General features: G+C 46.5%; 1 long non-coding RNA gene across 1 annotated transcript; it reads right to left on the bottom strand.

Moving 5' to 3' along the window:
- Positions 1-40,902: 40,902 nt before the first annotated feature.
- LOC146345144 (uncharacterized) lies at positions 40,903-51,494 on the bottom strand. The gene is made up of 3 exons (XR_014791888.1): positions 51,298-51,494; positions 43,007-43,153; positions 40,903-41,375 (listed from the first exon to the last, which is right to left on the bottom strand). It is a non-coding gene; the product is annotated as an uncharacterized LOC146345144 (long non-coding RNA).
- Positions 51,495-72,089: the final 20,595 nt, after the last annotated feature.

Here is a 72,089-nt window from a genome sequence, read left to right as displayed (position 1 = left end):
GCTCTTCAGTTCTGGGGGGCGGGGGGAATTGTGCCAATTCAAAAGTGCCCAAGTGCACATTACCGCTGATGCAAATTAACACAAGTAGAATAAAATTCTGATAAAGTAAGTGTGATTCCATCCATGAGTGGATGACGGAACAGATGATGTGTGACAATCCTTGAAACATAGACGGAACAGATTTAACAAAATCAATATGTCCCTATGTAACACTTTTCTTCAGGATGTCTAAAGGGACGCACAGCAAAGGTCTTGTACAGAGTAGGGATGTTAGAGAATTCCACCACGGACTCCAATGAGGCTGGATTCTAAAGAATCCAGCCCCCCGGAGTCCATGGCGGAATGGACTAACCCCCCCGCCACCCCCCTGAAACCCCCCCAGGATGGACCTACCTTTTGCCGGCCGGTCCGGTTCATCCGCTGACCCGGTCTGTGGCCGCCGACCGTGAATGGCAGCCGCGAATGGTTGCCGCCATCTGCGGTCACCATTTGTCTCCTTCCTTTGCTGTGATAGGCTACATAAGTATTTACGTAGAATATTTACGTAAGTATTTACTTAGAATAAATAAGTATTTAAGTATTTACGTAGCCTATCACGGCAAAGAGCAGGGATGCAAATGGTGTCCGCTATGCCATTTGTGCCCCTGCTCTTTGCCGTGATAGGCTAAATAAATACTTACATAGCCTATCACAGCAGCTAACAGTGCAGACACAAATGGCGTCCACTATGCTGGACGCCATTTGCATCCCCTGCCCAGCAGAGGATGGAAGTCCTGCTGTGGGTGGGCCTGGCCAGCGGCTCCGTGGACTCGCTGCGGAGCAGAGCCGGCCAGGCCAAATTCTGGGGGAGGGGCAGATCACCCCCCCCCGAGGATTCCAGGGGGAGGACTGGATTGCGTCCCCCCCGTGGACTGAAATGGACCCGGGTAAGTGGCCTTTTGCACACCCCTAGTACAGAGACTATATAGATATAATTTCCTAATTAAAAAAATAATAATGCACTTGTAAGAATTCTACATACATAACAGTTCACTTATCCCCAAAACAATAAAATAGAACACTGCCGTCCCAGAGTTCTGTCTTTCAGCTTGACTCCACAACAAAAATATAAATAAAACTTCCCTCTGAAGCTTGATTTTTCTGCTGGCCGAAGAAAGAAAACAGTCTCTACTTAGTTCAGTCCAGCTCTGCAGCAATCTTCCCTAAAAGGACCAGGATCCAGCAACACAGGAACAATATAAAACAGCCCTTTATACAATGGTGGCCACTCCCTCTCTCACTCCTTTACTGACCCACTGTCTTTGTTTGCCTTGAGTAACACAACCATCTAGTGAAATCTGATTGGTCTGTAGGATGATGATATCATCCCGTTTGATCCCCAATTGGTTGTGATCACCAGGACATGTTAGAGTTTGTTAGGATTCTCCAAATATCATCTTGTTGGCTGTCTCAGACCCTATTTCCTGTCCACATTTGTGGTCACTGCTCGCTCTGTGTGAACAGGAAAATTGCACAAATTAAGCAGCGATTGAATGTGAAATTTGCGCAACTTTTCTCATTTGAATTTGTTTGACCTAACAAATGTAGCCAAATCTCACTGACAATGTAGTATAATTATGCCATCCTATTCAATGTGTGATCCCTGATTGGTTAGGATTAGAGTTGGCCCAAGAAATACAATACAACTCACAATGGAGAAGGCTGTGGCTGGGGGTGACCTGTGTGGCTGCTCAATCTAGTGTCCAGGTGCTGTTGATGGGCAACTTCAAGGCCCCTGTTCCTCTCCTTTCTTAAAGTTCTTTATCATTAAATCTGAACTTGGACTGTGCAACCTTTCATATAAAAGATGCCTCCAGATATGGGACCCCACAGTAGAACACATGGCCACCCCATTGGAAAATAGGGTGGCCTTCAAAAATAGAAGTTGGCCATTCCTTATCCATTCAGATTTGTGTTACTTTGGTGAAGAATTGGAAAAGAGGGAGCAGAGGAACAGTTTTTAATTAGAGACCATAGATACATTCAATATACTGTTTGCTTTTGATACCAAACTACATGTCATGCCAGAAGAACTGTGACTGATCACACAAGTTTTTTTTTCCTTTAACCACAACAGCTGTGAGTGAAGGCTGCTAATTTGATTGGGGAAATGAGGCAGGAGGTGGGGACATTTAACACTTCCCCCCCTTGCTGTTCTTCCAATCACAATAACCCCCCTCAAGCCTCTGTTTGGTCCTTGGAGTCTATGTGCATGGGGCAGAGGGGAGGGAATACAGGTATTTGTATTCTTTGTATAGATTTCCTCCTCAGAGCAACTGGCAACGTGAGATGGGAACAATGTAGGCAAGTGAGATAGCATGAAAAGAGTTAAGAATTTCTGCCCCTGTTGGCTTCTTCCTGGATCAAATTTGCAACATGCCTCCTGTGCCTGCATTTCATTAAAAAAAGGATGGCAGCTCAATCACAGACACCGCCACCCCCAAAATAACTTGCAGCAGGGCCCTCATTCTTGAACTTTTTAATTGCATTAAATAGAAAGCACCATATCTGCATTTTCAAGAAGTATCTTTTTATTTGATCTTTTAAATAAGAAAAATATCCCCCTCCCCCCCGCAAAAAAGCCTTCTGTGTTTTAGTGGATGGTTTTGAAATAATAAATGAACCTAGAAAAACTGTGCAAACTGTCTGAGAAAACAGTTGATCGCAAAGTCAAGTTTTGAAACTGGCAAGAGTAGGGATGTACGGACTGTGTAAAATACACTCCCTCTATGTTTCGTGGATTGTCAGGTGCCTTTTTTTCCATTGTCTTCCCACAGATGGATGGAAAAATACGCAAATAATTATGTAATTATTTGCATAAGTATTTACATAAGCATTTACATAATTTACCTTAGTATGTAATATTTAGCATATTGTCCCCCATTCCATTCAACGTTTCCTCAGCAGGAGCTTACATATTTTCCTACAAATTTATATCTATACATTTCAGGAAAGTAAAAAAAAATCATCTGGAAGTCCATGGACTCCACACAGCCTCAAGGGGTCACTCCACAGCAGATTCCGCAGGTCGGATTCTTAGAAATCTGAGCTCATTTTAGTCCATCTTGAATTTCTCCAGCATCCCTAGGCAAGAGGATCTTGCATAATATTTTGGAGTTTTATATCAGTTTTTTTAAAAATCATAGTGTTATTTTTTAAGTAGTAAGTCACAGAGTAATTAATCTTCCTTCAAACTGTAAAGAAATGATGGGTGCAATCCTATGCAGATAGGCAGCCGCCTCTGAACTCGGAGGCCACCGCCTATCCAATGCAGGGCAGGAGAAGCATGGTGGGAATCGTTCCCTTCACACTTCTCCTGCCCTGCATTTTCGGTTTCAGCTGTCTAGCCATGGGATGGCAGAGCGGGGGAGGAGGCTGCCGGATGACACATTGGATGCGTTGTCCTGGCATTTCCACTTTCCCCACCCCAGAATGCCCCCCAGAATGCCCCGTTTTGGCCACTCCACACTCCTCTTGAGAGTGCAGAGCATGGGGCTTTTCCACGCTGCCTGCAAGGCAACGGGGAAGGGGGGGGAGGTTGGTTCTCCAAGAACCAATCTCAGGGCGCGGGCTCCAAGGTCAGTTCCTGGAAAACAAGATATCCTATGGCCAGCTAGCTGCTGACTAGTGGCCATAAGATTGCTCCCGAAGCCACTTTTATTTTTGTTTATGCCTTTAAATTGTGTTTTTTAAACACACACACACATCAACAACTAGCAATGCATCCCTAAATTCAGCTTATTCCTGGAATGATTGCAAAAAATAAAATGAAATATTAGTTGCACAGATGGAACCAAGATCCAACTTGTAGCACTTAAATCTAAATCTATACTTAATTTTCAAAGTAAATGACAGCATTAATTAAATGTAATTATTAGCAAGCATAAAATTGTTATACTGCTTTCAGTCATCATTATCATCACCATCATCATGAATTCCAAACTTTAAATAAGCTTTTTTTGTGTGTGGAGTTGAAAGAAATATAGGGTTGGAAGCAGACTTAGTCCTACTTAGAGTGGGCCCATGGCAATCAATGTGATGAGTTAGCCATTGATAGGGATGGGTGGATTCCCTACCTGCTGGTCTGGGTGGGAATCTGCCTGTGGGGGGAGGCAATCCATCCCTCCCCCCAGAATCCTCAGGAGCCGGCTAGCCTATCGCATAAAAAACAGAGACGCAAATGGCGTAGTAGACACCATTTGTGGCTGCAAAGCTGTTAGATTAACCTAAATGCAGCTGTAAATGTCTGCATTTAGGTTCATCTAACAGCTTTACGGCCGCAAATGGCATCCACTATGCCATTTGCATCTGGAGTTAGCCCTCACTCAGTCAGCCAGCGATATGGCATGGCAATGGCGGCTGGCTGTATCGCCAGCGATGTGGAGCTGGCAGCCGGTTCCATGGGATCGCCGTGTGGAGGAGCTGTCTCAGACCAGGTTCTGGAGGGAGGCGGAGGGAAGTGCTTCATTGTGCCACAGACTCCAGAGGCTGGATTCTTTGGAATCCAGCCTCACTGGGGTCTGTAGCAGAATTCTCCACCATCCCTTGCCATTGGGTGTAATCTAAATTCAATGGGTGTAATCTAGGTTTAGGGATGGATGGACTCCCCTCCATCCATCCCCACTGGACACTTGCCAGTAGGGATGGCGGAGAATTTCTCCACGAATCTTCGGGAGGCCGAGCGCCGAGGCATTCAGCCCCCCGAAAGTGTTGGGGAAATTCTCTGCCGGCCCCCCACCCCCCCCAGGATGGGACTTACCTTCAGTGAATGTCCCTCCCGGCGGCGGGCCCCGGCAGGGGTTCGGCGGCGGTTCGTCGGGGGCGGGGGCAGCGGCCAGTCTCCCGACCGGCTGCCGCCGCCGCCATTACAAAATAAAAAAGTAAAAAAACACACACACACACACCCGTGATAGGCTACGTGACGATTTACGTAGCCTATCACGGCTAGATTTCCAAAGTCAGCCATGATAGGCTACGTAAATCGTCACGTAGCCTATCACGGGTGACTTTGGGGGGAAAAAAAAGTGCGTACACAAATGGCGGCGGCCCATGGGCGCCGCCATTTGCGTTCCTTAGTTTGGCATGTCTAGTCTATGTAAAGATTTATGTAGACTACGGCGAAAATAAGGGCAACGCAAATAGCATTCCGTTATTTTCGCCATTGTCTACGTAAATCTTTACTTAGACTAGACGTGCCAAAATAAGGAATGCAAATGGCGGTGCCCATGGGCCATCGCCATTTGCGTACACGCTTTTTTTTTTCCCCAAAGTCACCCGTGATAGGCTACATGACGATTAACGTAGCCTATCACGGCTGACTTTGGAAATCTAGCCGTGATAAGCTACGTTAATCATTACGTAGCCTATCACGGTTTTTTTTTTGTTTTTTGTTTTACTTTTTCTTTCGTGGCCAGGGAGACGGGGCGCTTCTCCCCGGCCTGAATTTCGGCCGGGCGAGGTGGGACGCCTCCCCCCCCTCGCCTGAACTTCGGGGGGAGAAGCGAAGCGCCTCCCCCCCACCGCAAAAAAAGCTGCGGGACAAGGTAAGTCCCTTTCGTACATCCCTACTTGCCAAACTGTCTCCACCCGCGCCTGCATGCTGCACCCTGTGTGTCGTGGATGGCCTGGTGAGTGCCCAGTGGCTGCCTGTCCCCTTGCCACATCACCATTTTGCGTAGAAATGGTGGCTCATTTCTTTCCCCATAAAAATAATGTTGCATAAATGGTCCCTTTACAGCTGCCATTTACACAGCATTACTCTTACAGAAAACCCAGAGCCACCACGTTTATGCAAAATGGCAGCTCGGCAAGGGGACGAGCAGCCGCTGGGCACTCGCAGGCCATGGGGCATTTGGAAAATGGCCTGATAAGCATGCAGTGGCTCAGCCAATGGGGTCCAGGGGGCTGAGTGTGGAGGGGAGTCCACCAGAGTCCACCCCTCTCTTAGACTCCCATGACACCCCTTGACCAAGTCTGGTTCCAGATCATCAGTGTAACATATGTTAAAGGGTGGAGGGTCCATCTGGTGCTTTGGGCAATATCAAGTCCAAATGATGATTTCTTCCAGTCCCTGATAATCCCTGTTGCCTTTTCTATCCTCTGCCCCCCCCCTTTGGGGGGGTGTCTTACCTTCTTCTCTCTGTGGACTCACTCACCCTCAGTATTGGGGAAACTCAGCTTCTCTTCTTGCTGCTCTCATTCCCATCCTTTCACCCCACTCCTGTAGGCTCAATATGGGGAGGAGTCATAGCTCCATGATGGAGTCCATCCTTTGCAAGTATAAGCTCCACCTGTGGCTACCTCACCTGAGGTCTTGGGGAGATGCTGAGGCCTTGGAACAGGGAAAGACAAAGGCATGGAAGATAATTCTATCAACAGCTATCAGGGGTGTATCAGGAAAGCAGGCCATATCCAAACTGCCTGGGGTCGCATTCTGGACCTTCAGTCAGTGGAGGCTGGTGGCTCGGATTTCAGTGGGGCTGTGAATCCATTCTGGGTTTCAGTCAGAACCAGCCAGAACTCTAAAGGAGCTATTCAAGGTGCCAAACCAATTTTGGGTCTAGAGTTCAGTACCTTGGATAGTTCCTTTAGAGTTCTGGCTGGTTCTGACTGAAACCCAGGATGGATTAACAGAAATGGAACCCACCAGCCTCCACTTCCTTCAGTGTTCCCCAGTTGACCACACCCCTTCACCTGGATCCACCCCCTTTCCCCAGCCACTGAGCATTTCATGGCTTCTCGACTGTTGGCGTTGTTTTTCCCATGCTAAAAGGTTGAAATGCCTCTCCTGAGGTTTAGTTATTGGCAGTAACAGCTTTAAGCCAATACATGCTGCTTGGGGTATTTTGGCCTTGCCCTTTTGCCTTCAGCCCTGTCGACCACTGGAAAGCAGCTCTCAAGAGCTTCTCTGAAATGGAATTTGGCCCATGTGCTGAAAGAGGTTCAACACCCCTGCTTTGATAGTAACAAGGACTCTCTGTGTTCAGAGACCTTAGTAGATAACCGAGGCCCAGCGTACAAGAGCATTTGGGAAATGCTAGAAGTATTTTATATTATACTGCTCCTGACTAGGGAGTGATGGGTGAGCATTTCATTTCCATTTATTTTTGAGACGAATGTATAAAACTTTGCAAATTTCCTCATATTTGGGACAGAAATAATTTGAGATGGATTAATTTATTTTATTTTTTAAAATGAGTGTGGGAGAAAGAAAAATTGACAGATTCATCCATCCAGGCCCAAGACTTTGAGCGTTTAGCTCTTAAAAACTGGGTTTGAATCCCTATGTATTCAGCCATGTTTGTGGCGCTGAATTAGGGGCCACACCTCCTTTTTTTTCTCACAGGTTCCTTGTCTTTAACAGCTACATCACAAGCAGGTACAACACAGCCCTCTCCCATGCTGGGAATAAGTACTGAATTTGGCCAGTGCAAATGAGTGAGAATTTCACTTCAGTTCATTTTTGACTTCCGTATCTGAGATGGACAGAACTTGAGATATAAAAGTCTGAATCAGGGAGAAAGCAAACTGGAAGATCCATCAGTCTAGAATAGAATAGAATAGAATAGAATAGAATAGAATAGTAGAATCGTAGAACAGTAGGGTTGGAAGGTGCCTATAAGACCATCAAGTCCGTCCTTGTGTCCTGATGAAGATTTCCTTTGAAACACAGCAAGTTTCACTAATCAGATTCATTAGGTTGTGCAACTAGAAGCTTCTTCTCATTTTCTTTTTGCACTGTTGCTCTCCCACTGTTTTTTCCTCTTTCCTTCTCCTTCCTAGCCAAGCCCCCCTCCTAGTTTTCTTCCCCCTCTCAGACATCTTCCTCTGGCATTCTGATCTTCCCCTATCAGCCCTTTACCAATTTTTCATTCCAGAGCCCCTGCTTCTTTGACTCCTCGTTCTAGGACCTCCTCCCTGTTCTCAAAGACAGCTCCATAATAGAAGGAGCCCTTAGAAAAGTGCTGCCCTGTGAGTGCCTCTGACAATATTTGGCCTCTCTTAGGTTTGTGGGGGCCCTGGGAAACTTCGGTGGGAAAATTCTAGCCACCATCTTTTTTTCTGACAATGCCTTGGAGGTTAAGCCATTGTGGAACACTATAGGGAAAAATAAGTGTCTGTCTCCACAAAAACATCTTTGTTGCCAGTAGGGACTGCATATTTTTGTGGCAGCATCCATTTCTCTCCCCCCCCCCGGCCTGGACACCTACACTTCTGGGACATTGATGGGAATAAAGATGGTGGCCATGAGCTCCCTGCTACCAGTAGGAATATTCTTTTTAAAGGCCCAGGACAAGTGTCAGTAGTAGACCCTTCTGGGACCCTGGCATCTGTCCAAGGATGGCACTGGGCCTGCCTCTTCTGATTTTTTCTAGAACCAGAGTGAGTCTGCCAATGGCAACTAAAGGCTCTTCTAACAATCCAGCCCCTCCCCTCTTTGACTGCCTGGCAGCTCAACCAATCACAGACAGAAACTTCATCACCATTACCAAACATCTGAGGCTGTAATCCTGTACTCACTTACCTGGGAGTAAGCCCCACTGAATTCAGTGGGCCTTCCTTCTGAGTAGACATGAATAGGTTTCCCCATTAGTGTGCATGTTATAGATTCTTTATCCATAGTAAACTTTGCAAACTTGTCTTCACCCAAAAACCTTTGATCACTGTGTGAGCCGGAATGCTGGCTTAAAAGAGCTGAGGTTCTTGTTCTACAACAAGGGATTCATGAAGCCTTCAATTTTATTCTGGGAAAATATCAATGCATGCCATACAAATTGCATTTGATATATGTATTCTGTCACAGTGTAAACTGCTGAAGCAATGAGGCCATCATGATTCATGTGGAGAATGTGCCCGGGGCGGGGAGTGGATATCAAAGTTTGGTCTTCAACCTGAACACAGCAGGAACTAGCAGCAATCCATGCTGCATTTTGCCCATATAGAGGTGAAAAGGTACTAATGTTCCTAATAGAATGAAAGGAACACTCTCTCTTTCAAGCAGAGAGCAGAGTTGGCAGAAGGCAGCTCATGGACATAAACTTAAACTGAAAAATTCTAGGAAGTAAATCCACAGGATTTCATGGTAGTATATGCACTGGAGAAACAATGGCTAGGTTGTTTACATATGCATGATCATTGCTTGATGATTATCAGTTGTTCATTTCCATGGATCAATGAGTCATCGAAGAAAAAGACTAGGGAGAGACGATGTTTCATATTACGTAACATCACCACAAATGTAATGTGTTTCAAAGGGGTCAGATCACACATTCAGTTGCAAGTTCCAAACCCTTTTAGGGTGCAATCCTATGCATGTTGAGGCAGAGAAAAGGCCTACAACTCCCAGCATGGCTGGCATGCTTTTCTCTGCCTCCTCAACATGATTGCACCCTAAACCAGTGTACATGGGGGGGGGGGCAGAATCCTGTGTGTAGTTCTCCAACTTCTATTTGAAGGTCAGAATAGAACAGGGATGAGGAATCTTTTGCAGTCCAAAGGTTAAATTCCAATCTGGGAAAGGTCTCAAAAACTACATTCTATCTGTGGGTGTGGACAAAGACTGAGTGAGCAGGGCTAAAATATGATTCTTACCTGTTTTAAGCCTACTCTGAAATAAGCAGGACAAGCAGGGCCAACCACTCAGTCGTACTTTCAGATAGTTGGTGGGATAGTTGGGGAACACCTGCAGACCCATTGGAGGCTGATGGTTCTGGTGACATGGGGGTAGTGAATCCATTCTGGATTTCAGTCAAAAGTCTGACTGGTTCTGATGGAAACCCAGACTGGACTCACCACTCCATTGACACAGGAGCCACCAGCCTCCCCTATGAAGATCATGAGATCCAGTTTTGCAGGCCAGAGTTTCCTCCTGCCTAGAATTGAACCAACGCATGAACAACTAAACTGGAGAGGGTTCAGAGGACAGCAATGAAGATGGTTAGGGGACTGGAAACAAAGCCCTATGTGGAGAGACTGAAAGAACTGGGCATGTTTAGCCTTGAGAAGAGAAGACTGAGGGGAGATATGACAGCACTCTTCAAGTATTTGTCACAGAGAGGAAGGCCAGGATCTTTTCTCACTCATCCCAGACTGCAGGACACAGAATAATGGGCTCAAGTTACAGGAAGCCAGACTCCAGCTGAACATCAGGAAAAACTTCCTGACTGTTAGAGCAATATGCAATGGAACCAATTACCTAGGGAGGTGGTGGGCTCTCCCACTGGAGGCATTCAAGACAAGACTGGACAGCCACTTGTCAGGGATGATTTGACTAGGATTCCTGCACTGAGTAGGGGGTTGGACTCGATGGTCTTATAGGCCCCTTCCAACCCTACTATGATTCTATGAATCTATGTAAAGGTCTTTCTATGAAGTTGGGAACACCACTGTTTTCTCCCTTTCTTGTCATTGAATCTTGTCTGAATCCAAGAGGAAATCTTTGTACCTTGATAGAACTCTTGCATCACCTAATGAAATTTATTCCCCCACCCCGCTCCTTAAAAAACACCTGAAATGGTGTCTCTGCTTTTTCCTGTGAACCCATGCCACTCTGTCTGCCCTCTGCAAAGCAAAATAAATTTCTCCTGGGAAAACACACACACAGTTTTTGTAAGAAGGGATCTTTATTTGAATAGAGACCGATTAGCGATCCAAGGGAAGCAGTGCCGGGATAACAGATGTTTGCTATCACCCCTGGAGTCGGAATAAAGTGGAATGCCAGCAGTCAGCTGTGATACTGGTAAACAAGTACTCAGTCTTTCTTTCCAGTTGTATGTTGCTTGATTCTTGCCCACTCCTTACCCTATGGTAAACGCGCTTTCGACCCAGTCAAGCAATCATGCAATTAATATCATTTTGAGTAAGAGTCTTGAAAATGATGCAACCTGCAAGTCAGTTCCCATCGTGAGTGTAGTGATGCAGGAGCATCTCTGCTTCCTTCTCTCCATTCCCTGTTTACTGACAGATGTTTGGTAACAGCAGCCATCACTGATGGGAAAGAGGTTGTGTCAAGATAACTTATCCTAGGGGGCTATTAGTCTTTGATCAGAGATATGCCATGAGGAGGGAGTGGGGGATGAAGGCAGTAGTAGAAAATGCTGGCACTGGAGCCATTTATCACCTACTGCTGCGTGTGGAATAAAAGGATTCACTCTGAAGACAGTCTATTATCGGCTTCTTGCCGGCTTCATGCTGTCATCCATTTTTTTTTCTTTTTTCTTTTCAGAAGTCAATAAATTTAGAAAGGCCACATTTGGAGTGTAAGTACTGTTATACTTCTAAGTTTATATATTGCTCTTTTATTTACAGCTGCTTTGCCCATTTCTCAAGAAGGGAATAGTTCATGCATTGAGGTGTTTGGAGCTAATTTTCACCCTGAGTCTGCTTCCCTCCACCCTTTTTACTTCCTTTTTCTTTCCTCATCATGTCAAAGTTCTTGAATGTTTCCACTTGGGGGAAAAAACAAACCACGACACCAAGATTCTGTATTCTCAACATTCTACATTAAGGGCCAAAGCAGATGTGACTTTAAATCTGTATCTAGCAACTGCATCATTAAAAAACAAGGAAACAAAAAACCCACTTTAGAGTAGGCACAGGAAGCCCAATCCAGATTGAGACCCTAGTTGGGGATAGGGGTTAAGATCAGAAAAGGGCTATCATATCCCCCCTCAGTCTTCACCCCTCATCTTGAGTATTGTGTCCAGTTCTGGGTGCCACACTTTAAGAAAGATGCAGACAAACTGGAGAGGGTTGAGAGGAGGGCAACAAAGATGATCAGGGGACTGGAAATAGGGATGGCGGAGAATTCCGCCATGGATTTCAGTGAGGCCGAATGCACTGGCATTCAGCCCCCTGAAATCTGTGGCGGAACAGCCTGCCACCCCCCCACGGATTCCCCCCGGGACAAGACTTACCTGGGGCGGATGTTCCGGACGGCAGATGTTCCGGACGGTGGTGGCTCTAGCGGCGGCTTTGGCAGCAGCAGAGGTGGCGGATGGTCTTTCAACCAGCTGCCACAGCCACCATTTGCATTCTGGTCTTTGCCATGATAGGCTACGTAGGTCTTTACATAGCCTATCACAGCAAGCCAATAATAATAAAAAAAACAGCGTACACAAATGGCGGTGGCTACGGCGGCCGCCATTTGCGTTCCTTATTTTTCACCGTTTTAGTCTACGTAAATATTTACGTAGGCTATTAGGGCAAAAAAAAAGGGGGAATGCAAATAGCGTAGTGGGCGCTATTGTGTTCCTTTCCCCCCCCATTTTAGCCTACGTAAATATTTATGTAGGCTAAAACAGTGAATAAAAAAGGAACACAAATAGCGCCCACTACGCTATTTGTGTTCTCCTTTTTTTTTCACCGTAACAGCCTACGTAAATATTTACGTAGGCTAAGATGGCAAAAAATAGGGAACGCAAATGGCAGCTGCCGTAGCTGCCTAGGGATGGGGGAGAATTTCTCCCCAAAACTTCGGGGGGCCGAGTGCCAACGTATTTGGCCCCCCGAAGTAGTTTCGGGGAGAAATTCTCCACCCCCCCCCCAGGATGGGACTTACCTCTCCTGAATGTCCCTCCTGGCAGCAGGTCCCGGCGGCCGTTCAGCAGGTCTTCGGCAGGGGCAGGGGCGGCAGCCGGTCTTTCGACCAGCTGCCACCGCTGCCATTCCAAGAAAAGTAAAAAAAAAAAAAAAACGCCCCCGTGATAGGCTACGTGACGATTAACATAGCCTATCACGGCTAGATTTGCAAAGTCAGGGTGACTTAAAAAAAAAAACGGGTGACTTAAAAAAAAAAAGCGCGTACGGCTAATGGTGGCCCCCATAGGGAGCTGCCATTCGCGTTCCTTATTTGGTCGTTGTAGTCTACGTAAAGATTACGTAGACTACGGCAAAAATAAGGGCAACGCTATTTGCGTTGCCCACCGCGAACAGAATACGCGAACAGGTAAGTCACTTTTGTACTTCCCTAACTGGAAACAAAGCCCTGTGAGGAGAGACTGGAAGAACTGGGCATGTTTAGCCTTGAGAAGAGAAGACCGAGGGGAGATAGGATAGTGCTCTTCAAGTACTTGAAAGGTTGCCACAGAGAGGAAGCCCAGGATCTCTTCTCGATCATCCCAGAGTGCAGGACACGGAATAATGGGCTCAAGTGACAGGAAGCCAGATTCTGGCTAAATATCAGGAAAAACTTCCTGACTGTTACAGCAATAAGAAAATGGAAGCAATTACCTGGGGAGGTGGTGGGCTCTCCCACACTGGAGGCATTCAAGATGAGGCTGGACAGCCACTTGTCAGGGATGCTTTGACTTGGGTTCCTGCATTGAGCAGGGGGTTGGACTCAATAGTCTTATAGGCCCCTTCCAACCCTACTATTCTATGATTCTATGATCTGAATTGCATCTACTCTAAAAAAGGCATAGTTCATAGTTACAGATTTAAAGTAATGTCTGTTTTGTCCCTCTGCTTGAATAGAAAACTGGAACAGAAAACTGAATATATTGCCTACTTATAGATGTTAATATAAGTGATGGTTGAGATCAACAGTAGTGCTGCATTAAACATTTGTGATGTTCAGTTTTCAATGAGAACGGTGCTTTTGCCACACATTCTTCATACTTCTTGGCAGCCATTTCTCCTTGATTTGCTGCCTGCCTGCCAATTTCCTTTCTTTCTTATTGTGCTAGCAATTTATGCCACCAGCATTCCATGGCCAGATTTTCACCCTGATCCAGCTCTTGTCATGCACACTCATTCATATTTGAAGTTATGTCTCTTCTGAGTAGGGATGTTGGAAAAATCCGCAGCAGAATCAAATGAGTTCAGATTTCTATGAATCTGACCCAAAGATTCCACAGGGGACCAGCTTTTCCTGAGTCAAGTGGATTCTGCAGACCGAACCTGTGAACCATTTTTATTTATTTTCAGGAATTTTATTCAAATTTAGCCATAGGAAAAAATATGTAAAATAACATAAAAAAAAAAATCTGATGAAAAATGTGCAGTTCCTGAATAGCCTAAAGCATGAAAATGCACATTTTGGGAAGATGTGCACATGGGGGGGGGGGATTTTTGCAAGTGCAATTTGTGCAAATGCGAAAAATCCAATTCTGTCAATGAGTGGACAACGGAATGAAATGCACCTGATAATCCGTGAAATGCAGATGGAACAGATTCTTGAAAATCCATACATCCCTACTTTGGAGTCTCTGAAGCAGATACAGACTGTTTGCAATAAAGGCTTTGGCTCCTTTATTACAAACAGTGGTGGCAGTTGAAAATAAAGGGCAACAATTAAACTTCTGAATCAGGGACGTTTCCCATCTTTGTACCAGTTGGTCATGACAAACTCTATAACTTTAAGAACTGGTGCCTGGGTTTCCTTTTTTCTTCCTCCTTTCCCATTCCTTCTTCCTTGTGTGTCATTTTACTATCTAACCTGAGGGTAGGGACTATGTTACCACTGATATATGTAACCCAGTCTGGGCACCTCTTTAGGTAAAGAGTAGGGTAAAAATGCTTTAAATAAATACATAAAGTGTGTGTGTGTGTGTGTGTGTAATATGATGCTAGTCCTTTACAGCAGATTTCAATGGCATAGATGTTGCATCTGAGTTCTCCCTCTGAAAAGATATACTGCACTGCTATCAGACAATTAGTGTTCCTGTTGTTCTAGCCAAAGAGGGAATGTTTCATTTGAGTAGATAACATCCTTATTCTTAGCTTCAATAAAATATACTTAAGACTAGGATATGCATTTTCAGCTTGACTAAGCTACTGCCAATAACTTTAATAATTATTAAAGTTATTTAATGTCCCCCCTGCTGCCACTACCCCACTGCCCCCCACCCCCACTGTCCCCCTAAATCAGGGAAGTTTTTAAATTTAAAAAATGGCTTCTGTAGTGCTTGCTTGCAAGCTCATTTTGACTCTTTTGGTGGTGTGTAGAGTGCAACAGGCACCATTTTAAATTCTATTTTAATGTTTTAATTTATTTTTCCAGTGCCCACATGTGAGGGAAGTTGGACCATGGGGGGGGGGTCTGGGAGGCAAAAACAGCCCCAAGTTGCCCACCTATCCTCTAATAAGGAGCATGAAGTAACAGACAAAAACTATTTAAGGGCACAATCCTCAGCATGTTTAGACAGAGAAAAGCCCTGCAACACCCATCATTTGCCAGTCAGCCTTGCTGGTCTTGCTGGCTGGGGAATGCTGGGAGTTGTAGGCCTTTCCTCTGTCTAAACATGCATAGATTGTGCCCTAAGATGAAAAAGGCCGTTCTTTGATTTTGAAAACATGTTTTTGTTTTGTTTTTTAAATTAGTTCTGGCATTGCCAACTGGTCGTAAATCTCTGTTACGATTTGGCACAGATACATGTGGATTTTGTTTTCCTATATGGCAATTATGTCAGCCCTGGAGAGACGTGCTTGTTTACAGGGAATGGGTGGAACCTCTGGGTTCCATTACAATGATTTGGCAGAGCATAGAATGTTTCCATCCTGCAATCCTCTCTGCAAATGTGCAAAGAGATCTAGAATGATGCAAGCCCAGTGACCTCCCCATGGTGAGCGAAGTCTGAAAACACTTCCCCCTCAGAATATCAGAGATATCAAAGTATGGGAGACAAGGATCTGTGGCAGGCATCCCTCTCTAGGCTGTGCTAGATCACTGATTCACCATTTTCAAGATGGCAGCGCTTTCAACTCTCCTTAGCCATACAGAAGCCATAAGGCAGGGATGAGGAATGTGTTGTCAGACTGCAACAACACCATTGTCTAGGGCTGGTGGGAGTTGCAGTCCAACAACATTTGGAGGGCCACACATTCCCCACCCCTGCCATGAGACATGCAAGGTGACAACACCAGCTATTGCCACATTGGATGCGCCAGGGTTATTTATTTGTTTGTTTTGCATGGTTCAAGAATACACAGCAGTGCAGACTGCTTGTTCCATTGAGAAGGCTTCCTTCCCATCTGACAACACCTAGACTTCTAGCCCAGACTCTAACCCTATTCAGGCATTCAAAAACTCTAAGCTGGAAGAAAAACAGGGAGCCTTGTGCAACCCCGCCCCCTCCAGACTCACTCCCAACTTTCTTTTGTTTGACCAGTAGCTCTAAGGAGACATTGCAACTACATTCTCCCTGCAATTGGAAACTTTGTACTATCAGGGTTCCGGATAGCACAAAGGACAGTAACCATGTTCGACCAAACACAATTGCAATATCTTGTCAAATCTTCCTGTTGAACACACAGATGGGGCTGGGGGTGGAGGGGGCACCCCCTTGTTCCCTCCACACTTTGGAACACCTGAAAAGGGCTTCTATCAGGATGGGATTAAGTCATGTTCCTACTTGCAAAGTTGAGCCTTGAGTTTTTGTTTTGCTGGGACTCACTCATCACTACAAAAGGTCAGAAGGTTTTGATAAAAGAAAGCAAAATAGATAAACCAAATTGTTACACACACACACACACACACACACACAGTCAGGGTTGGAACTGAACCCATACAGCCCCAAAGCAGCTCTGATTCTGAGGAAGAGCTACAACCTGTGGGAGAGGAGCCCGCTCGTCCCTCAGAGGCGCAGCTGCAGAGAGAGCCCCCCCCCGCTCGCATTCCTGAGAGAGATAGTGACCCTGGCAGCGAAAGAGTGGGAGATAGGTTGTTGCTAGATGCAAGGTGCCAGCACAGAAAGAGGCGCGAGGTGGAGGGCGCCAAGAGGAGGCGCTCAGCCCGCTTGACGCTACGGCAACGGCTGAGTCCTGATGCCCCAGGGGTAAGGGCGGGAGCCTCCCCTCCTAGCCCATAAGTTTCAGAACTTTTCCCACCCTTCTCCAAATGGGGACCAAACGGGGCTCCTCTCCCATGAGTTGTAGCGTTCCTCAAAATCAGAGCTGCTTTGGGGCTCTATGGGCTCAGTTCCAACGCTGACACACACACCCATTGTCTGTGTATGTTGAATAGAAGAAAATTCTCAAATCAGACAATTTGCCTGTGGAAGATCAATTTTAGGAAATCTGAAACCTTCCTAGCCCATGCCTCCATACAGGAATATATAGTCACACTGGCCGTCACATATGAATGCATGTTTTGCTGTACAGGTATAGCTCAGTGGTAGATCACCTGCTTTGCCTGCAGAAGGTCTCAGGTTCAATCCCCAGCATCTCTAACTAGGGATGGAAAAGCCCCTAACTGAAGCCCTGGAGAACCACTGCCAGTTAGTGTCAACAATACTGAGACAGATAGACCAATCAGGGATGGGCAAACCCTCCATTTCTCACCCTGCACGCCACTGGCTGGACCCCTAAAACCCCGCCTGACTCCTACTCGCCGCACACAGCAAGCCCCCGGGCGATCCCCAGGTGCCCAGCACCAGTGTGCGGCCACCTGTTCCTTCGTCAAGCTGCCATTTTGTGTAAAAATGTTGGCTCGGGCTTTTTCATAACTAACATTTTACACAAATGACAAATGGTTGCTGTAAAGTGGCCATTGGCACAACATTACAGGTGTAAATGGTCCATTTACGGCTGTAATGTTGCATAAATGGCTGCTTTACGGCTGCCATTTGTGTTATGAAAAAGCATGAGCAGCCTTTTGTACACAAGTGAGGAAGTGGGGAAGGAAGTGGGGAGGAAGTGAGGAAGTGGGCAGCCGCGTGCTTGCCCAATTTGGTGCGCACTGAGGCAGGCAAGCAAGCAAGCAGATCTTCAGGCTGGTGTCTGGGGTAGGGGTGTACGAAACCTCACCTAGCTCCACTGGGTTCTGCGCGGGAGGGGGAGGCGATCCGGTCCTCCCCCCCGGAATTCTGCCTGGCCGGCTCCGCTCCGTGGCCAGTCTGCAGAGCTGCTGGCCGGGCTGATCCACAGCAGGGGCCCCATCTGCTGCCAGGCTGCTGCAGATGCAAATGCAGTCCTGCGTAGGGGACGCCATTTGCATCCCTACGCTAGACTGTGATAGGCTACGTATATGTTTACGTAGCCTATCATGGCTAAAGCGGGGATGCAAATGGCATCCCCTATGCCATTTGTGTCCCTGTCTTTTGCCATGATAGGCTACGTAGATAGATACTACGTAGATGCCCTCAAGAAGGCAATGATAAGACCGCTCTTAAAGAAGCCCTCCTTGGATCCCCAAGTTCTGAACAACTTTTGCCCAGTCTCAAATCTGCCATTTTGGGGCAAGGTGATTGAGCAGGTGGTGGTGATGCAGTTGAAGGCACACTTGGAAGAAACCAATTATCTAGACCCATTTCAGTCGGGCTTCAAGCTTGGGCATGGGACAGAAACAGCCTTCGGCGCCTTGGTGGATGATATGAGGAGGGCTCTGGATAGGGGTGAATGCTCCTTCCTTGTTCTCCTCGACCACTTTTGATACCGTTGACCACAGGATCCTCCTGGACTGCCTGGAGGGGTTGGGCACTGGAGATACTGTATTGCGGTGGTTCTGGTCCTTCCTCTCCGGCAGGTACCAGAGGGTAGCACTGGGAGAGGAGGTTTCGGACCCGTGGCCACTCACTTGTGGGGTGCCACAGAATTCCATCCTCTCCCCAATGCTATTTAACATCTATGTGAAGCTGCTGGGGGCTATCATCAGGAGGTTTGGGGTGTGGTGTCATCAATATGCGGATGACACGCAGCTCTACCTCTCATTCAAATCTTCACCAAGGTTGGCTGTAGAATTCCTGTCCAAATGTCTGGCGACGGGGAGTGGCTGGATGGGGAGGAATAAGCTGAAGCTGAACCCTGACAAGACCGAGGTACTTTTGGTGGGAGACAAGAGGAGGCTAGGGGATGTTGACCTGGTGTTGAATGGGGTACAGCTACTCTTGAAAGACCAGGTCCGCAGCCTGGGGGTCATTTTGGACTCCCAGCTGTCCATGGAGGCTCAGGTGTCAGCTGCAGCCAGACAGCGCTGTATCAACTCCATCTGATACGGCGGCTGCGCCCCTTCCTTCCCAACCATCTGCTCCCATCGGTAGTACATGCCCTGGTCCCCTCTCGTTTAGACCACTGTAATGCGCTCTACATGGGGTTACCCTTGAAGACGGTTCAGAAGCTGCAGCTGGTACAGAACGTGGCAGCTAGCCTAATTAAAGGCAGCTGCTGGTGAGATAACATCACTCCAGTGCTGAAGGAGTTGCACTGGTTACCAGTTGTTTTCTGGGCCAAATTCAAGGTGTTGTTTTTGACCTTTAAAACCCTATATAGTTGCAGCTAGGGGTGGACGAAAGTCCCTTACCTGTCGTTGAAGGACGTTCGCGGTGGGGGGGAGGCGCTTCGCTGCTCCCCCCGCGAAGTTCCGGCTGGGGGGGGGAGGCTTCCCGCCTCGCCCCGGCCGAAATTCAGGCTGGGGGGGAGGCTTCCCGCCTCGCCCTGGCCGAAATTCAGGCCGGGGAGGAGGCTTCCCGCCTCGCCCGGCCACGAACGCGAAAGTTTAAAAAAAAAACAAAAACGCCCCCTGATAGGCTACGTGACGATTAACGTAGCCTATCACGGCTAGATCTGCAAAGTCAGCCATGATAGGCTACGTCAATCGTCACGTAGCCTATCACGGGTGACTTAAAAAAAAAAAAAGCGCGTACGCTAATGGCGGCCCCCATAGGGAGCCGCCATTCACGTTCCTTATTTAGTCGCTGTAGTCTACGTAAATGTTTACGTAGACTATGGCGAAAATAAGGGCAACGCAAATAGCATTGCCCTTATTTTCGCCATAGTCTACATAAATCTTTACGTAGACTACAGCGACCAAATAAGGAACGGGAATGGCAGCTCCCTATGGGGGCCGCCATTATCCGTACACACTTTTTTTTTTTTAAAGTCACCCGTGATAGGCTACGTGATGATTGACGTAGCCTATCACGGCTGACTTTGCAAATCTAGCCGTGATAGGCTACGTTAATCGTTACGTAGCCTATCAGGGGGCGTTGTTGTTTTTTTTTCTTTGATTGCAATGGCGGCTGCCGCTCCCACCCGCTTGAACACCCGCCGAACCGCCAGCCGGACCCGCCACTGGGAGGGACATTCGGCGAAGGTAAGTCCCGTCCCGGGGGGGGCGGGGGGGTTCGGAGGATTTCTCCCCGAAACTTGTTCGGGGGGCCAAACACGTTGGCGCTCGGCCCCCCGAAGTTTCAGGGAGAAATTCTCCGCCAACCCTAGTTCCAGCCCAGCCTATCTTAAGGAGCGCCTCCAGCAACACCAGACAGGCCGGTTAACAAGATCAGCCTTGGATGGCCTTCTCTCTATCCCATCAGCCAGGATAGCTAGACTGGTGGGGACGAGGGAGAGGGCCTTTCTGTGGTGGCCCCCACTCTGTGGATCTCCCTCCCTAGGGAACTCTGCCATGCCCCCTCTTTAACGAGCTTCCGCCGTGCATTAAAAATGTGGTTGTTCAGGCGGCATTTGGGGTGGGTTAGGGTATTTTAGAAAACGTTTTTATTGTAGAATTTTATTGTTTTAATTGTTTTATTTTATGCTGTATATCGCCCAGGGTGGCTGGGTGACCAGCCAGATCGGCGATTAATAAATTTAATAAATAAATAAATAAAATATCATGGCTACAGCAGCGACGCAAATGGCATAGCGGCCACCATTTGCATTCCCGCTTTAGCCGTGATAGGCTACATAAATATTTATGCCATTTGTGGCCACAGCAGCCCGGAAGACAACCTGGAGCCACTGCCGGAGCAGCCGCCGCCACCGCATCTGCTGCCAGGTAGGTCCGTTCCGGGGGGGGTGGCAGGGGGGGCGAGGGCGTTCCACCATGGATTCCGGGGGGGGGTGGATTCTTTAGAATCTGGCCTCACTGGAGTCTGTGGTGGAATTCTCCAACATCCCTAATCTGGGGGGGCCAAGCTGACAAGAAATGGCCGAGCTTCAAGCCCCAACCAGACATCCACACCATCCCTAAGACCAATGGTTTGACTCAGTATAAAGTTCCATTGATTTCAATAAGTCTTCTCTGTGTACAATTAAGTCTGGACACAACCCATTGTTAAAGAAAACATACCAGCTTCTAAGTCAACAATATTTTGGAACGCTTATTATATTTTTTCTCTTACCTGTTGTGTCTGCTAGGCAAATGCCCCAAGGAAGATCAATATTGCTGGGAAGGTATTGCAACCATACTGATTTCTCTTCATTTGTCTGGTGCTTGGTTCTTAGTTTCATTTGCTTAATCCACCTTATCTTTACTGAACAGAATGATGGGTGAGTCCATAGAAACATTCTATTAAACATGCAAATAACATGCTCTAACACTGAGCTATCTCCTTCCCCCACATATCACACTAATGTAGCAGAAAGCTGCAGATTGTGCTGCAAACGTACATAATACGTCTCTGTATATGTGGTGTACTAGAGTGACTCTAAACAGGATCCCAAGTCTCACCTAGAACAGTGAGCGCTTCACCAAATGTAACAGAACCTTTTAAAACAAGGTCCCTAATTTACCACATTATGAACAAATGGACTAGAGTTGGGCGCCAATGACCTCTCAAAATTCGTCACCTTATTTGTGAGCAGAGAAACTGAGGGACATGTTCATCAAATTTCCCCAATGAGAGGAGAAATTCTCCAAAGGATTTTCATGGGTGGGGTTCAGCATTGTCAGGGGTTGTAGCACAGCTTCTCTCTTGTTTTTTTTCCAAAGGGTTTTTTGGGTTTTATTGTGTTTCCACCACAACTGCGGCAACAGCATCAACTGTGTTGGCAGCCTGGTCCCCATTTTGCATCTTCCATAATGCCACATATTTGGCATTGCTCCTTGAGCACTGGGGACAGAGGAGAATGCAGACACCACAAAAAACATAATGATGAAGAAAATTTGGAGAACTTTCTGCAAAGTGGCCTTTTATTTTTTGGCGAATAAGGAAGGACAGAAATCTCAGAACTTTTCTGAGAAAAATGTGTTCTGAGAAATTTTGGCTCAGCTCTAGTTGTCATTCTTCAGGGTTCAGCACCTTCCCTAGGGTCTTCCAAACTTTACATTTCTGAGGGGTGATTGAGAGGGGTGGATACATCTTGTAGGGTTGGTGAAGAATTTCTCCCCGAAACTTCGGGGGGCTGAGCGCCAACGTGTTTGGCCCCCCGAACAAGTTTCGGGGAGAAATCCTCCGCCCCCCCGCCCCCCGCCCCCCCCGGGACGGGACTTACCTTCCCTGAATGTCCCTCCCGGCGGCGGGTCCGGCTGGCGGTCCGTCTGGTGTTCGAGCGGGGCGGGAGCGGCAGCCGGTCTTTTGACCAGCTGCCGCCCCCGCCATTGCAATGAAAGAAAAAAAAAAAAAAAGTCCCCTGATAGGCTACGTGACGATTCACGTAGCCTATCACGGCAAGATTTGCAAAGTCAGCCGTGATAGGATACGTGAATCGTCACGTAGCCTATCACGGGTGACTTAAAAAAAAAAAAAAAAAAGTGTGTACGGATAATGGCGGCCCCCATAGGGAGCCGCCATTCCCATTCCTTATTTGGTCGCTGTAGTCTACGTCAATGTTTACATAGACTACGGCGAAAATAAGGGCAACGCTATTTGCGTTGCCCTTATTTTCGCCGTAGTCTACGTAAACATTGACGTAGACTACAGCAACTAAATAAGGAATGCGAATGGCGGCTCCCTATGGGGGCCGCCATTCGCGTACGCGCTTTTTTTTTAAAGTCACCCGTGATAGGCTACGTGACGATTCACGTAGCCTATCACGGCTGACTTTCCAGATCTAGCCGTGATAGGCTACGTGAATCGTCACGTAGCCTATCAGGGGACTTTTTTTTTTTTTTTTTTACTTTCGTGTTCGCAGCCGGGCGAGGCGGGAAGCCTCCTCCCCGGCCTGAATTTCGGCCGGGCGAGGCGGAAAGCCTCCCCCCCCCGGCCTGAATTTCAGCCGGGCAAGGCAGGAAGCCTCCCCCCCCGGCCTGAACTTCGCGGGGGGAGCAGCGAAGCGCTCCCCCCCACCGCGAAAAAGCTGCGAGAAAAGGTAAGTGACTTTCGTTCACCCCTAACATCTTGTCACTAATGCAGAGGATTATAATACTGTTACTTTCCTGAAAGCCCTGACACAAGTGTAAGAGGGGAAGTGCTGTGTCTAGCTCCAGCAAAGAGGAGCTAGACACAGAAATCTCCAATTTCCTGAAAGTCTATTCCCCACATGAAAATAGCTTCCATTTTTCTGCCTCATTCTCAGGGTGTTTTCTAATTGCTTTTGAATGTCTGTGGTGGTGTTTTTGAGCATACTTAATCACTATTAAGTCACCGATGGATGGTGCCGTGTGGCTTTTTTTTTTCCTGTTCTATTGCACATCTCTCCATTGCTCTGCAGCCTCTCTGGCTGCCAGTGCTTCCTGATCTGAAAAAGCCCTATTGAATTGTGGGAAGCCAGGGGGGTTACAAGCTGCCAGAGGGACGATTGTACAATGAAAGGCAGGACAGCCGCGCATGGTCCTTGGCTGCTTCATCAGTAAGGTAAGCAGAAGAAGCCCATACACCACCCATGAGAATGTCTCCAAAATTTTTCTTCACCATTGAATTTCTTTTCAAAAAGCAATTCCTTTTCTGTCAAATGGAATGAAAATAATAGCAAAAAAAAATGTGGGAGAATTTTTTGGCACAGCACTAAACTAGGCACGCATGGGGTGAAATCAAACATAAGTCCTACTTAAAGTAGAACCACTGAAATTAATGAGACTTCAGTTAGTCATGGCTAATTTAAGTCCCATTCATTTCAATGGGTCTACTTTAAGTAGGACTTATGTTGGATTTTACCCATTGCTGCTTGAGTGTGAGATAGCACATTGTCATCATCATCATCATCATCATCATCATCATCATATTTATCTATATCCTGCCTTTTCCCCAATACTGGGTCTCAAGGCACCTTTACAACACTGAAAACGTGTACAGTTAAAACATCAATATAAATATACAAAAGTTAAAAATATACTTTAAACATCAATAATATTGAAATTGTAAATTAAAAGACAACAAACAACATAAACCATACCTGTCCATCATATTTTCACAGGTCCAGAGACTAACTATCCCCAAAGTCATGCGAAAACTAGGGATGTACGAAATTACCCTTACCTGGCTCTGCCAGGTTCTAGGGATGGCAGAGAATTTCTCCCCGAATCTTCGGGAGGCCGAGCACCGACGCATTCAGCCCCCCGAAGTTGGTTGGGAAATTCTCCACCGCCCCCCCCCCCGGGACGGGACTTACCTCCTGCAAATGTCCCTCTCCGCGGCGGGTCCGGTCGGCATTTTGGCGGCGTTTCATCGCGGGCGGGGGCGGCAGCCGGTCTCCCAACCGGCTGCCGCCACCGCCATTGCAAAAAAAAAAGAACTAAAGTTAAAAAAAAACAACACCCGTGATAGGCTACGTGACGATTTACATAGCCTATCACGGCTAGATTTCCCTACGGCTAGATCTACGGCTAGATCGTCACGTAGCCTATTACGGGTGACTTCGAAAAAAAAAAACGCGTATGCAAATGGCGGCGCCCATGGGGCGCCGCCATTTGCATTCCTTATTTTGGCATGTCTAGTCTACATAAAGATTTACGTAGACTACGGCGAAAATAAGGTCACGCTATTTGCGTTGCCCTTATTTTCGCCGTAGTCTACGTAAATCTTTACGTAGACTAGACGTGCCAACCTAAGGAATGCAAATGGCGGCGCCCATGGGCCGCCGCCATTTGAGTATGCGCTTTTTTTTTCCCCCAAAGTCACCCGTGATAGGCTACGTGATGATTTACGTAGCCTATCACGGCTAGATTTCCAAAGTCAGCCGTGATAGGCTATGTAAATCGTCACGTAGCCTATTACGGGTGACTTTGAAAAAAAAACGCGTATGCAAATGGCGGCGCCCATGGGGCGCCGCCATTTGCATTCCTTATTTTGGCACGTCTAGTCTACGTAAAGATTTACGTAGACTACGGTGAAAATAAGGGCACGCTATTTGCGTTGCCCTTATTTTCGCCGTAGTCTACGTAAATCTTTACGTAGACTAGACGTGCCAAAATAAGGAACGCAAATGGTGGCGCCCCATGGGTGCCGCCATTTACGTAAGCGCTTTTTTTTCCCCCAAAGTCACCCGTGATAGGCTACGTCACGATTTACGTAGCCTATCACAGCTGACTTTGGAAATCTAGCAGTTATAGGCTACGTAAATCGTCACGTAGCCTATCACGGGGTCTTTTTTTTTTTTACTTTTTGTTTCGCGGCCAGGGAGACAGGGTGCTTCTCCCCAGCCTGAATTTGGCCAGGCGAGGCGGGGCGCCTTCCCCCCGGCCTGAATTTCAGCTGGGCGAGGCGGGATGCCTCCCTCCTCTCTCCTGAACTTCGGGGGGGAAAGCGAAGCACCTCCCCCCCACCGCGAAGCCAAGCTGCGAAAAGGTAAGTGACTTTCGTACATCCCTAGGTTCCGCTGGGTGGGTGAGACGCTCTGTCCCTCCCCCTAGAATTCTGGCCGGCCGGCTCTGCTCCACGGAGACTCCGCGGAGCCACCGGCCGGCTCCGCCAGCAGCCGGACATCCGGCCGCTGGCTCGCAGGGACGCAAATGGTGGCAGCTGTAGCCACCGCCATTTGCATCCCTGTAGTCAGCCGTGATAGGCTACCTAAAGACTTATGTAGCTTATCACGTCTGACTTAAAAACAAAAACAAAAAACGTGCGTACACAAATGGCAGCGGCTACGGCCACCACCAATTACATTCCTTATTTTTGGCCATCTTAGTCTATGTAAATATTTACGTAGACTAAGACGGCAAAAATAAGGGGGCACTCAAATAGCGCCCGCTACGGTATTTGCGTTCCCCTTATTTTCGCCATCTAAGTCTACGTAAATATTTACGTAGACTAAGACGGCCAAAAATGAGGAACGCAAATGGTGGCGGCCGTAGCCGCCGCCATTTGCATATGCGTGGTTTTTTTTAAGCCAGACGTGATAGGCTACGTAAGTCTTTATGTAGCCTATCACGTCTTGTAAAAAAAAAAACCCCGACAAGACTGCAAATAGTGGCGGTGGCAGCTGGTCGGAAGTCTAGCCGCAGCAGCCACCGCTGGAGCCGCCGCTGCCCGGAAGATCCACCCCAGGTAAGTCTCGTCCTGGGGGGTATCCACAGGGGGAGAAGGGGGGTGGCAGGCCGTTCCGCCACAGATTTCGGGGGGCCAAATGCACTGGCCTTTGGCCTCACGGAGATCCATGGCGGAATTCTCTGCCATCTCTAGCCGGAACAAACAAGTTTTTATCTGCCTGCGAAAACATACTAAGGAGGGTGCCACTCTGGCCTCCTTGGGAAGGGAGTTCCAGAACCTTGGGGCAACTACCGAGAAACCAGCACATTGGTCCATCAAGCCCATTAGTGTCTAATCAAGAGGTGTAAAATCTCAGGCCTGGGGGCCAAATCTGGCCTGCCTGGGGTACCAATCCAGCCCTCCAGGGTTCTGCAGAAGGCACTGCCATCTTCCGCTGTCCCTAGGCCCTTTTCCCCAACCACTTATCATTTGGTGCTTTCCCAGATTTGCAGTTTTTTCTAGAGCTGTGTGCAAAGGGCCTCTTGAAATTTTCTACCTTGTGGGCAGAGAAATTTGGGAGATAATTTCACTGAATTTCTCCAGGGGGACAATAAATTCTCAATAATTTATCCCAGGCAGGGCTCGCCATTGGCAGGGCTTGTAGCACAACTTCTTTCTTTTTTTGGTCAGGGTTTGGGACTTTGGTGCTGAGACGCTGCCCTCTATCGCTCCCACTCACCCCCCGCTCATGCCCCACTCACATTCTCCAGGACTCACCACGATCCCATCTGGTGAGTGCCTGAAATTTTCCCCCCTGTTGTGTATGCAAAAAGGAAGTAGAAAAAAACTGGATATTTAAATATGAGCAGTTTGGGGGCCAGGAAAGCTTAATATGTGCAATATCAGAGGCATTATGACTTTGTGTTCTCCCCCCTCCTTTCCCAGCACAAGCATATGTGTGTCTACCCAGAAGTAACTTGCATTGTGCTCAATGAGGCTTGCTCCTGAAATTCAGATGCATCTGGACTTTCAGGGGAAAGGAGAAAGGGTGGGGGGAGGGAAGTCTCTCTTCACAGCAAAGCTGATTCCTTTTTAAAAATCCCAAACTCCTCCATTAGCTTCTCCTTCTGTTGTCCTGGAAACATGGCTGAGGAGGCGGGAACAGTGATGAGGTAACCAGACCCAAACCATACTCCACTCACTCCACCCAGCCATCAAGAAAATAATTCAATTAGAGCTCAGTGGAAACAGCACAGAGCCCCATGCTACAGCGATGATAAGCTGGGACTTTAAGCACTGTGAAAACTGGAAAAGGAGAAGATGCGATTGGGGAAACATCGCAATAAAGTTGAAAAAAAAGTGAAGCCGATGGAAACATGCCCCTAATCACAGCAAGCCTCTCAGGCTGTAAGGATTTTCTTGAGCCTTGCAATCTGCATTTGGGTACAAGGGGGGGGGGGGTAAAGTTAATGTGCAATGGGGCAAGTAGGGGAGTGAAATCCATTGTATAAGAAGCTTGCTAGATGCTGATACTGATAAGAGATGTTTTGATAACCTTCCAACCATATCAATTCAATTGTGTCTTCCTTAAAAGGAAACTGGGTAAAAAATATAGGGGTGTACGAAACCCTGCTTACCTGGCTCTGCCGGGTTCTGCAGGTGGGGGGAGGCAATCCATTCCTCCCCTCTGGAACCCTGCTCAGCCTGCTCCGCTCCGCTCTGCGGCCAGGCTACAGAGCCGCCGGCCGGGCCAACCCGCAGCGGGGCCTCCAGCCACTGCCGGGCTGGTGCGGACACAAATGGTGTCCTGCGTAGGGGACACCATTTGCGTTCCTATGGTAGCCCGTGATAGGCTATGTAAATATTTACATAGCCTATCACGACTAAAGCAGGGGCACAAATGGCATCCCCTACGCCATTTGCGTTCCCGCTTTAGCCGTGATAGGCTATGTAAATATTTACGTAGCCTATCATGGGGCCGGCGTAGGGACGCAAATGGCGGCCACCACGATGGCCGCCATTTGCAGCCGCAGCAGCCCGGCAGTGGCCATCGCCGCCAGAGCCAGAGCCGAAGCCAAAGCTGGAGCTGGAGCCAGGTAGGCTCCATTTCACAGGGCTTTCGTGGGGTGGAGGGGCGGGGGGCTCCATTCCGCCACAGATTCTGGGGGGCTGAATTCACTGGAATTCGGCCCCCCTGGGATCCGTGGTGGAATTCTCTAATATCCCTAAAAAATAAGAGGCCATAGGTAAGAACACGTTGTGGTTTGGGATTCCCCTGTCTGGAAATAAAGGGAAGAAAAAGGGAGCTGTTGATCACATAAAAGGAGAACTTAGACCTGCTTCATAGTAAACAAGAGGTAGGAGGGGATATTTAGGAAATGTATCATGAGATTGGATGTGTAGGATGACGTGGACCAATAGTTGTAAAGATTTTGGAATATGTGTTAGAAGAGAGGGCACCAAATTTGTGGGGGTATTTAAGGTGATACACAGAAGAGATCTGGGTCTTCTTTCTTTACTCTGGGTTGAGCCTCCTACTCTAAGGTCTGTCACTTAGGCTTTGGGATGAAGCTGGGGTCTGGAGAGGAGGAGAGAGTCCCTTTACCTATCATGGTAAAGTCGCAGTTTGTGAGTATGTCTTATCTTTGCTTTGTTGCTGCATGGAAGGTTTGTGTGCTTGTTAAAACTTTATCTTTTATCTTTAATAAATTCTTTTAGCTTATGTCATTGTTGTAGTTCTTATTTGTAGAATTTAAGTAAATCTGAGTGAATGTGAACACTCCGGTCTCAGTCCCCAAAGGAACCTCACCTACAACATCCGGGCCAAACTGGGGCTGTTTAATGTAGGTGTGCCTGGGTATTTACTACCAGGAACCCTGAAGTTTTAGCCTCCAGTTTTTCCCTTACAAGGCTGCCTGCACGTCCTGATCTGAAAAACTCCTATGGGAGGAGCGACCTCATGGTGCCTTAAACTGGGCTTTAATGGAAGTGTAGGAAGCTGAGGAGGCCACAGGTGACCAGAGAGATGATTGTACAATGAGAAACAGGACACATGTGCTAACTCCTTGGCCACCTCCTAAGTAAGGTAAGCACCAGAAACCCAAACCCAACCCACGTGACTTTCTCCAAAATGTCTTCACCATTGAATTTATTTTCAAAAGCAATTTCTCTTGTATCAAATCCAATAAGAATGGTTGAAAAAAATGTGGGGGAAAATTTTCAGCACAGCACTAGTTTCCCCCTTCCAAAAAGCTGGAATTCCTCTCCTAAGGCTTAGTTCCTGGCAGTAAAAGCTTTAAGCTACAATGTGCTAGCATTTCTGGCCACACCCCTTTTGCCTTTGACCACACCAGTTTTGCCTTCAGTCATGCCCACCATGAGAATGCAGCTCCCAAGAGCTTCTTTAAAATGGAATTCTGCCTTTGGGCTGACAGACGTTCAACGCCCCCGCTTCTGACCAGCAGGGTTTCATATGGGACTCTTTCTGAGCCATACCTGAGATTGGGTGCATGCAAATCATGTCCCCTGCCACTGAATGATGGCCCTTCGTGATAATGAAGCAAGGGCAGTTTAGGCTTGAAGAACATCAAGATTTTGGTGACACACCTCACTTGTTTCCTTAGCCCCTTGTTCAGCCTCACACCTTTTCTGAAATTAAAGTGGCCCATTAATTGTCCCTTCAATGACAAGAGATTTGCACAGACGGAGCTCTATTCTGGACTCCACCAGGTGCCCGGTAATTTAAGCATTCAGCAAACTATAAATTTCAGAATGATAATGCTGTGGGCACCTAGGCTTCTGATGCCATTTCACACACGAAACTACTATATTAATTTAGGTGGGATGTAGGACCACAATATGCCTTTTGTTCCCATCCATTTCCAAGCTCCAGTTCTGCACCATTCCTGATGTCTCACTTTTCTGTTTTCTCTCATTCTGTCAACAACCCCATTACATTATTATTATACAGATGACAAGTGCGTGTGTATTTCAAGCACCCTTGGCAGCAAATACTGCTCTTTGGAAGCCGAAAATGAGGATAAGGAGGCTTAAGCGTCAATACTTGAGTTATTCTGTGACAAAAAATGGGGCTCGTGCGGGGGAAGCCATGTTCTGGAATGTGCAACACCATATTACCGGTGATGCTGCATCCCTGTCAATTGAGGATTTATTTTCAATAAAATGCACTCATCACAAAGGATCCTAGTGCAATGTTTGCAGAAGAAACAACAAGACCTTAGTTCACCAACAGATTCAGTAGAATTTTTTTATTTATTACATTTTGTATTCCGACCTCGCAAAGAGCTCAGGGCTGGATATGTGGATTTTCCCCATTTGCAACCAATACAACTTCAGATTTTCTCTTCCCATTAGGCAGGGACAGGCAACTTGTGGCTAGAGATGTATGAGAAATTTGTTTCAGTTCGTTTTTTTATCTAGATTGACCCAATTTGCATCTTTTGAACTGAAACTAGACTTGGATGCAATCTGTGGCTGAAGTCCATACATTTTTGAGCTTGCAATGTGATTCGCTGATCTCCCCCCCGCCAAAAAAAGTGCTAGACAGCATGCGTATATTTGAAAAATGTGCACAAAAATGAGTACTTTTGAAAGATGATCACAAATACATTTTAATCAATGGGAGAAGAACATGTACATTTCAAAGATATGCACGACTGATGTGTACATATCAAAGATGCACACAAAAATAGGCACAGGTTTTCATGCAAAAAAAGCTTGCAATCTGGTACAGACTCGAGTTGGAATGAGCTTTGACATGGAATTGGGAGGACTTCAGTGAGCTTGAGTTTTGTTGATTTGCACCCCCCCAGATGTTTTGGACTATAACTCCCATCTGCCCCAAACAGCATGGCCAATCGTAAGAGATTGTGGGCAGCCCCCAAGAGCTTCTCAGAAACAAAATTTGGCTTTTGGGCTGAAAGAGGTTCAACACCCCGTTCCTGTAGGGTTGGATGAATCAGTCTATTTCCATTCTGTGTCAGTTCGGCATGTATTCATTCATCTTAAGTCCATTCCTTATAATTTCCAGATCAGATGGCAATTTGTTTCTTTAAAAATGCAGAAAAATTTGCATTTATTTTAATGCAATATTCCCTAACATAAGCATTTTGTACATAATGTATCCCTTATGCATGCATTTTTGTATGCAACTTTCTCTGACATCTACATTTTTGTATGCAACATTTGAGCTTTTTTGTATGCAACATTTGAGCTCAAACTCTTTTTGAATTGAGAAGTACATCAACAATGTGGAGAAGTGCACGTTCTGAATGATAACTCTGTTCCAGTCTACCCAGTCTGGAAAGTGCTAATTAGCTTGATTCACCTAAATACAATCCTATGCATGTTTAGATGGGAACAGAAGTTCAACAACTCCCAGCATTCCCCAGCCAGCATGGCTGGCTGGGGAATACTGGAAATTGTAGGACTTTTCCCCCATCTAAACATGCATAGGATTGCACCTTTAAAAATGCAGACCAAACTAAATTCTTCCCCACTCCTACAAGCCCAGGCCCCTGGAACTTTCACCTTGGCTCATCATGCTCAACACTATCCCCTTTAACTGCCAACTTCCCCACCCCCACATATCTCACATTTTCACAATCTTACTAAGGAGTCGATGGAGGGGAGTAGGGAAAGCAGCCATAGCTAAAGCTAAATGTTGCATCAAAGCTGGATTCTAAGTGGTTCCTGGAGATGTGAATTCCATGGAATGTATTCCTCATTAGTCATTGACCAGGGAGAACAACCCCTCCTACAGTTCCCAGCGTTCCAGTGACCGATGGAACATTTGGTCATGCTCGTAAGGCCTTCACAGTAGGAAGTTGGAAACAACTTTTACAAGCCCTCAGCTGTTGTTTTCCCTACTGTTGGTGAGTTTATGAATGTATGGAGAAGGGAGGAGGAGGGAAACAGGCAGAAGAGAACTGGTGATGATGCAAGAGCTCCTCTGGGTTGGTCTTCCAAAGCTTTGGAGAATGATCAGAAAAAGCCTGAGATTTTTGTGGAATTCTGAGAACTCTCCAACAAGGCTAAAGATTGACCAACTCTTTTTGAATTGAGATGAATAGGTTTTGGTCACCTCTGTTCATGTATGGCTGGCTAAAATTCAGTTCAGACACTTAAAAATACTCATGACTTTTCTAAAGCACCCAAATGCAGTGGTGTGTTGTTTTTGTTGTTGTTGTTGTTAAACGGGTGATTAATTGTACTTCAGAACATAAGAACCTAAGAAGAGCCATGCTGGATCAGACCAAGCGTCTATCTAGTCCAGCATTCTGTTCACACAGTGACCAACCAGCTGTTGACCAGGAACCCACAAGCAGGGCATGAGCGCAACAACACCCTCCCACCTGTGTTCCCCAGCAACTGGTGTACATAGGCTCATTACCTCTGCTACTAGGGGTAGCACTGCAGCACATAGCCATCACGACTAGTAGCCATTGATAGCCTTTTTCTCCAGGAATGTTTAACCCCCTTTTAAAGCCATCAGACTGGTGGACATCACTACTTCCTGTGGTAGGGAATTCCATAGTTTAACTATGTGCTGTGTGAAGAAGTACTTCCTTTTATCTGTCCTGAATCTCCCACCAATCAGCTTCACATGATGACCCCGGGTTCTAGTATTTTGAGAGAGGGAGAAAAATGTCTCCCCATCCACGTTCTCCACACCATGCATAATTTTGTAGACCTCTATCATGTCTCTCCTTACCCTCCCTTTTTGCCAAGCTAAACAATCCCAGCTGTTGTAGCCTTCTCTCATAGGAGAGATGCTCCTGTCCCTAACAAGAAAGAAATTCCAGGAGCAGCCTCTTTACAGTGTCTCTGTTTCCTTTGAATGAGAAAGTGAAAAAATGGGCCCTTATGGTATCTTCATAATATGTGTTCATTTACAACTATACTAGTACATTTGACCAAGGTTAGCAGAAAGTTCTCAAATCAAGGTGGGTGTTGAAATTCAGTGGCTATGATGAGTGTCAGGGAAATTTCAGAGAGGGGAACACAAAAAAACCTATTCCAAATCATGGGGTGGGGCATGGGGGGAAGAGGGTAGGCAGATGATGTTTGGAGTGGTGGCTTTTCCAATCACATTTAGAATGCACCCTCAAGAGAAAGTTTCCTGGTGCCAACATGGATATCCTTTGAACACCTGGTGAACATTTTCCCCATGTAGATCGTTATAACTGTTGTTCTAAGTTTCGGCTGGCTTTTATTGACTGATGTTACTATTTTTCCTGCTTTTATTAGTTTGTTATATTGTATTGTTTTATTCTTTGAATTGTATGCTACCCTGAGAGCTTATGCTGAATATTTGCTAATTAACCAACTATTTATTTTTTATTTGTTTGGAGTATTTTTAACCTGCCTTGTAACTTTCAAAGCCCTCAAGGCAGCTTATGAAACAAAACAAAAAATACATAACATTTGAATCTGTGCTGCTTTCTTCAACCACCAACAAGGAAAAAAAAATCTTCTGCCTTCCACTTTTCCTTAGCAATCCCCTTCCCTCCCAGATGTTGTTTCTCTCCCAGCTGCCACAAATCCATGTGGGGAAAATTGGCTGGGGGTAGGATGCAGGGGAGATAGAGGTGGATTAATCTGTGTGACTCACTTTCTCCAACACACACATTTTTCAGGCACAAGTTTTTCATACATATTTTTTCAACGACAAGTTCATTCCATCCTGTTTCTGCATCAGTTTGCAAAAGTAATTTTTTGAAGCCCATATAAAAATGTAGATGGCTTTTAATGTGCATGAAAATTTCTATGCATTTTTGCACACACTTTTCTCTAATATATTCATTTTGTGCAAGCACCATCCCCTAATATATGCCTTTTTCTATGCTATTGCCCCCCAATGTACACATTTTTTCATGACTTTTTTTTTTTACATCAGAGACCTGCATCAGAAAATTTGGAGAAGTATGAAAAACAAAGGATAATTATGTTCTGGCTTGCATATTAGTTAGTATTAAAATGTGAACCAAATAAATAGGGATGTACAAAAGTCACTTACCTTTCCGAAGGGTGACATTCGTAGTGGGGGGGAGGTGCTCTGTCCCTCCCCCCAAAATTCTCTCCGGCCGGCTCCACTCTGTGGCGATTCTGCGGCGCCACCGGCAGGGGCCACCCGCAGTTGGACATCTGGCCACTGGGCAGCCTGCACAGGGACGCAAATGGCGGTGGCCGTAGCCACCGCCATTTGCGTTCCTGTATTTTGCCATGATAGGCTACGTAAATATTTAGGTAGCCTATCACGGCAAAAACAAAAACAGCGAATGTAAATGGCGGCGGCTACGGCAGCCGACATTTGGGTTCCCTTTTTTTTTGGCCGTGTGATAGGCTAGGTAAATATTTACATATCCTATTCAGGCAAAAGAGATGGGTGTAAATGGCAGCCACTACACCATTTGCTCCCCTCTCTTTTGCCATAATAGCCTACATAAATATTCATGTAGGCTATCACAGCAAAAAAAAAAGGGAACGCAAATGGCGGCCGCCATAGCTGCCACCATTTGCATTCCCTTTTTTTGCCATGATAGGCTACATAAATACTTACGCAGCCTATCATGGCTTCCTCAGGGACGCAAATGGCATCCCTGCGTTAGCTGTGATAGGCTACATAAGTATTTACGTAGCCCATCACAGCTATTTTATTTATTTATTTATTTATTTATTTCATTTCTATACCCCCAACAGCCGAAGCTCTCTGGGCGGTTCACAAAAAAAATCAGCTATAGTGATGAAGCGAATGGCGGCCGCAGACGTGGCCACAATTCACAAGTCAGTGCGAATGGCAGCAGGTACGTGTCCCATTTTGCATGCCTTTTGTGGGGTGGGCGGGCTTCGTTCTCCCACAGGTTTTGGGGGGCCGAATGCACTGGCATTCGGCCTCACCAAGATCCGTGGAGGAATTCTATGAAATCCCTACAAATAAATATAATCCCCTTCCGCAGGGAGAAGCAATGTATAAGGAAGGGTTATGCATTTCTCCCACCTTATGAATTGAGAACCATCTCCCAGCCATGATCAACCACTGATGAAATTTTGACTGATCATTCTGACCAATAGCAAGAAATCAGTTTCAAAAAGGGTTATCAGCTCTTCCTTGATATCAGGGCTGTCATCAAGGATAGGCATGGTCGGGCACCTGTCAAGGGCCCACACCCCAACAGGGCCCCACTGGCAAAAGCCCTCCTGAGTTGCTCCTGTTCTTCACCATTGCAACCTTCTTGTTCACCTGCTTGTCACTCTGGCCCTGACAGTGGTGGTGGTGGCGAGAAGGAGAAGCAGCAGATGCTGCTCTCTTGTTGCTCACTGGCTCTCTGCCTATTCAGTAGCAATGATTTATTTATTAAATTTATTTATTTATTTACTGAATTTCTTAATTGCCCATCTGGCCAGTCACCCGGCCACTCTGGGCGATGTACAGAAGTACAAACAGTCTTAAACAGTAAATTTAAACATTAAAACATCATATTTCTAAAAATACCCTAACCCACCCCAAATGCCTGCCTGAACAACCAAATTTTTAATGCGTGGCAAATACTCATTCAAGAGGGGGCATGGCAGAGTTCCCTAGGGAGTAGGGAGGGAGTTCCATAGAGTGCAGGCCATCACAGAGAAGGCCCTCTCCCTCATCCTCACCAGCCTAGCTGTCCTGGCTGATGGGACAGAGAGAAGGCCATCCGAAGCTGATCTTGTTGAGCAGCTTGTCTGGTGTTGCTGGAGGCACTCCTTGAGATAGGCTGGGCCAGAACTGTATAGGGATTTGAAGGTCAAAATCAACACCTTGAATTTGGCCCAGAAAACAACTGGTAGCCAGTGCAACTCCTTCAGCACTGGAGTGATGTGATCACGCTGGTGGCTACCTTTATTTAGGCGAGCTGCCGCGTTCTGCACCAAGCTGCACCTTCCGAACAGTCTTCAAGGGTAACCCCACATAGAGTGCATTACAGTAGTCTAGACGAGAGGAGCCCAGGGCATGTACTACTGATGGGAGCAGATGGTCGGGAAGGTAAGGGCGCAGCCACCGTATCAGATGGAGTTGGTACAGCACTGTCTGACTCACAGCCGTCACCTGACCTGAGCCTCCATGGACAGCTGGGAGTCTAAAACAACCCCCAGGCTGCAGACCTGTCTTTCAAGGGTAACCGTACCCCATTCAACACCAGGTCAACCTCGCCCGATGATATGAAAAAGGTTGAGGAGGCAGAAGTTGGTGACAGTGGTGGTGAGAAGAAAAACTCATGGAGGAAGGGGGGCATTGAGGGTTTCTTGCCCTAGGGCCCTCAAAAACCTGGACCTGGCACTGCTTGATATGCCAGGATCACATTTCTGTTGGATCTTTACATTAAAAATAACTTGTCCTTGATGGAATCCACAGAACTTGCTTTCTTTTGAGAATTATTGTTGAACCTTCTCTCTCCACTTACTTTCCTTGAAGTGTTTCCAGGAAAAAAACACACACAAAAAAAACACCACCTATTGAGAAGGACTGCAATGTAAGCAAGGCATTCCTTTCCCCCTCTCCAAATGCATGGGAAATTTGGAAGAGTGAATTTTAGATAGGGATGTCTGAGAATTCCATTTTGGGGTGAAATCTCAAGAAATAATTTTGTTCCATTTCCCCCTGCTGGTATTCACTCGATCTGAAGCAAGACAATCCAATATACATATTTTGGATTGTTTTTAATGGTGGCAGCAAACTGCACAAATGTGATCTTTAAAAAAAAAGCATGGCTGGAGTAAATGGGATTGTCAAAGAACTTGTCAGTTTCATCCTCCATTCAGCCATCCCCGCCCCCATTTATGTAGGGGGGGGGTGATTCGCTTCCCCTTACCCCCCTCCATGGGTTGGGGTTTTTTTGTGTGGGGGATTTGTATGTCATAGAGATGGACCCAGGCAATAAACCTGAAACAATTCAGAAGGGTAGGTACAGGGGCTAGGGAGTTATGAGGAATGGGGGGAAAATCAGTTTAAGACTCTCTCTCTCTCTCTCTCTCTCTCTCTCTTTCTTTTTTTTTTTACTCAGTTGGCATCAAAGCCAAAGGAAGCTCAATAGGACAGGGGTGGAAGATAGATATGGAGCATACAGTGGCAGAGGCAGGAGGACTTGAACATCTAGCATTTTCCAAGCAAGCACCCAATGCTACACCCACTAAGATCCTACAGATGCTTCCAAGACTCTCAACATTCCGGCTCCTGGGAGAGAGAATTTGTATACAAAATGTGTATGTTAGGGAAAATAAATGAGAGTTTTCATGTTTTTCTTTTTATAACTCAGAGCCATGCAGCACCTGGATAGAATGGAGGGATGACTGCATACGTGTGAAACTGACATGGGCTGGTTATAGACTGATACTGTATATGCATCTTGAAGAAAGTTGCACCCTAACCCGCGGAATTAACCATTGAAGTGGCTTGCTGCTGGCTTTACTAGAAGGGCAGAGAAACTGTACCTGGCCCAGTTCTTTAGAATGGGAAATCGGCTGTTCCTCAAGAGATAATTCAGGGATGTGCTGCTACCAGATTCTAAAGGACTTATGACTTTGGGAGTTTTAATATAAATTGCTGACACCATTGCTCTTTAATCCTTTTAATACATTTCACTTTCATTAATCTGAAGTCCTTGATTTTATCAGAAACCTGTCTATCTGCGCTCCCCCCAAAGCTGTTTCTCCTGCCAGCTGAAGACGCACCGCTGGTATCAAACGCCTCCTTGCACCATGGAGCTGCTTGTTCTCCTGCTTAAACTGGCCAGCTTAATATCAGCAAGCAATTGTTGTGCCATAGGTGACATAATACATTATTCCTTCTCATTGTCCAGAACTTCCTTTCTTAATTACCAAACTCTCTCCCTCTCCCTCTCCCTCTCCCTCTCGCCTTCACATCCCACTTGCTCATTTCTCATTCTCAATTATGATACAGATTTCCCTTAGACTTTAATTACTTCTTGCACTTAAAAAAGATAAATTGATTTTCTTATTAACCCTCTGACATCTCATTAAGGTCACCAAGTAGGACAATGATGGCTCTTTTGGAAGGGTGGGATGGGGGGGGGGATAGAATATAACTAGGGATAATTAGAATATCTCACTAGTTTTTTGCACTGAAGTGCATACTGTTCTTACAGGATCAAGGAAGATACTGTATCTTACATGTATCAAGGAAGAGACATTTCACCTAACATCTTCTTCCTCTTGGTTGTACCATGTCTCTAGTGACCTCTTCTAAAGTTCAGGTGACCTGGGCACAAGGAGATATTTATTATCCTTTGGTCTGAGGATGACCATAAGCGCTTTCCGCAGACCTCCCTCCCAACTTTGAATTTATTATACATTAGAGATCTTTACTCCAGGAAATATGCCTTGCAATTAGCAGGAATTAAAATTAAATAGAAGATCCAGAGAGCATTTAAGATACTGCTGTATTGTCGATCAGTGCACCTCTATGTGGCCAATGCCGTAATGTCTGCTCACTGGTATGTACATTCTGTCCATCAAATGGAAATCCAGATCCTCTTGTTTGTAGGGTCAGGCCATTTTGTTTGTTTGTTTAAAGTATTTTTACCTCACTCTTTACCTGTCAAGGCTCCCAGAATAAAAACAATAACAAATCACTAAAACAGTAAAATGTGCACACGGTCTTCTCGTGGCCTGTTTAAAGGTCTAGTGACAATGGCCATTGCCTGCTATTGCTTCTTGGGGATGCTACATATAACAGCAATTGTGAGGAAGGAGGGGTCCAGTCCCAGCTGGCAAAGCAACAGCAAGGGCGGAGGGGCATGGCAATGATGACTAGGGATGTACGAAAGTCACTTATCTTTCCGCGGATTATGTTGATGGTGGGGGGGAGGCGTTCTGTCCCTCCCCCTGGAATCCTCGATGGGGGGGGAGGTGATCCGTTCCTCCCCCCCGGAATCCTCCATGGCTGCCTGTGTTCTGCAGCAGCTCCGCGGAGCAGCCAGCCAGGCCCAGCCACGCCAGAGCTGTCCGCAGCCGGATTTCCGGCCGCAGAGGGCTCTGGGGGGGGGGACGTGTACGCAAATGGCGGCGGCTATGGCCTCCGCCATTTGCGTTCCTTATTTTTGGCCATCTTAATCTATGTAAATATTTACATAGACCATGACAGCAAAAATAAAGGGGAACGCAAATAGCGTAGCAGGCACTATTTGCGTCCCTTTTTGATTCACCATTTTAGCCTACATAAATCTTTATGAAGGCTAAAACGGTGAATCAAAAAGGGACGCAAATAGCGCCCGCTACGCTATTTGCGTTCCCCTTTATTTTCGCCGTCATAGTCTATGTAAATATTTACGTAGATTAAGATGGCCAAAAATAAGGAACACAAATGGCGGAGGCCATAGCCGCCGCCATTTGCATACGTGGGTTTTTGGTTTTTTTTTAACCCAGCCATGATAGGCTACGTAAATCTTTACGTAGCCTATCATGTCATTTTTTGTCGTTGTCTTTTAACCCAGCCATGATAGGCTACGTAAATCTTTACATAGCCTATAACGTCATTTTTTTTGTTTTTGTTTTGTACCACACAAATGGCGGCGGTGGTCAGTCGGAAGACCAGCCTCTGCAGCCCCCGCCGCCAAAGCCGCCGCTGGAGCCACTGCCGCCCAGGAGATCCGCCCCAGGTAAGTCCCGTCCCGGGGGGGACCCGCAGGGGTGCAGGGGGGTGGCAGACCGTTCCGCCACAGATTTCGGGGGGCCGCATGCACTGGCATTCGGCCTCACTGAGATCCATGGCGGAATTCTCTGACATCCCGACAGTTGGCCCATTGGCTACAGCTGCTGCTTCTTTTCTTCTTCTCTACCACAACACATTTTATTTCTTCCTTTTGATCTGGACTGGGGGGTTAGTGAAGAATAGCCCCTCTTAATTGCCTTAGGGAGGAACAATCCTATGGCTACTAGACAGCAGCTGGATGGCCATAGGATATGGTGTTTTCTGGGAACCAACCTCAGAGCCTGTGCTCCAAGGTCAGTTCCCAGAGAACTGACCTCCCCCCACTTCCATGCTGCTTCGGAGGCAGCACAGAACAGCTCCATCCTCTGCACTCACAAGAGGAGCATGGGGCAGCCAAAAAGGGACATTCTGGGAGGCATTCCTGGGCAGGGAGGGTGGAAATGCCTCTACAACACATCCAATGTGTTATACAGCAGCCTCCTCCCCCGCTCCGTCCTCCTGCGGCTAGACAGCCTCAATCGACTGTCTAGCCACAAATGCAGGGCAGGAGAAGCACGGAGGAAATGATCCCCTCCATGCTTCTCCTGCCCTGCTTTGGATAGGCGGTTGCCTCCGAGTTCAGAGGCATCCACCTATTTGAATAGGATTGTGCCCTTAGTATCAGTTTCTCTTCCTGCAGGGGAGGGGGAGACTTTAATTACTGATTCCCTATCTTTTTTTTTTTTCATGTTTGATATTGAAACAGCACATTTATAGCTCTATAAATTGCTCTAGCTCTCTTAAATACTATTGTCTGTCTCCTGCCTAACATTCATATATATGATTTTAACTGTATTGAAACCAGAAGGCAGAACACAGCAGGAAAAAAAAAAAAAATGGCAAGAGGGTAAAGCCATTTGGTGTAACCAAATGCATCAGCAATTTGGGGAAATGTCAAAACCAAATTTTCAGTCGTTGGTTTTTGTGTATCCAACAACATTGTCATTTTGTTCTACATTTACAGCACAATCCTATGCACATCTACTCAGAACTAAGTCCCACTGAAGCCCGATAGTCTTATGAATGTAATGCAAAACTTGAAGAAATATGTCACATCGCAAGGTGTTGGTGCTTTGGGCCAAACAAAAGTTGTTTCTGATTCATTGATGTTCACAGTCACCCTTTTATTTGATATTGCCACAGTATGGCCTGTATTCCACATTTGAGTTGCACACACTCCAGGTCTAATTCACATTGCTAAATGCTCTGATGTTGTAAAGTGATTAAATCAAGCAGATGTAGATTTGCAGAGAAGCAAGGGAAGGGGGAGACATGGGGATAGAGCAAAATGAATTATACATGGCCAAATTGCTTTGCAGATTAAAATTTTAGTTTGCATGTTGTCCTCCAAAAACATCTGGCAAGAGACAATGAAACAGAGTCTTCTGTGCAGGTCTCAGTTCTGAAGGAATGTCTACTGGTCTATCATGCTTCATTATGCAGCATTTGATGACACAAACAGGCTTCCCTCATCAACTTCGGAACACTGTAGACATCCCTGGTTCAACCTGGTTGATGTTGATTAGCTACAACCAAATGTGCTAAAGAGTAAAGATTGGTCAGCCAGTATTGCTCTTTAAAAGAAAGAAAGAAAAAAGAAGTAAATACAAATAATCCTCATCTATACTAGACCCCTTAAGGTATGCGCCATTTCATTTTTGATTGTCTAGATGTCTGTCAGTATCATGTCAATTTAATCCACAGAAACAGCAGTGAAACTGGCATTAAATGGATGTTTATCCCAAAGGCAAATTGTTATTAATCACATATATAGTACAATTGGTGCCTTGCTATCTTTAACTTTTTTTGCCTTCACAAGAATCTTGTGGGGTTGGTCAGTATTACAACCATCCAGTTACAGTTATTTGTCACATTTTTTTTTTTTAAGAAATCCTCACCCACCATCGGGAAGCTCCATGCAGCTATCCTATTTTATCCTCACAAGAACTCTATGAAGTAGGCTATGCTGAGAAATGCTAACTAGCCCCAGATTACCCAGTGAGCTTTACAACCATGCATGGATTTTGAACTCAGATCTCTCTGGTCTGACTCTTTATCCAGTGTAGACCACTGGCTCTCCAACTTTATTTTTCAGATGCAGCAGAAGCCATCATTGGGGCAAAAGCAGCAGGACATTTGCCAGTCCAATCAACAGGGGGGTATCTAGCCACAACGGTCAACAGCATTTTGAGACTGCCACCATCAGAACTGCATTTTGGTGACAACACAATAGAGGGCCTTTTTGCTGGCCGCTCCCAGTCTGTGGAGCTCCCTCCCAAGGGTAGGTTTGCTCCCCTCTGCTATCCTTCTGGCAGCAGCTAAAGACTTCTTTATTGAAGAAGGTCTTTGGCCTGTAATTAGGGATGTGCGAGTCAGCAAAACTTGAGCTCGCTGAAGTTTTTCAAATTCCATCTCAAAGCTCGTTCTGGCTCAGGTCTGTATCAGATTGCAGGCTTTGCTTTGTATTTTTCCTTTCACGTGAAAATTCATGCATATTTTCATTCATATTTGTTCCAAATGCACATATCAATTGCGCACATGTATGACATGTGCACATCCTTCTCCTATTGATTACAGTGTAGTTGTGCACATTTTTCAAAAGCACACATATTTTCATGCACATTTTTTCAAATCCACGCATGCTGTCGGACTCATTATTGAAGGGTCCGTGAATGACAAACTGAAATGAATTTCTCATGAGTTCCTACTCACAGCCCATTCCTTGTGATTCTCCCTAGCACTCTCCCTCTCATATTCCAGTGTCTATCTCACATTTCTAGGACTAAAATTCTCTCCCCTTGCTTGAACCGCCTTGCTGCCTTGTATGCCTAGAAATGGCCCACACCCTGAGAAGTTTTCCTTGCTGCATTCTGCCTGCATGCATTTCAGTGTGGGGCCACCCACCATGAGGGGGATGTCACTGTGTGTGCATGCTCGCATTCCTCAGGCTGCAGATTTGGATGCCTACCTTTGGGGGTGAACAGGGAAACTATGCATTGCAGTGGGGCAACAGGGTGGATTTTAAGCACAGTGAATTTTTCAGTGGACAAGCTGAGAATTCAGGGAATTGTGCTCAGGTTTTTCAGGGTCTCAAGCCAAGTAAAACCACACACACACACAAACTTAGCTAGCCTCACTTTCTTGCCTCCTTCCCTTGAGATCCCTTGCCTCTCCCCATGCTTGTTATTTTCCTCAGAATACCCACGATCCAAGAAGAAACCTTGCTGCAGTGTTCTCTGTTTCAAATGCTGTTGTAGTCTGAGGGGATTACATGTCCACAGGCTGGTAAAGGTCCCACTGTGGTGGGACTCCAAGAGTTCATGTCCAACAAGTCCTTTGTGCCCCACTTCCTCTGGAACAAGGTAAATACAGTTATTTTCGCTTTTTGTACTCCTCCTCCTGAAATTGCTCTACATCTATCAATTCTGCCGCAAATGTTGCCAAACCTGCCCACTGAAACTTGAAGGACTTCTTGTTGCACTTCACCATTTCCCTAGCACCCTCCCTGCTCCTTATTTGGCAGTCCATAACTTCCTGCCTCTATTGCTTCTTAATCTGTCATTAATATTTGGAACCATCTGCTCATCCAGTGCTAGTGGGTTGACTGTCTCCACCCATATCCTTTAAGAAGGATGCAGACAAACTGGAGAGGGTTCAGAGGAGGGGAACAAAGATGATCAGGGGACTGGAAACAAAGCCCTATGAAGAGAGGCTGAAAGAACTGGGCATGTTTAGCCTTGAGAAGAGAAGACTGAGGGGAGATATGATAGCACTCTCCAAGTACTTGAAAGGTTGTCACAGAGAAGAAGGCCAGAATCTCTTCTTGATCATCCCAGAGTGCAGGACACGGAATAATGGGCTCAAGTTACAGGAAGTTAGATTCCGGCTGAACATCAGGAAAAACTTCATGACTGTAAGAGCAATATGACAATGAAACCAATTACCTGGGGAGGTGGTGGGCTCTCCCTCACTGGAGGCCTTCAAGACGAGGCTGGACAGCCATTTGTCAGGGATGCTCTGACTTGGATTCCTGCATTGAGCAAGGGGATGGACTCGACGGCCTAGTAGGCCCCTTCCAACCCTACTATTCTATGATTCTATATACACCTGCCTGGACCCTAAGATTGTTTTCAGTGGTCCATCTCTGGGAGCCCCTGCAAAAGGAAGTGAGGTGGGATGTGATGCTATCTACCACCAGCTACCAGAGAAGTTATGGAGGGGTATGTTGGTAGATATACTTCTCCCCCTTTCTGTGAAGATATTGAAGGACAACACAGGTCAGAGGATGGTGGACAGGACAGGGTGAGACACAAGATGGTGTCCTACATGGGCTACTTGGTATTCTCCAACAGAACTTTCTGTAGAGGGGTTGGATTGGCCTTTGACTCCTTCATTCAATGGTATCCCACCTCAGCTGGGGACTTTGTTTATGGGTTTCCTGTGCCCAGGTGTGCTTATTATACTTGGAAGGCTCAATGGGAAGTGGATTATATTCTTGCCCCAGTGGCCCCCAAGATTTAAGGATTGCAGGGGCAATCCAGTCTGGATTTATCCAGTCTGGATAAAAGGGGGCAGAAAGGCTGGCATGGGACAATAGCCCTACCAAAAGGGGCCCTCCCCAGTTTGAACTGAGCCCTCCATGATTGTTATTGTGGTCCTGTGGCAGGAGAATGCAGTGTGCTTGAAACCAGCATTTTAGTAGGGTTCTGGGATTCATCCCCACTTTTCTCTGAATCAAAAATTTACCCAAAGCAGGTACATTTCATTAAATTAATATTGATAAGGAGGTGCAGCATGCAGGATTCTATGCCTGTTTGCAGCCTTGACTGTTATGAATCTGAGAGTATCTTCCTACGTGATAGTGCCTAAAGGGCGCCCATGGGGATGCAGATTGACCTATGATCCTTTTGACTCAGCAGCCAATGGGCACCTTTTTGAATGGGGGTGAGAGGCAGGATGGTCCATAATTCAGGTGAGTTTTCTGTTACAGGCCCTGAGGGTTGCTGTCCAGTCCTCTCATTTAATCTAAATGTTCGGAACAGTGACCAAGGAACTGGAATATCCTTCCTGATTAGAGGACCAAAGGCCTGCCGACCATCTTAATGTCCCTGGGTGATTGTGTTGGACTCCATTATCAGTGCAGTAAAATCTCAAGGGATGAGGTCCAGGCATTGAAAGAGAAGATCTTGGTGATCAGGCACTCTTATAACATCTCACTTCATGCCCTTTAGGAAGTGGCAGACTCCTTATTTTGCCGGCAGGGCTGTTGTCCCATGCCGGCCTTTCGGTGGAGGCTGTGCTGTGCCACACAAGGGCTTTGGCTCCTACACCATCAAGTTAGGGTTTCCTCCCCACTCTGGGAGAGGATTTCTTAGAGCCTCAATTTTTCCAGAGCTTACTAGACTTTCCTTTCTGGAAACATGAGTTCCTCATCAAGGTGGAGCTGCAGATATACCCTGATGCCACTAGGGGGCTGGGTCTTAGGGTCAATTGGCAGGATCATTATGTGCGGAGTGGCAGGCCCAAGGGTTGGCCCTCTTATCTCTCAGGATCCCATTTACTGGAACTTCTCCTATACATGGCAGCACTTATACGGGCTGATTTAATGCCTAATGCCTAATTCTTTAATTCTTTTGCATGTGAAGCCCTCTATTCTTGTCTTTATGACACAGTCCTCCCTCAATCTGAAAGTTATGGCTCAGGTTGTAGCATTTAGTTTGCACTGCCTCCTGCACAATACCTGGTTTCTCATGAGGAATATAACTGACAGGGACAACGCTGGTGCTGGCGTTTTTGTGGCATGGTCGAATGCAAATGTTATGGTAAGGGGAGGTTCCCTGGGTGCTGGCACTTCCAGAGACCATGCCAGAGGTTCTCATGGGGAGTGGTGAATTTAAGCTGGGCAAGCCATGGCGCACCCCATAGATCACAGTACAAGGGCCTCCTATACCTGGGTAGATAAGGAATCTGTGGCTTTTGGCTCTGACAGTCATCTGTGGTAGTTGTTGCCATCTTGGTAGTTTACCGTTATGGTCCCTCATCCATTCCTGGAGAGTAGGACTCCTGGCCCAGACTATTGGCAGTGAGCTGGCTGCATTTGTCTTCTGGTCGAGTCTGAGAGCAGCTTGACATACACCACAGGGTTTAGGGCCCGGTGCACCCTACGGAGTTTGGCTGGCATCTGACCAGTGGATGTAATTGAGGAAGGATATCATCCCCCTGGTTTTTCTCCACATATGTGGGGTCAGCAGCCTTCAGTGCAACTCCCTTTATGATGCAATTGTCCTCTGCTGCAGTATTGACAGATTTCTTTGGGGTGGTCTATCTTTCCTAGTAGTGGCAACAGCCATAGACAATGTGTACAAATGGGCCTATTACTTGGGATATTCGTTCTCTCAACAGGTCATACATATCTGGCTCTCAGCCCAGGATCAACCTGTGGGGTACAGGTGTAAGAGTGTCCTTGTTTCCCATACAGTGTTATGGAATTGGGCTCAGTGGAGGCTGTGGTGGCTTCTGTTTGTGTTATGGGGTGGGGAAAGCCCCCATCCCCTTTTCTTCACTATGGTTCCCCCTTAACTGAAGTATTCATTTCAGTGATCATGGGGGTGACCTGGGAGGTGGGAGGCCTTCAAGCCTTTGCATTCCTTTCATACCTGGACTGCTTCCTCGGCCATCTCTCTTAGTTCTTGCCTAACAAGGTTCAGGTGGGGACAGGTGGTGCTCCAAGGCCTTTCAATTTATACATGCAGTCATTCCCGGGGCACTAAAGATGTGACATTAAGTAGTGTTCAAGCTCACCTGTTGGTTTTTTCTTCCCTTGGATCATTGAATTGTTAGGAACAGGTGCATGTGCCCATTCATGGGCACAGTGGTATGTTTTGGGCCTGACAGGACGTTTCCAGGTCAAGCTGTGACTAAGCCCATGTGCCATCATTCCATTGTTGGACAGAAGTGGAATGGTCCAGACAGAGGAATGGTCCAGACATTGCCCCTCCTCAACACCTCTTTGCAGCATGGCTCCTTCCCTCCCTCCCTCCCAGTATGCAGTGTGGGTTTTGCTGGTCACCATTTTAGGGGCCGAGTAGGAATTTTTTGGCTCACAGTCTGATTGGCCAGGGCTGTGGGTCTTTTTTGCCTACTTCACACAGTTAATTGGGGAGGATGTGTCCACTAGGTTCAATTTGGCCTTATTTGTTGGTCAGGTTATCCAGTCACATTTCCGGGTTGGCTGTCAGGGATGAGCAATGGGAGGAGAACAAGGATGGTGAACACTCAGGGGCACTGTGTCGGTGACAGGTGATGCCTGAGGCATCCTGCTCTGTGTTTCGTGGCCCATCGGGAGGATAAGGGTTGTCTGTGAGGCCAACTGACCTCACTCACCTGGTGTTTCATGGCCCAGGAGGGGGTGACAGGGGAAGGCCTACCTCCCCCAAAAGGGGTAGTCCTGGGGGTGGCAATCTCTTTGACACCACTCAGCAGGCTTTGAATGTTTCACCTGATAGAGTGCCTAGCTAGTGGCTAGCACAGATTAGTTGCCTGTCAGGGCCTCCCCTTTGCAGATCGATCAATACACATGGCCCAGTTTGATACCAATCACTTGTGTCTTGTCTCTTCATTTCCACTGTTATGCTCGTAATGGAGAGCCACCATCCCTTTTGTATTTGCTCTTACCATCAAGATGTTTCTCCTAATGTTCAACCAAAATCTGCCGAGGAATCAAACACATAATTTGGGCCCAAGTGCACAGGGCCATTCTGCATGGACATGTCACCATGCTGGCTCCACAGATAGGGCCAAAATGGATCTGGGAAATATAATCCATAGCAGTCCAATGTATCTTTGGTTGTATTGATTCAATGCCAATGAAAGAAGTTTGTTCCCCGCCCCTCTTCACGTGTCTACTAAATGCTGGTATTTATCCCAAAGAATACTTCTCATCCACCCCAAAGTTATGTATCCATGGATTCTTGCAGATGAGGTCTTCAAATGAGTGGTAGGTACTTTTTGATTAACAGGGGAATGAACATTTCAGGCTGTTTATCATCTTTCTTCCTCCAGTGTGACATCTCTGCTGATTACACACATTATGGTTAATTTGCAGCTGATAATCAGCCCTAGTTTCTTAATAAACTTCTCATTAAGTGACTGGAGCTGTCACTTTGCCTCCATGTTTCCGCTCCTAAGTATAATCTGTGACCATTATGCAAAAGAAAGGCCTGCTGGACGTCACACGTGTCATTTGCAATCATGTACAAAAGCTTCAGAAGGGGCTTGTTAAATAAATGCCCTTCACAATTCATTAGGGCAAAATGGAAAAGTATAATTAGTCACCATATTGCCACGTGGTTACCATGGTTTGCTTTCGTCTTCATGATTTTGTGTTTGTACATATATGGCCATCAGATCTCCTCATTCAACAAATCAAATATGGACTGGGTTCACACATGCCGGGTCACTGCTTAAACATCTATGCACTCATGAGAAATCCACGTGTGTGTGTGTGTGTGTGTGTGTGTGTGAATGATCAAGTTCTACTAGCTGATGCAATCTCAACACTGTGACTGTATGCTTTTCACTAGTGGAGTCAGACACAACTCACAATGAGATATCCAGTGATGTATCTGCATGTGGGAATTAACCTTTAATACTATAACAACAACTGTTGCAATGCAGCTGAGCCAATACTAGATTTATACACAAGAGATCTCCAGCCAGGGTCTCTGTCACCCAGGCAGAAATAGTCTCTGTCAGTCAGGCAGAAGGGGACTTGGTGCAATGTATTTGAAAATACCTGAATTAGTACATTTTCATTATAATATAATATGATTTCATATAGTATAATAATATAATATCCTACTAAAAGCTTACAGACTTGATGGTATATATGTATATCTATATAGATATAGAAATATAAAACTGCAGAAGTGCTAAATGATTCAAAATGGGAAACGTTTACTTCCTGGAATGTGATACCATCCATAGACTGTGTTCCTTGGGGTTTGAATATTTGTCTGCTTTTCATAACAGAATTTCTCAAAAAATAATCTCAAGGGGAATTCTTGAAAAAGGTGTGATAGCCTTTCTCTTCTGAATCATTCTGTCCTATAGACTTCAGCCCTTTGAATGGCCCTTTCTATTAATGGGCCATCTATGAGGCTTTTCCCCAATATATTGTTTCCTTTGTCCCCCCAGTCTCTTCAGAGCTCAACTCATCTCCTCAGCCTCTCTGAAAAGCACACATTCTTTCCTATCCCTAGGCCAGGGATTTTTGTGGCATGGGCACATTTGGCCATCTGAGAAACTGTCCTGGGCACCACCGCAAAACACCATGGGAAGTATCGCAAAGGCCAAGTACACCTCTTTTAAATGCAGCTCATTTAACACCTGAGAACACCTCAGTCAACGACTAGACAGGCTGTGGCAGACAGTCTTTCACTTCTAGCTTATTGCGGCACAACTTCCTTTTGATCTCCATGTAGCTATAAGAGCAGGGATGACACAGACAGTCTTCAGCTTGGACTCCTGGGTCTATAGCAGCTTCTGGAGCCTTTGCCACCCTCTTCTCTTCAGCATTTTGGGGGAGAACTCTCTTTATATACCCACCCAATGTCCACCTGCCTGCCTTCACAGCAGATTTCTTTCAGCTCTGTTGTGTTAATGGGTAGAATCCAGACAATGCTCACTGAGTCCTAGCACCCCACCATTTTATCCTGTTTCCCCACATCTGTAAAGAGAGGTGGGTAGGGCAAGGTTTTGGTTATACTAGTGTTCTTGAAATGTTCATTATCCATGGTAGATGTGACTACCTCTATCAAACAGAACTTGAGCACGCTCCGGGAGAGAGCGCAGGACAGGAAGGCCTGGCATGCTATGGTCCATGGGGTCACGAAGAGTCGGACACGACTGAACGACTGAACAACAACAACTATCAAACAGACGACTGGATTATCTAATGAGGGCAAACATTCACTCTCAGAAACAGAGTAATTTTAGGGAAGGTGGAGAAAAAGAAGACACATTGCTTTAGCTATTCTGTATGTGACAGTACTACATTTCCCCATTTCCCTCCTCTTCCAGTTGCTCTTTTATAAACTAGAAACTACTTCCAAGAGATTGGGGGGTGGGGAGCGAGAGAGAGATGTGCAAACTGTAACTCTGCAATTACTTTGCAGGCAAACAGCATTGGATATACTATAGCCATTGCCAGGTATTCAGTATCTTTCAATCCTACTTATCCCAGGGCTTATATAGACTTCACTTTCCTAATTATCTCTGGAAGTTCATTTCAAGTATGCTCACTTAAACTAAACTTAGACTCTCAGCATCGGACCTAAATGTCTTATCCCTTTTACATTTCGGCTACTGCTTTCTCAGAGATAAAGATTCTCAGTGTCAAAGCAGCCTCTCCCTTTTCCATCCTCTCTGATGATTTATTAGAGAAGTTTGGAAAAGGGAAGCAATCAGGGCTGGGAACGAATTACAGAAGATCCTTTATCTGGGAGTCAGGAGATCCGGGTTCTAGTCCCCATTCAGCCGTAGAAGCTCACTAGGTGACTTTGGGCCAGTCACAGGCTCTCAGCCCAACCCACCTTACAGGGTTGTTGTTGTGAGGATAAAATGGAGGAGAAGGAGGACTATGTACACCACCTTGGGTTCCTTAAGGAGGAAAAAAGGCGAGATGTAAATGTAATAAATAGATGATAGATAGATAGATAGATAGATAGATAGATAGATAGATAGATAGATGAAACCTTGGGGGACGTGGAAGAAGTGTCTCTGTGTGTGTGTATATGGCAGATGGAAGGTTATGAGGCACATATGGGGAACAAGTAAGTAAGTAGTGGCTGTAGTGAAAGGGAGAGAGGCCAATAATGTAAACTAACTTCATGAGCTAAGACTGTCATATGAAGCATGTATTAGAAATAGTGAATTTGCCATTTGTTGAGCCATGCTATAAGTCTATCGTGTTAGTTATTTTTATATGTATAATGAGCTCTGATTCTGTGGGGATTTCTACACCAGCCTAAAATCCTGCATTTAAAATGGGGCTTTCCACTTCCATTTTAAATGCAGGATCACAACTGACTCCCTTTGCACGCGCTTCCTTCTCTGTAGATGGCCATTCCCATAGTGTTATGTTTCCGTGAAGAGGCATTACACATGCTCCAGGCTCAGTGATACTTGCACCTGGGTTTCTGCCCATTTCCTTCCCCTTGAACATTACTGGTGGATGGGGACTGACACGCGGACAGCCCCCCCCCGATCTCCCCGGGCCCTGCCTCCCTCTTCCATGCTTTTGGCCAGTCCTTACCACACAGCCCCTCTGCTGCTCCTCTGCTCTGCCGCCATCCCCCTCGCTGCTGCTCTGCCTCTCTGTTTTGAACAGGCAGGCTGAAAATGGCGAGGAGCCAAAATGGCGTAGGAGCGGAAAGGCTGAACCCCCATCAGACCTTCATCTCCACCTTTGACTAGGGATGGACGAAAGTCCCTTACCTGTCCTCGAAGCTTGCTTCGCGGTGGGGGGGAGGTGCTTCGCTTCTCCCCCCGAAGTTCATGCAAGGGGGGGAGGCGCCCCGCCTCGCCCGGCCAAAATTCAGGCTGGGCGGGAGGCGCCCCATCCCTCGCCGGCGAAATTCAGGCCGGGTAGAAGCGCTCCGTCTACCCGGCCACGAAAAAAAAAAAACACCCCCGTGATAGGCTACGTAACGATTAACGTAGCCTATCATGGCTAGATTTCCAAAGTCAGCCGTGATAGGCTACGTAAATCATCACGTAGCCTATCACGGGTGACTTTGGAAAAAAAAAAAGCGCGTATGCAAATGGCGGCCCCCATAGGGAGCCGCCATTTGCGTTCCTTATTTGGTCCCTGTAGCCTACGTAAAGATTTACGTAGCGTTGCCCTTATTTTCGCCGTAGTCTACGTAAATCTTTACGTAGACTACAGGGACCAAATAAGGAATGCAAATGGCGGCTCCCTATGGGGGCTGCCATTTGCGTATGTGTTTTTTTTTTTCAAAGTCACCCGTGATAGGCTACGTGACAATTAACGTAGCCTATCACGGCTGACTTTGGAGATCTAGCCGTGATAGGCTACGTTAATCATTATGTAGCCTATCACGGGTTTTTTTTTTTTTACTGCACTTGTAATGGCGGCGGCGGCAGCTGGTCGAAAGACCAGCTGCCGCCCCCGCCCCTGACGAAGACCCGACGAACCGCTGCCAGGACCTGCCGCCGGGAGGAACATTCGTGAAAGGTAAGTCCCATCCCGGGGGTGGTGGAGGGGCAGAGAATTTCACCGCCGATTTCAGGGGGCCGAATGCGTTGGCACTCAGCCCCTTGAAGTTTCGGGGAGAAATTCTCCCCCATCCCTACCTTCGACATCACACCATGTCCCCAGCAACCACACTCAGCAGTTCATTCATGCTAGGGGAGAAATACACGGGGAGGACATGGCACTCCATTTGCGCTTATCTGGAAAAATACCCAATTTTTTCTGTTTGAGGAAAACACAGGATAGGTGGGAGGAAATAGTGGAATAAAGACTGGACAACAACGACATCATGTAAAGGACCCACACAATTCAGTGAGTGAGCAACCATGAATGCACAATAAACTTGAGGTGTAGAGATCCTCTGTGTCTAAATTGTAATGAAAGGTATCCAGATTTAGTTATACTTAGTTATACTTAGATCTGTTGAAAGCAACAAGACATGTTAGTTATGACTAATGAGTATAACAAGAAAGTATAACATATATCACATTAATTTCAATGGATTGACTCTAAGTATAATTACACCTGGATCCAACCCACTAGATTGTTTGTTTGTTTGTTTGTTTATTTATTTTGTGCCCTGCCTGCCTGCCTTTCTACCAAAAAATGGCACTCAAGGCACTAGACTCATAATCAAGACCAAGATTCATTAGGAGCTGATGTTCCCTCATTGTCACTGCCTCCAACTGTGTATTATGTTAATCCAACAAGTTTATTTAAAACTTGGGTATCAAGTGACAGAGAAGACTCTAGGAGTGGCCCCAGTCTATGCACCTGTCCCTGTAGGGGGAGTACAGTGCCATCCTGGACAGGTAAATTACCCAACCCCCAGATCCAGGAACCACCTACCCACACAGCCTCCATCTTACCAGGATTCAATTTCAGTTGGCTGGCATTCATCCAGCCCACTACTGTACACTGGTCCAGGTCATCTATTTAATGACATAGCATACACAGAGACAGGATGGACTGAGCACCTTCCTATATGCATGTCTCTGGAATGAAACAAACCAGCCTGCATGGTCAGGAAGGGCTGGGGGAATCCAAAGGTTGTATCCAATGTTAATCTAACTTAAGTACCATCCATTTCATTGGGTCTACTCTAAGTAGGACTAACATTATGTACACTACAACCCCAAGTGTGTATCAGCACATACAGAGTCTCAATGCACTGAGATTGGGGCTGAAATTCAGGTTGCATTCTGTGTTCCAATATGGTTCTTAATATTGTTCCAAATAGCTAATATTATCCCACACAAGGGCATATTACTGCTGGTTATTGAACAAATTGAAACAATGAATTTAGAAGCAGGACTCCTGCTTAGCGTTATAATTTCTTGGATAGTTAGCAACACAAGCAGCAAATCATTTTTCAGGAACCAATTGTTTTTCATTAAGGAACAACAGCAAAGATTCAATTGTCTAGTATCGGTTTACAAAGATATTTTGGCTGGATTAATTTTATTTATTTATTTATTTTTGTCCCATGCCATCAACTAGCTGTCACATTTCAGCATTATTGATTCGAAACAAAGCTGGAATTTTGATATAATTTATTCTGCATATTGTGTAATTATTCAGCTGCTTCATTTTCATTTGTGGTTTCCTATTTGTTTTAAATATTATTACTTGCTTCACCAGTTTTTCAGTTTAGCGAACACCCTGATAAATATTTCTATCAGTTGTGATTTTTTTTGCATAAGTAACTGCAATCCTACCACTGTAGTTTAATACAATATTAGATGCCAGAGGAACTTGTATAAACAATTAGAAACTGTCTGTACACATCTGATTAACAGGATTTTAAAGGGCTCTTATGGATGGCATATTTACTTTTGGAGCTTTTCAGTTTTTCACGTTGCCTGGAAATCCCATTCCATACATCATGGCCCATAACGCTTTTCAATAACAAGGTGCTTTGTTTTGTTTCAGTTTGCACAAGGAAGGTTTAAAAATATTGGCCACGATCAAAGGAACTATTTCAGTTTTTTACCCAAAGCTTAGTGATGTTGTGCAGACCTAGAATGAATCTGGATCTGCCCATCAGAATTTTTTGGTGAGGAAAGAGGGTGTTCTTATTTGAATCCCTGCTCTAGAATTCTGTGATTCCTGGATATCTCAAAAGCACCACTTGTGTTCCAGAACAACTGAAGCCTTTGTGACAAGAGTTCCTTGTGGACACAGCCTGTATGAGACATTTTTGTGGGGGCAGCCCCCAGCTTTGGAAAATCATGCCAAGGAAGAGGAGGCAGGGAAGGTCCCATCCAGTCTGGGAAGAAGTCAGGCAGTTTTGCCTTGAAGCCTCAATGATTCAGAATCTCACCATCACTGTAACAGGGGTAGTCCACCCACCCATGGAAGGAAGGAGAGTACATCAAGGCTATGTCAGAAGCGCTCCACAATATGGGTGCCCATGAGGGAAGGGAAGCGTGTGGCCTCACCTCTCTCTCAACCTGTTTTCTGGTCCAGTGCAGCCTCCCACCCATCTGCCCAGTGCCACAGTAGTGGGTTAGTGTGAGCCATCCACAAGGGAGTTGTTTAGAAATTTTGGGGAGGCATTTATTGTTTGCTTACTCCTTATTGTTTCAACGCTAGTAATTGGACTGATGGGCTCATTCTTCTTGGTCACCTGAGAGGTTGAGTTAGCATACCCTGGTTAGAACCCTGAAATACCTGGAGGGTGAAAGATAACAGCCCTATACCTAGGGACAGACAAGAATTCATTTACGATCAGAACTTTCCCTGTTCACTCCCTGAACGTGAATACATTTTTGTGGGCAAAACGTGCCATCCCTGAGCTTGTGATGCTTGTTCGCAAAATGTATGTGCATTAAAAAAAGAGGACTTGAAAAATGTGCATTCTGGGGACATGTGCATTTTCATGCTTTCTTTTTTAAGTGCCGAAATGCATACTTTCCCCATTCGAAAGAATGTCTGTGTGGTAGAGATGCTGGAGACAGACAGATGGACTAAAATAAGCTTGGATTTCTAAGAATCTGACTTGTGGAATCTGCTGAGGACTGATCCCCTCAGGCCACACTGGGTCAGTGGTCTTCTGGATCTCGCTCTTTTTGGGGGGGTACTTTACTGAAATGTATGCATATTTATTCATAGGAAAATACATATGTTTCTGCTGCGGAAACATTGAATGGAATGGAGGACAATACGCTAAACGTTAAATGCTGAGGTAAATTATGTAAATCATTGCGAACCCTCTTGCAGAATTATTTGTGTATTTTTCCACATAATGAAAAGGAAGAAGAAGAATCCATCGGTGAGTGGACAATGGAACAAAAGGCACATGACTACCCACAAAACACAGAAGGAGCAGTTTTTCCACAATCTGTACATCCAGTGTGGGGGGGGGAGGGGGTATTGGAAAAAAGAATGGGGCTAGGATAACGGAGCTTTGAGGTGGAATTCAAGCTCATGAGTTCCTCATGAGAACCTCATCAGGCTCACTTGTTCTCCCATCCCTACCTACACCTCATTGCTGGCTTGCTCAAACTGATGTGGGAAGGAGGGAACCTTTGGATCCTGGAAGCTTAGCACATAGGATGCTGGCTAGCAGGAATGGGGTGGTGCATTCAGGGACTCCTTTCCTGCCTTCATCAATGGCAAATGATGACAGGCCTATACCAGTTCATTGATCATTCACTTTGATCCAGGAGACTTTTCAGCAGCCTCACATAGGAATTGAATGCCTGCACTTGGCCTTTGTTGCACTTGGCCTTTTCTTGCACTTGGCCTTTCTTGTTATACTTATTGCAGATCCTGATTGTTACGGTTAATCAAGTCGTGATATAGTGTTGGTCTTCCTTCTGATGGAGGGAAGCAGGTAGTAGCAGTAGTAGAAACTGTTATTATTGTATTCATATATTGCTTTTCTGCCCATCAGGACCCTCAAATCAATGTACAATTAAAATCCAATAAAAATCACAACATAAAATCAAAGATCACAGCCAGATCACTTTTCACAGATCAATTCTAAATTCAAAGTGGAGGGAGTACATGGGACATGCTTTGTCAGATGGCATCCTCACCCCATCTTCGAGCTGCATAACAAACCAGTTGTGAAAATTAGGGTTTTTTCAAAAGTTGCATTGTGATACGAATGGGAGCGCATGGTCTTCTCTTCAAAGGAAAGGAAAGATCCCTGTAGTACCTTTCTGGAAGAATCCTTACCCTGGAGTTTCACTTTATTCTGTCTTTTGCAGAACTCACCTGACTCCATTCTCTAGGCATCTTGAAGTGGTGCTAAATTGCTATCATGCCTCCTTGGATGTGGCATGATGATGCTTAGTCTAAAGACCTATGGTCTAGGTCTTAAGCATCTTTAGACCTTAGGTCTTTAGACTTTGCGTTCACAATTCAGGTTGAAAGCTGCATCCAACACCATCAAACCCATTTGCTTAGAGGAACGAACTGTCTTATCCTGCAAGCTATCCAAACAGTACAGGTTTCCAGCACAAGTCTGCACTACTGAGGAAATTCCCCAAGAGAGAACAACAATAAGACAAGATATGGAACCTTGTGGAGCAGTGCCATCTATTGGCTGGAGGAGTTGCTTATGCAATCATTAAAATGCTCTTATAGTCAGGAGTGCGTCTGTTTAGAGACGGGCCTCCATGTGGCCCACTTTCAACCTAAGCTGTGAAGATGCACCTTGATGCACGTGCACGTACACACACATGCACACACACACACACACACACACGCCAGCTCAAGTGAGCTTCTACTTGCTCTGTCCTAAGCATCAGACCTCTGAATGAAGCTCCTCTGAAGTTCAAGACAGCTCCTCTCAGGCTTCTTCCAGTTCTACGGCAGAAGTGGGCAGACGTCAGTCTTGCAGTATCAACTTGTTTGTTTTTTAATAGAACCCTTGAGATCCACCATCTGGAACTTGATGCAAAAGACTTAGCATTCAAGAATTCTGAGCCCAGGGATTTGTTTTGAGTATCAGAACTGAAGGCAAATCATAGTTCTTACACACAAAAATCAAGATCTGGTTACTAGAGGTGTGAACCAACCACAAGCCATGCCCCCTGGAGGAACTGAAGGAGACTCCTGGGGCCAAATGGAGAACTTCCATAGGCCAAATTAGGCCTGCAGGCCAGAGATACCAGATCCCTAGTTTAACCCAACCACTGATGACCTTGACAGTGGAGGCCGGTGGCTCCGATGTCAGTGGGGTAATGAATCTGCTCCAGGTTTTAGTCAGAACCAGTCAGAACTGTAAAGGGGCTATCCAAGGTGCTGAACCCTAGCCCCCAAATGACTTCAGCACCTTGGATAGCTCCTTTAGAGTTCTGACTGGTTCTGACTGAAACCCGGAGCAGATAATCTGCCCCACTGACATCACAGCCACGCCACGAGCCACCAGCGTCCACTGGACTGGGATGACCTCTTTGGCAACTCTGGTTGGGTGTGCATGTGTGTAACAGATACACTATGGGGAACCCTTGAAATCTTTCAAAGCCTCCACAAATTTCTGATGCACTTCCAGTCCCTAAACTGCTATATTCTTAATTGAAATTCAATGCAAAACGAATTAAAAGCCACCTTCCAAATGATTAGAATTACAGCATGATAAGTCTGACCTTCTGCTTTGCTTTCTCCTAAAGGAAATAAATGGCAAAGTTCCTCTGCACATCAGTTGAATTTCACTACCTCCTCTCCCCCTTCCCCAATTTTCTGTTGCATATTTTAATGCAATCAGCAGAGCTCACATCTGCACAGCAATCAAATTATAAAGTCAACGTAATCCAATGAAATGCTGAAGAGCCAAATAATCACATTCAGGTTAATATTAATTGCTGTGGTTTTGCCGCACCTGGATTTACAAAAAACAAAAACACAACAGAAAAGGATCAGGCACCAGTTTGCCCGATTAAGTGGTGGGTTAATGCTCTACCCCCCTCAGAAAAGCCCATCCTCCTCTTGTCTGCAGCATCTTTATGCTCACTTTTTTTTTAACTGAAAAAAATATTCAAGAAATATCTATCTATCTATCTATCATCTATCTATCTATCTATCTATCTATCTATCTATCTATCTTCAATTTCCCTACCTCAGTACAGTGCTTGCTCCAAGTTTTGAGGGCCCTTGAACAAAGCGGCCTCCATAGGCCCCCTCTCTCAGTGAGTCTAGTCTACCTTCTCACCACCATGGTCACCAACTGTTGCTGCTCTTCATCCTCTTTCTCATCACTGCTACTGCTTTATAAGCCATGACCCAGGGAAGCCAGTAGTTTATGGCATCTGCTGGTCCTGCTTCTCACCACCACCATTGTCTGGGCCAGAGTGAGAGGTGGGTGAACAAGCAATGGTGAAGAGGAGGAGTAAGTCGAGGGGGCTGTTGTCAGTGGACCCCTCCTGGGGTGTGGGCCTTTGGCAGGTGCCTAACCATGCCTACCCTTGATGCCAGCCCTGCTTAGCGATGTACGAACCCCCCACTTTACAGTCTTGAGGGGGTTCGTAGAGGGGCCATCCATGCAGCTCAGGGGCCCTCAAAATCTTCCGGAGCTGCTCCACATCTGGGGCAGTTTGCGGAGCGGCTCTCCAGCTACCTATACAAGGCGATATGCTAATGGCAGCTGCCATTAACCTATCGCTGGGAAAAATGCTGATGCAAATGGCATATTGTATACCACTTGCAGCTGTAAAGCACTGATTTTGACCTAAGTGGCATCCAATATGCTCTGTACGTCTGTATTTTCCCCCACAATAGCCTAAGGCAGCCACCATTAGCGTATTGCCTTGCATAGGGAGCCAGAGAGCCACTCTGCATGAAATCCTCGAGAGCCGGAGGTAAGTGGTGCCAACCCCCCCCCTGCAGAATCCAGGGGTTGGATTCTTTGGAATCTGGCCTCATTTGAGTCCATCCCTAGCCCTGCCTCAGCATCCTAATAATTGCCTATTTGCACAACATTTGTAATGTGCATGGTCTTTTATCTTCTTGACCTTTGTTGAAATCCCATTGTCAGGAGCACCCTAGCTGCCTCTTAAAGTCCCCTCCAGTAGCCCAAACAAGATGCAGACAAAAGGGATTCTCTCCAAGGCTTTATTCCTTTACAACTTAATGACTCTTTCAGATGCTAATTGCCAGCGACTAAGCAAGGAACTGCAAAGGGTATCCTAATAGGGTAACCTAAGCTCCATCTATGCAGTTGGTCCCCATTTTGAGGAGAAGGGCAGGAAAGCTCTGAAACTTATGGGCTAGGAGGGGAGGCTACCCCCTTACCCCTGGGGCATTGGGGCACAGCTGTTGCCATAGCACCAAGCGGGCTGAGCACCTCCTCTCGTGCCCTCCACCTCGCGCCTCTCTCTGCGCCAGCGCCTTGCGTCTAGCAACAACCGATCTCCCGCTCTTTCCCTGCCAGGGTCACTATCTCTCTCAGGAATGCGAGCAGGGGGGGCCTCTCCCTGCAGCTGTGCCTCTGAGAGATGAGCAGGCTCCTCTCCCACGAGTTGTAGCTCTTCCTCAGAATCAGAGCTGCTTTGGGGCTCTATGGGCTCAGTTCCAACCCTGACATCCATGTACTTCACCATCTCCACATTACAGATGGGGTATGAGACACACAGTGCAATCCTATGCATAGCTACTCAGAACGATGACCCACTGTGCACAGTGGGGGTTACTCCCATGTAAGTGTGCACTGGATTACAGCCTTAGGTCCTGTCTGGGTTGCCAATGAGTGCAGCAATTGGCAGAGTAGCTCTGGGTCTGAGGAGGAATTGCAAAATGTGGTGGAGGGAATTTCCTAGGCCTTGACAGAGTTGGATAGGCCTACTCCTCAAGCTTCAAAGGCACAGCTGGATGGAGAGGTACCCTCTTCTCCCATCCCTGTGAGAGATAGTGAACAGGGAGGGCGGGGTTGGTAGAGCCTGAATTCTTGGACGCTGGAAGCAGACGCAGAGACAAGAGAGAAATGGCAGGGGCAGAGGTTAGGCGATCTGCCCGATTGGCCTGGCGGGAACAGCTGCACTTACTTAGAGTCCTCACGAGATAGAGGCAGATCCCCACCCCCACCCTTTAAGTTAGGACAGCAAGCTCACCTGTAGGGATGGTGGAGAATTCCACCATGGACTCCAATGAGGCTGGATTCTAAGAATCTGGCCTCCCAGAGTCCGCGGCAGAATGGAAGACTCACCTCCGCCACCTGGTGGAATCCGCGCCGGCTGGATCCTACCTGCTGCCGTCTGCTGCTGCCTGTCTTCAGATGCAAATGGCGTCCAGCGTAGTGGATGCCATTTGCATCCCTGCCTTTTGCCATGATAGGCTATGGAAAGATTTATGTAGCCTATCACGGCAAAGAGCAGGGACACAAATGGAACTCACTGAGCTTTCATCAGCTTGGCCCCCTGGACTTTGGCTCATTTCCCCACAAGCTGGCCCAGCTCGATCTGCACTGAGTCAGGCCAGTTCACACATTTTCCAGGAGTATTTCTTAATATTTGCATAAAAATTTTTTGCACAAATTGCACCTGCAATTTTCATAATTCAGGCAAATTTGAGGCATAATATGCATAAATCACTCAAACTGCAGCTGCAATTTCTGCAAATTTATTTTATGCAAATAAAAAATAAATGGAAACATCCCCAGATTTTGGGAAAAAAACATGCAGTTTGAAGTGCTGCAAATGCAAGCAGTGTCAGGTGTTCAGCAGGAGTCCTCCGAGCCAAGAAAGGGCCAGATTTCATAGCGGCGGACATCTCTAACTTGAATAGAGCTTCTCTCTTCGACAATTTCAGAATGGGTGAAAAAGGTTCTTTTTAGCGTCAGACACAATCTGGGAAATATACACAGAGTTAAATCCCCTTTGAAATCAATGAGAAATAAGGATTCTGTCCACTGGGGGTATTTCTTGTGCAGCCCCTAAGGAAATGAATGGGAATTGTGCAAGAGTGGGGATGTACAAGGATTTCATTTCAGATGATTAAACATCAGAATTTGCCCGATTTCCATTCCGGAATGAAGGCATGTTTTGAAATGCCCTCACTCCTGCCCTTGTGACCAAGTTAGCAAAATGCATTTGTTAGAAAAATTAGCACTTTAAAAATGTGTATTTGGGAGAAAAGTGCATTTTCATGCTTAATCAATTGGGGCAAAGTATGCATTTGGGGGCACATGGTAAAAATGCACACCTTTCCCATTTGAACAAAACAAAGCAAAGAAGCTCCAGTTTAGGGATGTAACAAATCCCTCATAGTCCAGTCTGTGCATGCAGATCCATTGTGTATAACCCATTGTGGTGGCAATGTCCTGAGCAAATTACAATCATAATTACCATATTTTACTAAATTTACAGCTGCAAAATGCTTAATTATGTGTAAATTGCAGCCACAATTCACACATAACTAAGCACTTTACAGCCACACATTGTATAAAATATGCGAATTACGGTCATACTTTGCCAAAGATATGGAAAATGGATGCCCCACACTGCTGCTGGCCCCCTCCCAACAGCCCCATTAGTTACCCGCACTGCCCACTGGGTTGGGTAAGTATCAGGGGTTCGGATGTCAAAGCATGGGGTGAGCATGGGGGATTATGGCCATCCTTAGCCTCAATCAATGTAGATGTATAGTTCACAAGCCTGAAGCCTGTTAACTTCTTATTTAAGCCTCAGTCTTGCTCTGAACTTTGCTGGAGCAACATACAGACAACCCTATCTGGCTTCCAGCCCCACCACCACATGGAGCTTTCTGTGGTGCTGATTTTGGTCTTCCTTGCTTCCTGAAGAATCTGACCTGTCCTTATCCCTGCTCAAGATCTGATCCATAGGAGAACCCTGCAACCTAAAAGAATATTAGCAAAGCCCACAGCCTGAAGCAGAACATAATAGAACACTTGAAGTAGCCAAATTTAGCCGTTGCCCCCCTTCCTTCTTATAAGGCAGCAGAGGGCTTCTATTATGTGCAGTTTGAGACTGCAATTCATGATTGCAATGGAAGCCAGCTGCCTGAAGCCCAGGAGTGTTCCCATGGGGCCCATTTTCATAGAATCATAGAGTCATAGAATAGTAAGGTTGGAAGGGGCCTGTAAGACCATCAAGTCCAACCCCCTGCTCAATGCAGGAATCCAAGTCAGAGCATCCTTGACAGATGGCTGTCAAGCCTCATCTTGAATGCCTCCAGTGTGGGAGAGCCCACTACCTCCCTAGGGAATTGGTTCCATTGTCATATTGCTTTAACAGTCAGGAAGTTTTTCCAGATGTTCAGCCAGAATCTGGCTTCCTGTCACTTGAGCCCATTATTCCATGTCCTGTATTCTGGGATGATGGAGCAGAGATCCTGGCCTTCTTCTCAGTGACAACCTTTCAAATACTTGAAGAGCGCTATCATATCTCCCCTCAGTCTTCTCTTCTCAAGGCTAAACATGCCCACTTCTTCCAATCTCTCTTCATAGGGCTTTGTTTCCAGTCCCTGATCATCCTTGCTGCCCTCCTATGAACCCTCTCCAGCTTGTCTGCATCCTTCTTAAAGTGCAATGCCCAGAACTGGACACAGTATTCCAGATGAGGCATAACCAGTGCTGTGTAGAGGGGGACTAGTACTTCCCAGGATTTGGAAGGTATGCTTCTATTAGGTAAAGATAAAGGTGTCCCCAACCAGTCGTGTCCGACTCTAGGGTGCGGTGCTCATCCCCGTTTCTAAGCCGAAGAGCCAGCACTGTCCGAAGACGCTTCCGTGGTCATGTGGCCGGTATGACTGAACACCGAGGTGCACGGAACGCTGTTACCTTTCCCGCCGAGGCGGTACCTATTTATCTACTTGCAATCTCTTGCTTTCAAACTCCTAGGTTGGCAGAAGCTGGGACTGAAGACGGGAGCTCACTCTGTCACTCAGCACTCGGGTCTCGAACTGCTGACCTGCCGACCTTCCAGTCTGCAGTTCAGTGTCTTAACAACCACTAAGCCACCGCGGCCCCTATGCTTCTATTAATGCAGCCCAAAATAGCATTTGCCTTTTTTGCAGCCACATCACATTGTAGGCTCATATTTCTTAAACCTCTTCTTGTCTGAAGACCCACCCCGGAGGCTTACAAACCTCCATGAAAACCTGGCTGCAAGTTACAGCAGTGTGGGGTGCGTGTGAGCAAGCTTCAGGTCAGGCAAGCTGAAAGGAGCCTTTCTCCAACTTAGATTGGATGTGCCTTCTTTGAAAGACGGAGTTCATTTTTCAAATTTCCCCCCTCTTGAACATTCACCCCATCTTTGCAATGTCCATCTCCTCTGTATAGAAGAAATATTCATAGTGGATGGAGCCCTAAAAAATTAACGGAGAGTTTTGGTACCACTTGAATCATGTCCAGTTTTGGCTAGGGATGGCGGAGAATTTCTCCCCGAAACTTCGGGGGGCTGAGCACCAACATGTTCGGCCCCCCGAACAAGTTTCGGGGAGAAATTCTCCGCACCCCCCTGGCCCCCGCACCTCCCCTGGGACGGGACTTACCTTTGCCGAATGTCCCTCCCAGCGGCGGGTCTGGCAGGCACTTTGGCGGGTGTTCGTCCGGGGCGGGAGCGGCAGCCGGTCTTTCGACCAGCTGCCTCCCCCGCCATTCCAATAAAAGAAAAAACAAAAACGCTCCCGTGATAGGCTACGTGACGATTAACGTAGCCTATCATGGCTAGATCTGCAAAGTCAGCCGTTATAGGCTACGTAAATCATCACGTAGCCTATCACGGGTGACTTAAAAAAAAAAGAAAGTGCGTACGGATAATGGCGGCCCCCATCGGGAGCCGCCATTCCCGTTCCTTATTTGGTCGCTGTAGTCTACGTAAAGATTTACATAGACTACGGTGAAAATAAGGGCAACGCTATTTGCGTTGCCCTTATTTTCGCCATTTAGGGATGGTGGAGAATTTCTCCCCAAAACTTCGGGGGGCCGAGCGCCAACATGTTTGGCCCCCCAAACAAGTTTCGGGGAGAAATTCTCCGCCCCCCCGCCCCCTGCCCCCCACGGGACGGGACTTACCTTTACCGAATGTCCCTCCCGGCGGCGGGTCCGGCCGGTGGTTCGGCGGGTGTTCGTCCGGGGCGGCAGCGGCAGCCGGACTTTCGACCGGCTGCCGCCGCTGCCATTCCAATCAAAGAAAAAAAAAACCGCCCCCGTGATAGGCTACGTGATGATTAACGTAGCCTATCACGGCTAGATATGCAAAGTCAGCTGTGATAGGCTACGTAAATCGTCACGTAGCCTATCACGGGTGACTTTAAAAAAAAAAAGCACATACGGATAATGGCGGCCCCCATAGGGGGCATAAAAAGATTTATGTAGACTACGGCGAAAATAAGGGCAACGCTATTTGCGTTGCCCTTATTTTCGCCGTAGTCTACGTAAAGATTTACATAGACTACAGCGACCAAATAAGGAACGCGAATGGTGGCTCCCTATGGGGGCCGCCATTAGCGTACGCGCTTTTTTTTTTTTAAAGTCACCCATGATAGGCTACGTGACGATTAACGTAGCCTATCACGGCTGACTTTGCAGATCTGAATTTCAGCCGGGCGAGGCGGGAAGCCCCCCCGGCCTGAACTTCGCGGGGGGAGCAGCGAAGCGCCTCCCCCCCACCACGAACAAGCTTCGAGGACAGGTAAGTGACTTTCGTCCACCCCTAGTTTTGGCTAGATTGTATCCATCATGAAAAAACAGAGAAAGATTGAGAGACTGGGATGGACAGATGCTCAATTTGAGCGGTAGATCCCAAAGCGGAACTTAAAAGCCAAGAAACTCACTTTCCCCTTGAAGAATAACAAAATTAATGACCTCACAAACCACACATAGGTCTCATAAACTAGGAATAGAGCTATTGATTTTCCTTAGGGAGTGCAAGCATTTCAACACAGTTACCAGTGTAAACACGGCAAAAGCTCTTGAGAATGTTCTTAGGTCAGCATAATTCTCAAAGAAGTAGTGAAGAGAGCTTTAAAACACACTGTCTAACCTGCCTGTTTGTCTCTGGCTAAATCTTTTTGGGCAGTTTAAGCAAGCCCCAACACATATCACTGAAATTTCCTAGGCTCCACACATCACTTCAATGATGCATCATGTCCCATTACACTGCAACAGGAGCCCGGTATGTGATCATCCTTCTTCCTTGATTTCCAACTGCTCTCCTATTGGTTAGATAGTCTGATTTTTTTTTTTTATTGTGTTACTGGGGAAGGAAGAGGGAAGAAGCATCAATACAGGAGGGAGGACAGACCCTTCTCTGGGCTCTTTGTTGCCCTTGACGAGGCTTGTGATGTATGAATTCACGATTGGAGATTTGATGCACTTCAACCTCTGCAATTACTTCTCTGAACACAAGGACAGCAAGATTTGTTGCTAAGAAGGAAAAAAAGGCCATGTTTTGTAATGCTGTTGGTTCTGGCTTCCAGCCTTCTGAGGTGTAATATAATTCAGCTCTCTGTATGGCCTGTGTTTTAACAAGTTTGAGTGGAATTTTCATGGATTTGGATTTTGACTTATGAATTTTGACTGATGAACCTGTCAGATCATTGATCCATCTAGCTTAGTTTTGTTGACTCTTATTGGCAGCAGCTCTCTGAGTTTTCAGGCAGAGGTCTTTCCCAGCAGCCTAACATCCTCAGACTTTGTGATGCAAAGCATGTGATCTACCATTGAGCTATGGGCCCCCTGGTGAAATCGGCATTTTCAACTAATTTCACCAACCAACACAGGAGAAGTATTTATGGAACAAGTTTTCAAACCACTGACACATCTAAATGTGAGATGAAAATGTGGGATTCCCAGTCAAGGGCATCAATTAGTTCCTTAGCATGAGGGATCTACAGGTACTCTGTAGCCCAAATACTGTATACAATGCCTTCCTAACAGGGAGCTGTGCAGGAATCCCCCCCCCCTGTTTTTAAAGTCTCACAGAGCTGTAAAGTCCCCAAACTAGTCTACAAGGGCCTGTCAAGATATTGGAGACACCTCTCAGGAAGTTATTGTTCTCCATTCCTAAATCCTCCTGATGTCTATATGCCAAGTCCAGTATCAGAGGCAGTATTCCTACGTTCACCAGTATGCTGGTGAACATGAGTGGAAGGGTGCTGATGCACTCATGCCCTGCTTATGGGTTCCCATGGGCATCTGGTTGGCCACTGTGTGAACAGAATGCTGGACCAGATAGGCTTTTGATCTGATCCAGCAGGGCTCTTTATAGATTCCTATGATCTTATGAGCATCCAGAGGCTGGATCCAGAATCTGCCTTCCATTGATGGAAGGTTCCACTCATCCAAGGTGCTTCTTCCTGATTTTTGGTCCTCTTCCCCACCACAGCTCACCCTATTCAGCAGCCTCCCCACCCCCACCCTATGTGTAGTGTGTTCATGGGCATGGAAAAGCTGCTGTGGGGAGGAGTTGGCAGGAATTCTACTTCCACCAGTTGCATGTGCCCCCATCTGGATTCAACCCTATGTGTGTACAGTTGTGCTCCACAGAATCAGGACCCCCAATTGTGCAGGGCTCTGTATCACATGGGGCCCCTGGGTGTGTAGGTGTTCCTTTTCACATGCCCTGCTCAATACCCACAAATTGAGGGTGAGGCTGTCATGGTAATCCTGGGAGTAGGGCCAATAAGATGCAGTCTTGCTCCTTCATAACAATAAAATATAGGGGGGCACCACTCAGCTGGTACTTGGAAGAGCAGTGGGACGAGGAAAGTGTGAACCATGAATAGGGATGGTGTGAGAGTCTGAGGAGGGTGTGGAGTCCAGTGGACTCCCCCCCCCCCGCCCAACCAACTACCTGGACCCTGTCAGGAAGTGCTGTGAAGCTGTCCATCACCTTACCAAGCTGCCATTGTGCCCAGAAATCGCATTAAATCCGCAAATTTAATCTCTGGCTGCCTTAAAGGGGTGATGACTCAACATTACAAGGCTAAAGGGCCCTTTATGCCTTTAAAGTGGAGCCATCACCCCTTTAAGGCAGCCATAGTTGCAACGTTATAAATGCAGAAGTAACTGAGCTGTGATTTCTGCACACAGTGGCAGCTCAGTAAGGCAACGGACGGGTGGTCGCCGAGCCATCCTGTAGCCCCCTCAGTGCGGGCGGGCAGCGATGGCAGCTCATCGATCACCTGAAGGGACCAGATGGAGGTGAATCCGTCCATCCCTATCCATGAAGGAATGACCAAGAACTATCAGTGGCTACCAATGGCTACAAGCTATGATAGCTAAATGCTACCTCTGGTATCAGAGGCTGCTGGCAAACACATGGAGAAATGTGCTATTGTGCTCATGTTCTACTTGTGAACTTCTTACAGCCAGCTGGTTGGCCACTGTGTGACCCGTATCCTGGACCAGATAGGCCTTTGACCTGATCCAGCATGGCCTTTCTTATGTTCTTATGACCACTTCACTATTATTATTGCAAACATGGAACATCCCATTTTGCCTGGGATTGCACAGAACTACGCCTATGAAATTGCCAGGGAATAACAACCTTTTTCTTTCTTTCTTTCTTTCTTTCTTTCTGGTCACATTAACAGTTACTTAATCCTAACTGGATTTTTTTTATTTTGCTTAGCCTTGATTTGCAACAGAGACTTTTTTTTTTTTTTTTAAGGCAGATTGGGAAGCCTGATCTCACTGACTCATAATGATGCCAGAAACATAGAAGTGCATGCATTAAGAGATGGCCTTACACTTTAAAGTAAGCATTTCATTTGGTTAGCCTGGGGCATTGGGAGAGATAAAAGGAATAGTACAGCTTCGGCACCCCCCTACTTCTTATGATGAACTGAAATGTATGACTCAAAGTATATTTATAGCATACATTCATCTCTTCTCCTTGTCAAGTCTTAAAAGGAGTGTTTGACCTAAATACTTAAAACTAGTGTATAATTTGTAAGGGAGAGACAGTTTTATGGCCATGGCACAGATTGTGGTATGCTAAAACAGGATTTTTTAAAAAGCTAACTGCATTAAAATAAAATTACCCTCCAACTAATATGAAAAACGGAGCTTGCAATCTGCTGTAAGAATATCGAGGCTGCCAACTAGGAAATGCAGGAGGCCTGCCTACATCAGCATTGTCTATAGCTCAAAAGGGCTAAAATTCCAACTCTGGGTGGTGGACTCTTTGTCCTCTGTGGGGAGAGAAGATCAATGGTAGGCCCACAAGCAAAATGACTCTACCAATAATATAATATTCCTTGCAGATGCATGGATTGGCTTTGTCAGCTTTATTGCTCTTGAGCTGCTAGGCTCATGCCTGCAGGAGAAGGGAAGGGAAACTTGGGAACAGGGATGGTATCAACAGTAGGCATGGTTGAGCACCTGCCAAGGGACCACACCCCAGCTGGAGACCATTGATAAGAGTCCCTTGGACTTGATCCTCCAAGCAACCTTACTGTTCACCTGCCTCATCTTCAGGCAACAGAGGTAGGGAGAAGAAAGAGCAGTAGATGTCACTGCCCCAGCTCCCAGGATCAAAGCAACAGGACATTTTGATTATCAGAGATGATGGTGTCATCTGCTACCCCCCTCAGATGTCCCTGCTCCCTCTGATCTTAGCTGCAATCCTCACAGTAGCAGGCTTTCAGGATGTACGGACTGTGCTAAATCCCCTCCGTCTGTGTTCCACAGATTGTCAGGTGCCTTTCATTCCGTCATCCCACCACAGTGATGTCTGCCTTCCATTGACCCACCCCCATGCCCACCCCAACCTATCCAAGGGAGGAATGAGTTTCCACTTTAATTGTATTTCCCCCACACACACAAAATGGCCAAGGTGTTGAGGTGATAGGGAAAATGTTTTTGTGGTGGCCATTGTTTTCTTTTTCCCACAATGCCCTGGACCAATTCCGAGGACTTGTGGAGAAAACCAAAATGGTGGATGCCACAATGTTACCTATCCATGATGCTCATTCCATTTAAAAGAACCCCTACCACCACCACCGCCACCTCTCAAACTTTAGGCAGGCCCAGCCACATCCGAAGAGCTTCCTCAAGCTTGATTTTGGCCCTGGTGGTGGAGTTTACAGAGAGCTGAGGGCAAGTCACAGAAGACATGACAACAAAGCCTGGAAGGCCAAGGATAGGTAAGGTAGGATGGAGGAAGTGGAGCTTTTGCCACTGCTGCTCCACAGCCATTATCCAGCCCTGTTCTATTGTGCTTTGGGGGAGTTTGGTGCCAAATAGTGCCAGTCTTCGGGTGCAATCCTACGCAGAAAGCAGTCCTACAACTCCCCAGCATGCCTGTGCGCCAGGCACTCGCTGGGCTGTCTAGCAGTGAGTGCAATGTGGTGAGCGGGGCCAGGAAGTGGCAGTGGTTCAGCAAGGACCAACAGGCCCTGGATGGAAGCTGTCTGTGGATGCTCCATGCTAATACCCTACTTTTAATAATAGAAACAATACAACAGCATGTTGGGTAAACTGCTTTCTAATGTGCTAGCACAATTCACTCTTGGTTATGCCACCCCCCAGTCCCCCCAGACCAATTCTATATCAAAGCATCCACTGCATGGCGTGCCCTTTGCCTATTCAGCATCCTTTCAACTTACCACGAAGAAAGTCAGTTCACTGGGCCAACACAGATTGCTGCCATGGGTAGCATGAAACACTGTCAATTCAAACAGCTTCATTAAAAAAAAAAAAAAAAGAGCCATGCAGTTTAACAGCTAACCTCAAGGAAGGGTTTTGCTAGAGGTGCTCCGTTGTTGATCTCCGCAGCTTTCCTTGGAGTTCTGGCAAAAGGCATGATGTGAACAGACATTAAAAGTTATTGAAATCCCTGCAGGTGCTGCACTGCATAATTGATGATGGGCTGAATGTTAAATGGCGACTTGCAGAACGCTGCAGTGCTATTGCTGGATGAGGGAGGGTCATGGACCCACCGGCATGGCGTGATGCCTGCACAATGAGTTCAAAGCAGTGGTAAAAAGGAAGAATTGCAGTCGGGTGATCCTGGGCAGCAGCAAACAGGTTTGAACAGTGGAGGCTGGTGGCTCCAATTCTGGTAGGGCTTTACCCCACTCTGGGTTTCAGTCAGAACCAGCCAGAACTCTAAAGGAGCTATCCAAAGTGCTGAACCCTATCCTGAAAGTAGGTTCAACACCTTGGATAGCTCCTTTAGAGTTCTGGCTGGTTCTGAGTGAAACCCAGAATGAATTCATAGCGCCACAAACCAAAGCCACCAGCCTCCACTGGGATGGAATGGCTGAGAAGAGCAGGGCAGGCACATTCTGCAGCTGGAAAGTCCACATTCTGTGACTGGAATACATGATGACAAAAACAAGAGAAATGAGGGGTAAAGGAGGATAGGCGGCTGTCAGCACAGGGGTCCAGTCTCTCTCAAGATTTGTTCCTTATCCCAGGCCCTTCCCTTTTTATTATGCACCTCCCAGGACACAGGCAAAGGGTTACACTTCCCTTCCCCCAAAAACATATCTTTCTATCTATCTATCTATCTATCTATCATCTATCATCTATCAATCTATTTATTTTCAAAAGGCTCCCAGAGCAGCTTACAATGCTCATTAATATGACAGGCTTACAATCTAAAAGACACAACAAAAGAGGAAAAGGGGCAGGGAGGGAAAAGGAAAAGGGGAAACCCAGACACTAGTTCCTAGCTAAAAAAAAAAGGTAAAGGTGTCCCCAACCAGTCGTGTCCGACTCTAGGATGTGGTGCTCATCTCCATTTCTAAGCCGAAGAGCCAGCGCTGCCCGAAGATGCTTCCGTGGTCATGTGGCCGGCATGACTGAACACTGAGGTGCACGGAACGCTGTTACCTTTCCCACCGAGGTGGTACCTATTTATCTACTTGCAATTTCTTGCTTTCGAACTGCTAGGTTGGCAGAAGCTGGGACTGAAGACGGGAGCTCACTCCATCACGCAGCACTCGGGTCTCGAACTGCTGTCCTGCTGACCTTCCGGCCTGCAGTTCAGTGTTTTAACCACTAAGCCAAAGATCTTAATAACAACCAGCTGGAATGAAAACGAGCTGAAAGAGCAGAGCCAGAAGTCTGTGATCTCTCGACTGAGCTGATGACAAGCCCTTGCCTTGCTTCCCTTCCCTTCCTCTCTCTTGTATCCTGATGTAATGGGTGCCCCCAGGTGACATCTGATGGAGAGAGGAGCCTGATTAACAGCCCCAAAAGCTCTTACAGAACCCTCCATTTATGCACCTCAGGCACTCCTCTGCACTTGTCCAGGTTGGGCCAATGGAAGGGGGAGATGAGATGTGTAAAAAGAGAAGTCTTGTGTTAAAGCTTCTGTCACTACCGTCACTGGAGATCAAGGGATTAAAGGACCATTGCCTGTATCCCAGCTTTCCATGGCAGTGAATCAGTGGCCAAAGCCAATATGGGTGGCCCTTCAGAATCAGGGAAATTCACGGCAGACAAAAGGGACACACGGGACACACAACACACAGTAAAGTATGGAATTTGCTGTCACAAGATGTGGTGATGTTCACCAAGCTGGATAGCTTTAAAGGGGAATAGACAAATTCATGACTAGACACATTTTAAAGGGGGACCAGACAAATCCGTGGAGGATAAGGCCACTCACAGTAGGATGGTGAGTGCTGTCAAAGGTGGGGCTCGCTTACATTGCCCAGCAAGCCCCACTCCTGAAGGTGACATTGTGTTGTGACCTCCCATGCCCAACTTTTTCTAGGGGTGGTCACAAATGCCAACCCCTCCCCCTGTCCCAGTGGATCTCTCCACATCTGTGTACAAGTATTGGACTTGTATTTAGGGAAAACTGGGCTTTTCATGTGTATGGGTGTTTTATGAAGTGGTTGGCCAAATTTCTCTCCCCATTTTAAGAAGACCATTCCCCACCCTTGAAAAAAAGGTGATGGAATTGTGGCTGTTTTTATGGAAGGTGGACAAATTTCTTAGAATTTCTTTTGATGGGTCGGGGAAGTTGGTTTAATAATTTACTTTATGGACAAGGCAGTCAAGGGTAGTTTTCCTCCCTCTGTCTCTCTCTCTTTCTCTCTGACTGCCTGTCTCTCTCTCCATTTTTTAAAAACAAAAAACAGCTTC

This window comes from Heloderma suspectum, chromosome 5 (assembly GCF_057233095.1).
Source record: "Heloderma suspectum isolate Gila_16-S chromosome 5, 16-S_ref, whole genome shotgun sequence".
NCBI classification, from domain to species: Eukaryota; Metazoa; Chordata; class Lepidosauria; order Squamata; family Helodermatidae; genus Heloderma; species Heloderma suspectum.
The sequence above is the reverse complement of the archived record's forward strand: the minus strand, read 5'-3'. Positions and strand labels throughout refer to the sequence as shown.